Source organism: Elephas maximus, chromosome 5, assembly GCF_024166365.1.
Source record: "Elephas maximus indicus isolate mEleMax1 chromosome 5, mEleMax1 primary haplotype, whole genome shotgun sequence".
NCBI classification, from domain to species: Eukaryota; Metazoa; Chordata; class Mammalia; order Proboscidea; family Elephantidae; genus Elephas; species Elephas maximus.
Window position 1 is genome coordinate 77,789,369 of NC_064823.1, and position 72,089 is coordinate 77,861,457.

Sequence of the window (72,089 nt, forward strand, 5' to 3'; positions counted from 1 at the left end):
AATTGAGCTGACCTTCCATGTATTGAGTGTTGTCCTTCCCTTCACCTAAAGCAGTTCTTATCTACTATTTAATCAATAAAAAACCCTCTCCCTCCCTCCCCCCTTCGTAACCACAAAAGTATGTGTTCTTCTCAATTTTTACTATTTCTCAAGATCTTATAATAGTGGTCTTATACAATATTTGTCCTTTTGCCTCTGACTCATTTTGCTCAGCATAATGCCTTCCAGGTTCCTCCATGTTATGAAATGTTTCACAGATTCGTCACTGTTCTTTATCGATGCGTAGTATTCCATTGTGTGAATATACCACAATTTATTTACCCATTCATCCGTTGATGCACACCTTGGTTGCTTCCAGCTTTTTGCTATTGTAAACAGAGCTGCAATAAACATGGGTGTGCATATATCTGTTTGTGTGAAGGCTCTTGTTTCTCTAGGGTATATTCCGAGGAGTGGGATTTCTGGGTTGTATGGTAGTTCTATTTCTAACTGTTTAAGATAACGCCAGATAGATTTCCAAAGTGGTTGTACCATTTTACATTCCCACCAGCAGTGTATGAGAGTTCCAATCTCTCCGCAGCATCTCCAACATTTATTGTTTTGTGTTTTTTGGATTAATGCCAGCCTTGTTGGAGTGAGATGGAATCTCATCATAGTTTTAATTTGCATTTCTCTAATGGCTAATGATCAAGAGCATTTTCTCATGTATCTGTTGGCTGCCTGAATATCTTCTTTAGTGAAGTGTGTGTTCATATCCTTTGCCCACTTCTTGATTGGGTTGTTTGTCTTTTTGTGGTTGAGTTTTGACAGAATCATGTAGATTTTAGAGATCAGGCGCTGGTCTGAGATGTCATAGCTGAAAATTCTTTCCCAGTCTGTAGGTGGTCTTTTTACTCTTTTGGTGAAGTCTTTAGATGAGCATAGGTGTTTGATTTTTAGGAGCTCCCAGTTATCGGGTTTCTCTTCATCATTTTTGGTAATGTTTCGTATTCTGTTTATGCCTTGTATTAGGGCTCCTAGGGTTGTCCCTATTTTTTCTTCCATGATCTTCATCGTTTTAGTCTTTATGTTTAGGTCTTTGATCCACTTGGAGTTAGTTTTTGTGCATGGTGTGAGGTATGGGTCCTGTTTCATTTTTTTGCAAATGGATATCCAGTTATGCCAGCACCATTTGTTAAAAAGACTATCTTTTCCCCAATTAACTGACACTGGGCCTTTGTCAAATATCAGCTGCTCATACATGGATGGATTTATACCCGGGTTCTCAATTCTGTTCCATTGGTCTATGTGCCTGTTGTTGTACCAATACCAGGCTGTTTTGACTACTGTGGCTGTATAATAGCTTCTGAAATCAGGTAGAGTGAGGCCTCCCACTTTCTTCTTCTTTTTCAGTAATGCTTTGCTTATCCGGGGCTTCTTTCCCTTCCATATGAAATTGGTGATTTGTTTCTCTATCACCTTAAAAAATGACACTGGAATTTGGATCGGAAGTGCGTTATATGTATAGATGGCTTTTGCTAGAATAGACATTTTTACTATGTTAAGTCTTCCTATCCATGAGCAAGGTATGTTTTTCCACTTAAGTATGTCCTTTTTAATTTCTTGTAGTAGAGCTTTGTAGTTTTCTTTGTATAGGTCTTTTACATCCTTGGTAAGATTTATTCCTAAGTGTTTTATCTTCTTGGTGGCTACTGTGAATGGTATTGATTTGGTTATTTCCTCTTTGGTGTTCTTTTTGTTGATGTAGAGGAATCCAAGTGATTTTTGTATGTTTATTTTATAACCTGAGACTCTGCCAAACTCTTCTATTAGTTTCAGTAGTTTTCTGGAGGATTCCTTAGGGTTTTCTGTGTATAAGATCATGTCATCTGCAAATAGAGATAATTTTACTTCCTTCTTGCCAATCGGGATGCCTTTTATTTCTTTGTCTAGCCTAATTGCCCTGGCTAGGTCTTCTAGCACAATGTTGAATAAGAGCGGTGATAAAGGGCATCCTTGTCTGCTTCCCGTTCTCAAGGGAAATGCTTTCAGGTTTCCTCCATTTAGAGTGATATTGGCTGTTGGCTTTGCATAGATGCCCTTTATTATGTTGAGGAATTTTCCTTCAATTCCTATTTTGGTAAGAGTTTTTATCATAAATGGGTGTTGGACTTTGTCAAATGCCTTTTCTGCATCAATTGATAAGATCATATGGTTTTTGTCTTTTGTTTCATTAATGGTTTTTCTGATATTCAACCAGCCTTGCATACCTGGTATAAATCCCACTTGATCGTGGTGAATTATTTTTTTGATATGTTGTTGAATTCTATTGGCTAGAATTTTGTTGAGGATTTTTGCATCTATGTTCATGAGGGATATAGGTCTATAATTTTCTTTTTTTGTAATGTCTTTACCTGGTTTTGGTGGCTTCATAGAATGAGTTGGGTAGTATTCCGTCATTTTCTATGCTTTGAAATACCTTCAGTAGTAGTGGTGTTAACTCTTCTCTGAAAGTTTGGTAGAACTCTGCAGTGAAGCCATCCGGGCCAGGGCTTTTTTTTGTTGGGAGTTTTTTGATTACCGTTTCAATCTCCTTTTTTGTTATGGGTCTATTTAGTTGTTCTACTTCTGAATGTGTTAGTTTAGGTAGGTAGTGTTTTTCCAGGAATTCATCCATTTCTTCTACGTTTGCAAATTTGTAAGAGTACAATTTTTCGTAATAATCTGATATGATTCTTTTAATTTCATTTGGCTCTGTTGTGATGTGGTCCTTCTCGTTTCTTATTCGGGTTATTTGTTTCCTTTCCTGTATTTCTTTAGTCAGTCTAGCCAATGGTTTATCAATTTTGTTAATTTTTTCAAAGAACCAGCTTTTGGCTTTGTTAATTCTTTCAATTGTTTTTCTGTTCTCTAATTCATTTAGTTCAGCTCTAATTTTTATTATTTGTTTTCTTCTGGTGCCTGATGGGTTCTTTTGTTGCTCACTTTCTATTTGTTCAAGTTGTAGGGACAGTTCTCTGATTTTGGCTCTTTCTTCTTTTTGTATATGTGCATTTATTGATATAAATTGGCCTCTGAGCACTGCTTTTGCTGTGTCCCAGAGGTTTTGGTAGGAAGTGTTTTCATTCTCGTTGCATTCTAAGAATTTCCTTATTCCCTCCTTGACGTCTTCTATAACCCAGTCTTTTTTCAGGAGGGTGTTGTTCATTTTCCAAGTATTTGATTTCTTTTCCCTAATTTTTCTGTTATTGATTTCTAGTTTTATTGCCTTGTGGTCTGAGAAGATGCTTTGTAATATTTCGATGTTTTGGACTCTGCAAAGGTTTGTTTTATGACCTAATATGTGGTCTATTCTAGAGAATGTTCCATGTGCGCTAGAAAAAAAAGTATATTTTGCAGCAGTTGGGTGGAGAGTTCTGTATAAGTCAATGAGGTCAAGTTGGTTGATTGTTGTAATTAGGTCTTCCGTGTCTCTATTGAGCTTCTTACTGGATGTCCTGTCCTTCTCCGAAAGGGGTGTGTTGAAGTCTCCTACTATAATTGCGGAGGTGTCTATCTCACTTTTCAGTTCTGTTAAAATTTGATTTATGTATCTTGCAGCCCTGTCATTGGGTGCATAAATATTTAATATGGTTACGTCTTCCTGATCAATTGTCCCTTTTATCATTATGTAGTGTCCTTCTTTATCCTTTGTGGTGGATTTAAGTCTAAAGTCTATTTTGTCAGAAATTAATATTGCTACTCCTCTTCTTTTTTGCTTATTGTTTGCTTGATATATTTTTTCCCATCATTTGAGTTTTAGTTTGTTTGTGTCTCTAAGTCTAAGGTGTGTCTCTTGTAGGCAGCATATAGACGGATCATGTTTCTTTCTCCAGTCCGAGACTCTCTGTCTCTTTATTGGTGCATTTAGTCCATTTACATTCAGCATAATTATAGATAAATGTTTAGTGTTGTCATTTTGATGCCTTTTTATGTGTGTTGTTGACAATTTCATTTTTCCACATACTTTTTTGTGCTGAGACATTTTTCTTAGTAAATTGTGAGATCCTCATTTTCGTAGTGTTTGACTTTATGTTTGTTGAGTCGTTACACATTTTTCTTGGCTTTTATCTTGAGTTATGGAGTTGTTATACCTCTTTGTGGTTACCTTATTATTTACCCCTATTTTTCTAAGTAAAAACCTAACTTGTATTGTTCTATATTGCCTTGTATCACTCTCCATATGGCAGTTCTATGCCTCCTGTATTTAGTCCCTCTTTTTGATTATTGTGATCTTTTACATATTGACTTCCGTGATTCCCTGTTGTGAGTATTTTTTTTTTAATTAATCTTAATTTGTTTTTCTGATTTCCCTATTTGAGTTGATCTCAGGATGTTCTGTTTTGTGACCTTGTGTTGTGCTGGTATCTGATATTACTGGTTTTCTGACCAAACAATATCCTTTAGTATTTCTTGTAGCTTTGGTTTGGTTTTTGCAAATTCTCTAAACTTGTGTTTATCTGTAAATATCTTAATTTTGCCTTCATATTTCAGAGAGAGTTTTGCTGGATATATGATCCTTGGCTGGCAGTTTTTCTCCTTCAGTGCTCTGTATATGTCGTCCCATTCCCTTCTTGCCTGCATGGTTTCTGCTGAGTAGTCTGAGCTTATTCTTATTGATTCTCCCTTGAAGGAAACCTTTCTTTTCTCCCTGGCTGCTTTTAAAATTTTCTCTTTATCTTTGGTTTTGGTGAGTTTGATGATAATATGTCTTGGTGTTTTTCTTTTTGGATCAATCTTAAATGGGGTTCAATGAGCATCTTGGATAGATATCCTTTCGTCTTTGATGATATCAGGGAAGTTTTCTGTCAGGAGTTCTTCAACTATTTTCTCTGTGTTTTCTGTCCTCCCTCCCTGTTCTGGGACTCCAATCACACGCAAGTTATCCTTCTTGATAGAGTCCCCCATGATTCTTAGGGTTTCTTCATTTTTTTTAATTCTTTTATCTGATTTTTTTTCCGCTATGTTGGTATTAATTCCCTGGTCCTCCAGATGTCCCAGTCTGCATTCTAATTGCTCGAGTCTGCTCCTCTGACTTCCTATTGCGTTGTCTAATTCTGTAATTTTATTGTTAACCTTTTGGATTTCTACATGCTGTCTCTCTATGGATTCTTGCAACTTATTAATTTTTCCACTATGTTCTTGAATAATCTTTTTGAGTTCTTCAACAGTTTTATGAGTGTGTTCCTTGGCTTTTTCTGCAGTTTGCCTTATTTCATTTCTGATGTCTTGAAGCATTCTGTAAATTAGTTTTTTATATTCTGTATCTGATAATTCCAGGATTGTATCTTCATTTGGGAAAGATTTTGATTCTTTTGTTTGGGGGGTTGTAGAAGCTGTCATGGTCTGCTTCTTTATGTGGTTTGATATGGACTGCTGTCTCCGAGCCATCACTGGGAAACTAGTTTTTCCAGAAAATCCGCTAAAAAAAAAATGTAGTCAGATCCCTATCAGAATTGCCTTTGGATTATAACCGCCACTTTGTTCCCTGTAAGGATGAAAGTCTGAGATTTGGATCATACATGTTTGGCTGTAGCTGGTTCTGTGTTTTTAGTCCAAATAGTGGTGGATTTTTGGTCCCTGGGTTTTTTGTTGTTGTTGTTCGTTCCTTCTCTCAGGCCGAAAGAGTGGGTTAGGAAAAGACCAAAAGAAAAAAAGGGGGGGGGGGGAAGCAAAGCCGCCGTGGAGCCAGAGCCGTTCTCCCTCTGGCTCAGGCAATTCCAATGTTAATGAAGCCGCCTGGGAAGGGTAGGGGAGGGATCAGAGAGATAGGAGAGTAGCACCTCAGAATATAGCCAGAGTTGCTTGTCTTGCTTGGAATGACTGTTATATCTGAGATTCCCGTGGGGCGTGTCGCCTATGTGTGCTGGCTGTGTGGAGATTGCCCCCGGGGGTCTGGCCCTCTGAAGCCACCCGCTGCCAGTCCAAATCCTAGCGTCAAGGTTCCCCTGCTGGGACGCTTTACTCCCGGCTCCAAAATCAGTCGCTGCCTCCCGGGGACTTCTCATCCCGCCAGCCGCGTCGCCGTGCCGCCTTAGTGGACCGGCTGGGCCCCCTCCCGGGGTTAGTTCAGGGGAGTGGAGCAGCTCTCCGTGCTTGTGCCATACCAGCGCCCAGTCAAAATCCCAGCAGCACGATTCCCCGGCTGGGATGCTGCTCTCCCAGCTCCAAGACCAGTCACTGTCTCCTGGGGACTTCTCCCACCGGCTGCGTCATCACGCCGCCTGCGCGAACCGGCTGGGCCCCCTCCCGGGGTGAGTTCAGGGGGGTAAGTCTGGGCCCCTTGTTTGTGTCGTCAGCTCCCCTTGGCTCTGCCCTAAATCGGGCGCCAAAGCTTACCTGACTGGGACGCTGGCTCCAGGCTCTGAAAACAATCGCTTCTTCCCTGTATTTGTTCATTTTCCATCTCTAAATCTGTGTTTGTTGTTCAGGGTTTGTAGATTGTTATGTACTTGATTGATTCACTTGTTTTTCCGAGTCTTTGTTGCAAGAGGGATCCGAGGTAGCGTCTACCTAGTCCGCCATCTTGGCCCCACCTCACCAATAATTTTTAAGAAAGGGCATAATGTAAGTTTTGTGTTTTATGAAGATAATGCAGAAAAAATGAAAGAGATCCTTTTTAGATGCTTATTTCTATTTAACATTCTACTTAGTAGTTTTATGAATCCAACACTGTGTCCCCCAAAAGATACGTTGAAGTCCTAACCCCTGGTACCTGTGGACGTAACCTTGTTTGGAAATAGGGCCTTTGAAGATGTTATCAGTTAACTTGAGGGGATGCTACAGCAGGGTGAGTCCTAATCCATTCTGAGTGATGTTCTGTAAAAGAGGAAAAGAGACCCAGAGAGACAGACAGAAGGCAGACAGTCATGTGACCATGGAGTTACACTCTAGCTGCAAGCCAAGGAATGCCTGGGGCTATAGGAAACCAAGAGAGACTGGAAAGGATCTTCCACCAGAAACTTGGCAAAGAATGTGGCCCTGCAGTTACCCTGAATTTGGACAACTAGCCTCCAGAACTCTGAGACAATACATTTCTATGTTTAAAGCCATCTAATTTGTGTACTTTTTTATGGTAGCCCCAGGAAACTAATTCAGTAGTGTTTCATTACAATATCTTAGCATATACCATAGATTAGATTTTCTTAAAGCTCTAAAAAGACAAAGAAAAAAGAATAAATAAAAAATTTTTGTGTGTCTAAGCTCAATAGTGTTTCTTATATGTAAAAATAGCCATTTATTTAGAACGAAAACATCTTTTGAAGTCACATTTTAAAAATAGAGTTAAATAAACTGAGTTCACCCACATAAATGGAGTTTAGAAAATTAAATAAGCTTTCAATCCCAAATTATATTGAGCCTCAACTTTTCATGACCACTTGCTGTATTTATCCACCTCTTATTGACAAGTCCTTCTTGAGATTCCAATCCTATATGTTCTAGTTATTCTCTGCTACTCAGTAGAGTCCAAAGCTCCCTGGTATCTAATTGCCAGTTAATATTATCTCATCTTTTATTAAAAGCACAGATATCTGAAATGATGTAAATGTGTTATTCCAACATAATGTCCCTCTTTTTCTACCAAAGGAATATTTTAATAAGGTAGGGCTCTTTTCCTTTCATTTCCATAACCTTAGTCTCTGCTTCCTTGCAGTTTTTGAACAGGCCAATCTCGTACCTGCATCAGCCCGTTGCCCCTACTGTTTGCTGGGGAGCAACTTCTGCCTGACAGCAGAGTAGAATCCATACTGTAGTCATTCAGAATGCTCTTAAGCCAAACCACCTAGATTCAAACCTGACTCCTCCACTTCTGCAACATTGAGCAAATTACTTAACTGCTTGTGATGGATTAAACTGTGTCCCTCCAAAATATGAGTAGGAATCCTAACCTCTATACCTGTGGAAGGTCCCTGGGTGGTGTGAATGGTTTGTGTTTAGCTACTAACCAAAAGATTGGCAGTTAGAACCCACCTAGCAATGCTGTGGAAAAAGGGCTGGCAATCTGCTTCCGTAAAGATTACTACGAAGAAAACCCTGTGGAGCTCAGTTCTACTCTATAACATACTGGGTCACCGTGAGTTGGAATCAGCTGAACAGCAATGGGTTTTTATACCTGTTGATGTATTCCCATTTGGGGATAAGTTTTTCTTTAAGTAAATGAGACCATATCAATATAGGGTATGTCCTTAAATATAATCACTTGTGAATTATACAAAGAGCAGATTAGACATAAAAAGAAGCACAAAGGGGTGAGGGAAATAGGTGCCACATGAAGATTGCCAAGGAGTTGAGGAACGCCGGGGCTACAGAAGCTGAAAGAGAGAAGAATCTTCCCCAGGACCCGACAGACAGAGAGCCTTCACCTAGAGCCACTGCCCTGAATTCAGACTTCTAGCCTCCTGAACTGTGAGAAAATAAATTTTTGTTCTTTACAGCCACCCACTTGTGGTATTTCTGCTATGGCAGCACTAGGAAACTAAGACATTGCTCTATGCCTTAGTTTCCTCATCTGTAAAATGGACATAAAATAATGCATACTTCAAAGAGTTGTTAGAAGCATCAGATGAGTTAATATCTGTAAAGCAACTTAGAACACAGAATTGTTTATTAAATAAACACCCCAGATTGCCCTGTATGTGAGAAAGATAAACCCCTTACTTGCTTTTCTGTTACTTACAGAAGAATATAATCCCTACTGATACATGTGCCACACTCAACTTCTGATCTCATTCCTTTCCAACCTCTTTCCTTATTCCTCTCTTGCCTCCCTCTGCCCACCTTTGCACCTCCCGCACACGTACCCAAAGCATCCACTGTCCCATCATTACAGTCCCCTATTTATCCTTAAAGACCCACCCTTAACGCCCAATGTTACATCGTTCCTAAAGCCTTTCTTTCCTGTTATTCAAAATACCATGTTGTCATTATTTCTTTACAAGTGTGTTTCTCTTATTAAAATGCCAACTCCTTCAGGGGAATAATTACTTTCTTTTCTTTTATCTTCAGTGTCTGGCATAGCATCTGGCAGAAAGCGGCATAAGTTAGTTGTCAGTAAAGCTGAATGAATGAACGAATCACTTTCTTACCAATTCTTGCCGTCAGGCCATTGGGGTAAGTTATTAACAGTTTAATCTGTCCTTTTGAAGTAACAAAATGAGGAGAAAGCAGAATTGGCAGATGCTCCCAATTGCCATAGCCCATTTGTTTTCTGATATTTTGTTATTGTGATATTTGAGAATTAATGACATAAAAGCAGTTTCACAGATATTAGGCCAAATAGAAATAACAAGTCTATGTTAAAATACTTGTGAAAATTCTCATGTTGGTAAAAACAATCCAAGTAGAATAAAAAGTGTTTTTCTTATAAGCACATTCAACTTTGTTCTTTACTTTTCGCTGTTCACAGAATAACTTTCAAGTTTCTATTATGCTTGACACAGTTTTTCCCAAAATTATGGAATACCTGTATCAGCAGGACAAGATGATAAATACTTTCTGTAACCCATTGTGTGTGATGTGCTTTATGCATGATAATTTAACTAAGTGTGTCTTTTTGCTACCCAATCTCAATTACAGCATTGGACTCACCTGAGATCCCTTATATTTCTCTGTAAGTCTTTCACAATTTTTCATTCCCAATGATAGCTTCACCACTCTCATCAACATTCTGTGTCACTCCACTCCTCTCTCAACTCATGAAGGCTTTGCTCCATCGATTATCCCCTCTCTTTTTCTATCTGCAAACGTGTCCTTTTCATTAACATCTCTCAACAGATAATGCCTTCTGTCTAGTTTGGGAGCCCTGGTGGCACACTGGCTAAGAGCTTGGCTGCTAACCAAAAGATCGGCAGTTTGAATCTACCAGCTACTCCTTGGAAACCCTATGGGGCAGTTCTACTCTGTACTCTAGGGTTGCTATGAGTCAGAATCAACTCAACGGCCATGAATATGGATTGGTTTTGGTCTTAGTTCGGGATCCTCAGAAGCAGATTCTTAGACAAGGTTTTGAGCACAAGTATTTTATTTGGGAGGTAATCACAGGAAACAGGTAGTGGGATGGGAATGACACAGAGAATGGAGGAAGTCAATAAAAGCGGTGTTAATAAGCACGTTATCATAGTGTGCTACTGAAGCTATATCCCTCTGGGAAACTTTCGGGGACAGGGAAAACAAACGCATCAGAATTACCCCACCAGAGGGAGGAGGAAGCTGGGAACTCATCCCAAGTAAGCTCTGGTGGCTGAAAAATGCCTTAGATACAGAGTCACAGGGGCTGCCTCTTGGCAGTTGGGCAAACTGCAGAGAGGACTGAGGGGATGTAAGAGGAACCCCAGTCACATCTGCTACTGTCCTCACAATCCCGCTTCTCCCTACAGTTAGGTCTCTCTCCCTACATTTAGTTCTCTCTCCCTTTCCAGCCAATCTTTTAGAATGAATAGTTTTTACCCACTATCTCTTCTCCTCACTTCTTATTGATTCCTCAAAATGCTGCCATCTGGCTATCCCTTTTACAAATCTGCCAACATAGTTCTTTACAAGATTTTTCCACAAATCTAATCTGTTAGACCCTTTTGGTACCTTACTGTTTTTTTTATTTCTACTACATACATCTGACATCCTTTATGCTTAAAACTCTCGAGTTCACTGGAGTTCATGTCCTCTCTTCTAGTTCTTCTCCTGCCTCCCTGGAATGTCTCTGCCTCTTCAAAGGCTTCTTATGTTTTTCCTCCCTTGAAGATGTTCCCCAAGACTGGGTCTGACATGCCATTTTCCTCTTTGCACTTCACTCACCTTTTCTTGGGAAAGCTTATCCAACCATAAACTTCAACTACTACCCAGATGCTATGGCCCCTCTTGGAATTCTGATCCGTGTATACAACCTTCTCTAAAATATCACCACCCAAACATCACCAGCACCTCAAATGCAACCTGTTCCAAACTTTCCCACTATCCTTCTGCTCCTGTCTTCCCCCTTTCTGAAACTGGTTCATCATCCACTCAGTTTCACAAGCCAGAAACCTGTGATTAAGCCTCTACTCCTCACTCTTCTTATCTTGTACCCTTAGTATCCAACTGGTTGGCATATCACATCATTTCTACTAGTTAAAGGTCTTCTAAAACCATTTCCTCCTTTGTAGTTGCATTCATTACCCTTTTTATAGTGCAAGCAGCAATTAGTCTTGCTGCTTCTGATCTTGTCCTCCTCTCACCCATTGTTCTCCCTCTAATTAGAACAACCATCTCCTGCTTAAAATCCTCCATAGTTCTTATCACCAACCAGTATAATCCAAGCTGATAGGAAAGACCCTTCTCAACTTGCCACTTGATGGTCTTTCCAGGTGTATTTCTACTACTCCCTTATCAAGCCATATGGAAGTTTCCTAAATAAGCCACACCTTTTCATACCTCCATTTGTTTGCATATGCTCTTATTTTCCCTTTACCTCTACAACCGGATTCCACCACGTAAATTTTTCAAGTTTCACCTCGGCATTTTATTTCTGCTGCAGTTTCCCCAATTTCTTCAGCAAGATTTATGGGCAGTTCCCACCATACTGTCAAATCCAAGCCCAAGCCCACTGCACTGTCATTGTTTGTTTGTAGCTCTACTTCTCCTGTTTGGCCTAATAAATTAAGGAGCATCCACAGAAGTGTTATGCAGCCCCAAACTTCACTATTGTGAAAGACTACGGGAAAGCAAGCTTTTATTTATTTAGCAATTACTGGGTTACCACCAAGTGAAAAACTACAGGCATGAAGAAGACACAGTCTTGTCCCCAGGGAGTTTTTATTTTAGAAGAAAAAGTAAGAATGCATGCAAATGTCTTTAAAGCCAAGTACACTTTATAAAAGAGGTATAAACAGGTGTAGGAGTTCAGGGCAGGAAGAGAGAACATCTGGTCAGAAGTTTTTAGTTCACCAAAATGTATCATATGTCTGACTAGTCCAATATTGACATGATCTTCAATAATCAGAAAATCTTTTCTTTGGAAGAAAATTATCTTTATTTAGAAAAAAGAAAGCAAAACATTTGGTTGTCTTGACTGTGATGTTTATGGTTAATATCCAAGGCTTTCTTTACAAATTCAGACTTTTCCCTTTATTTAGCTCCACTAGTGTGGTTTCACAACAGTGGTGAATTTTATTCTTTCACTCAATAAACAGCTCTTGAAAATCTGCTTTGCAAAATAAGATGTGCCAAAAGACTAATCATAGGAACAATGCTAAGTTTTTAGCACATTTACATCTTCAAAGGTGAAAAAAACACCATTAACAGTTAAAACTGTATATTTTAGATAGAAATTTGTGTCTTTCAATTGGTATTTTAGTACTCTATTCACCTCCCTTTCAAAATAATTTTCTTTGTTTTACTTGCGGCTTGCTGTTTCGATGGCAACTTTGTAGTATTCAAAATGAGACTGAATACCAGTCTAATTTTAAATTTTTTAAAAAAGAAAAAAAAACAGATTCAAAGAAAAGGAGAAAATATCACTACAAGTGAAGACAAACAATCCATATTTAACACTGAATTTTTTTGTTAATTCATTTGCTCACAGATATTTCTAAGTATCAACTATTAAAAACAAGTTCAATTTGCCAAAATGTATGAATGATCTGGACTTTAAATACTGGAGGTTAGAAAAATAAGCACATTTTAAAAAATCCTTCCCAATCAACACTAAGAAAAACCACGTACGTCTAAATGTGGTCTGACACAGCTAGAGATACAGTCTCTGTACATAACAGAAATTGTTAAGGTTTTACACTTCAAGAGCAACTGTCCTGCTCAGCATTTAAACAGCCTTAGCCAATGAGAAGAACTAAAATGTTATTTTTCTTCACGCAGCATTTTTGATTTCTTATTTATCTTGAAAAATGTGAAACGCTGCAGTTACCCTGTAATGCCTGTGAACTGAGTTATTAAATAAATGACTCTAGCCCTGGGCAGCAGTGGGCCATAACACGCAGCTCTTTGCACTCACAATGCAAATGCAGCTGGACGGATGAGCCTGGCACCGTACATCCTCATTGGGACGTTCGTTAGCCTCACTTTACAGCTGTCAGAAATGATATCTGTTATTCAGCCCGACCCAGGCTCTGCGAAAGAATTCTCAGGCAACTGATGGTAAAACATGGAAAATTATTTGAGAAAAAGCAAACCTATTTAAAAGGCTGACAAACCAAAAGATTAAAAAAAAAAATCATCACTTAATCTTGGGAGATTAAAATGTAATCATAAAGATAATAATTACAGATTAGAGGCAGACAAAGGATACCCACTCAACCTTACCTAAAAGCACTCTGTGACAGTGTGTTATACTAGTCCCCCAAATCATACATTTAATTTGTTTCTAAGCCTGTACTCTATCGTTGTAACTCAATTATATAAATATCACCACTCTCATTATGCTTCTCAGGCTTTATTATATGTATTCCAACGCTCAGGGGAAGATAGGTATATTCCAGATAATTTAGGGGGCTTTGAGAAAAGAAGAGGAGAAGCCCCTACAGGAGAGAAGCCGATTTATCACTGGCTCTCAGCAGCCCACAAAGACCTCTCCATCCTCAGAAAGCCAATAAAACTTTTGTCTGTACTTGGCACAAAAATCTCTCTCTTAGTTGTCTCCTTTTTGTTATCGCTTGTGTCTTCTTCTCCCAATTAAAATTACATTTTTGTAAAGCTGAGACCATGCCTCTTTATTTCTCACACTCAGTGCCTGAAATAGTATTGTGGATTAATTGTTATAGCATAAAAAGCAATGGTGATGCCCAGACTGATAATCCTTCTGTCCACAGTTCTTTATCTACGAGGAGGGCTTTCTGCTCCCCAAGACTTGATTTATGCTGCTTTACCTTTACCGGTTGCCATTGAGTCAATTCCAACTCATGGCGACCCCACGTGTTTCAGAGTAGAACTGCGCTCCATAGGGTTTTCAATGGCTGTGATCCTTCGGTCACATTATTAAATGTAAAAGAAGGTTGCTGTAACATCTGGTGAATTAAATGGCAACTGAGATATTCCTGTTGACAGAAAGGATCTTGCTGACAGCTTAGAAATCCTGAGTCATTCCAAACTATTTCTGCACTCAGAGATATCTAGGTTTATCTTTGGATTCACCTTCAACACACAATATCATTACCATTGTAGCCAGACTCAAGAGGTATTTTGATAATATCTCTATGATCTCTTAAAGGAAAACTCCAGTATGTTGGGGGGTAGGGGAGAGAGGGAAGCTTCTTCTCAAAATGAGTGGCCTCGTAGTGTTTTCAGTGCAATGTTTCCTGAACTGCAACAGACCTGAAACATCTCCACATGGATCATATGAAACCTTTAACAAGACATTTTTCAAGAAAATGGCACCCCAGAAACACATACTTGTGTGAGGACACACACACCACTAACACACAAAACACTGTTTTTAATAGCCAAGGGCACTTTGGCACAATGTGGGGCGGTGGTTGTCAACATAAACAGATGGTCAAAGAAGTGGGCAAACACTTCGTGTGAACTAGTTCCATAAATGAAGTTTTTTTATAATTTCATTCTAAATGCCATACTTACTTAACCAGCTTTCAGACAAGATGATACATGTAGCCAGTTGGAAAGAGTTCCCTGCCAGGCTTCTGTGTTTTTATGACAAAATTAAAAGTCCACAGATGGAATAACTCAAAGCTCATTCTTACAGAGTTTGTTTAGTTAGAATGAAGGGGGGAAAAAAAAGAATACCATATTGCTTCAAATTAAAGCCACATTTACAAAATGAGAGACTTTTAATTGGGGGAAGAAAGACTTAGTAATCATATATCCGCTCTTTAAAAGAGTGAAATTATTTATCCGTTAAGGTAGCTACTTCTTCCAAATAGTTTGAGGATAATCTTGTAAATTTCTGATTCCAAATTCAGCTCCCAAAGATCTCAGCATACCTTCATTCAGTGCTTTGAAAAGTATCACAATTTGCCACTTCAGTTGCTTTCTAAGAGGTACGATCTTTCCATCATGCCTTCACTAGCCAATAAGTCTCAAAGGCAAAAAGAAAGGTGCTGTCTTAGGGGAAATGTAGAGGCAACCAGCTGTTTGGGCATTGTGTTTTCTGTGAAAGATTTGTGGCTTTGTTAGAATATTTGGAAACCCTGGTGGCATAGTGGTTAATAGCTATGACTGCTGTCCAAAAGACTGGCAGTTCGAATCCACCAGGTGCTCCTTGGAAACTCTATGGGGCAGTTCTACTCTATTCTATAGGGTTGCGGTGATTCAGAATCAAGGGCACCGGGCTTGGGTTAGAATATTTAGCTGATTTCTTTCGTGAGGAAGTGAAATAGAACCGATGTTTTGTCAAACATGGTGGCCCAAATGTAAAGTACAAAATGTATAATGCTGCCTACTAGAGAAGAAATAAAAAGTTAAAAATTAAAAACAAAAACAGAACTAAGAAGCACACTCTTCATGTGTATTTTGTCCAGAGCCAGGATGAGAAAGCAGGAAGGGACAGGAACTGGTCAAATGGACACAAGGAACTCAAGTGCAAAGGGGGGAGCATGCTGTCACCTTGTGGGAGTTGCAACTAATGTCACAGAGCAATGTGTGTATAAATTTTTGTATGGGAAATTAACACGCTGTAAACTTTCAACTAAAGCACAATTAAAAAAAAAAAAAGGGACGAAGGAAAAATCTCTTATATTAGCCATATCAAATGGAATGTGTTGCCCAACCCTCCAATTAAATAGAACAAACTTGGGCATGTAAAATTCAGTTACAAAAACTAAACTCTGCAAAGAAATATTATCTACACCTTTTTCACTGTAGAAGTTTAAAAGTAAAAGAGAGAGAAAAAAAGATGTATTCAGTAAAATAATTGCCTTGGTCTACAAAATAGAAAAGGAATTGTTTTCATTTTTTTGCCAATTATCTGATTTGACTTGTCATAATTAACCCATTGGTTTCAGGGTTGTTTCAGTGTTTGTGTTATATAGAAGAATCAAACTTATATACCAGCTTTTATTTCCCTTCTAGAAATACATGTACTTATTTCTACAAAAGATATTTTTCACTGCCAAAGGCAGAGGGAGTTCTTAGCATAAAGCGATGTACAGCATTTGCCAGGAAGTAGCTGGGTTCTTTTCCAGAATACCATTTAGTTCCCCCAGACTCACACAGCAAGAGTAAGGTCTAACCAAGGCATAAATTAAGACCCAAAGATAATGGATTTCTTTCTCCTCAGTATCCAGCAATTAAAGCCAGAGGTTCAATTGTGTTTCAGACCCACAGAGATCTGAGTGAGAAGAACCAACCTTATCAGTTCTTTCTGTATTACTCACAGAAATGTTCACCTAGGATCTCAATTTCATTAAGAAAAAAAAATTGGTTCTGTTTTCTGTTTTAGATCTGATTGTCTTTTGGAAATTCCTTTTCGTGACTTCAATTGTTTCTTCGAGGCTACTTTCTGTAAGGATCCCAGTTTGCATCATTGTATCTGTTTAACTTGCTTTAAAATTTTTCTTACCATAGAAAAGGGTTGTTTCCTGAATCTTTGCAAACTATCTGAGGAAATCAAAATACAGTTGACTTAAAATTAGCATTTATCTTAATACAATATGGACTTTATCAAAATAAGTTGCAATATTTCCCTTTCTTTTTGAAAAGTGTTCTGTAGACATTAGTCTGCCAGGAGAGGCAGACTTTGGATATGTTTTGATTGCTGAAGAAGCACCACTTCTTTAAATAAAAGGCAGAAGCCATTCCTGTCTCGTGGAGCTCTTAATCAAAATGTAGGTGACACTGAGAATGTGGAAACCAGTATTTCAGATGTTTACAAGTAAATGTTGATGTTCGAGGTAGGGCAGATTTCAAACTGTGAAAGACAAAAATTAGCATGTGACACACCTAATCCTCATTTGAAAATTCTTGATGATAACTAGAAATCATAAATATTACACTATGAAGATGAGATATTTAAAACAACCTTGGTATGCTGGAGAATATGTATACTGCAGTTGAGATGGAATTCAGTAGGATAAAATGCATTTTATTTAGAAAGAAGAAAGCAAACTTCTCAGTAACAATGAGAGGCTGAACAGATTTATATTTGCAAGGGTAGAAAAAGACGGCAGTCAGGGAGAATAAAAGTCAATTATAAACAATGGAGGTGGGCAATATTATAACTGTGCACTTCCTCGGATACTAGACTGTATGAAAAGATTGCATCTGTGTGAAATCTTGAGGGAGTCCTCTTCTGCAATGATCGAGAGTTCATCTTTTATTGGAGAAGAGTGTCCTCAAAACGGTAATTGTTGATATATGGGATGGGAAGGGGTATAGATTTCCCCGGTCAAATATCTTTGGAAAACGCTGAATTAAAGAGATTTCCACATTTCAGGACTTCTTAAAGTGTTAGTATATGTGTATTTTTTAATTCTTTTCCAGTGGTAAAAATACATATAACAAAATGTTTGCCAATCAACATTTTTTCATATACAATTCAGTGACATTGGTTATATCCATCACGTGGTACAACTCCAACCACCATCCATTTACAAATTTTTCCACTACTACTAACAGAAGGAGCCCTGATGGCATAGCGGCTAAGAGCTCTGCTGCTAACCAAGAGGTCAGCAGTTCAAATCCACCAGCCACTCCTTAGAAACCCTACGGGGCAGTTCTACTCTGTTTTATAGGGTTGCTGTGAGTTGAAATTCACTCGATGGCAACAGGTTTGTTTTGGTTTTGGATTAACAGAAACTCAGTGGTGATTCAGCTAAGATTTCCCCTTCCTTCTCCCTCCCACACTTGGTAACCACTAAAAAGCTTTGGTCTCTGTACATCTCCCTATTTCATATAAGTGGGATCATAATAATAGTCATCCTTTCTTGACTGACTTATTTCACTCAGCATAGTGTTTATAAGATTCATCCATGCTGTAGCATGTATCAGGACTTCATTTTTCTTTATGGCTGTGTAATATTCCATTGTATGTATATACCACATTATGTTTATCCATCCATCTGATGATGGACATTTCGATTATTTTCATCTTTTGGCTATTGCGAACAGTGATGCTGTGAACCTTGGTTTACCAAAAAGCATAATCAGCAAAATGAATCTCCCAGCAGAAAGCTGATATTTTGGGTTTCTCTACTTAACTGACCATGAAACCTTTTGTTTATTTCAAAGTTGCTAAAATATGCCATTCATTACTACTGTTGTGTCTTTTTAGGTTCCACTAATTCTAACTAAACTTTATTTAATACCTTGAATAGCAAGCATTTAAAAACATTAAGGTTATAGATAAGTTTCCTTCAGCAAAAAATTTGTTTCTTCCATTTTAGATCCTTGCAATTACATCTCATTCCCAAACAGGAAGTTTTTTTCCCAAGATAATACAATGTGTAAGGAAAAAGTAAGACGGAGAGTAGAAGTTATATTATACACTTGCAACCACCTTGGGATTTGAAGCTTTACAGCTATTAAGTTTTTTGGTTTTTGTTTGTTTTTTCATATAGAGAGGAGGACTCACATACAGCTTGAGATGTTGCTAGGATGTACACAGCTGCTTAAATGGACTCCAAATTCTGTACTCAGAGGGAAGACAAATCATAGCAAAAAGGACAAGAATTGGATGTCAGAAAAGTATATTTCTTAACTATATGTACATAATTGCTATAAAGACACTCCATGAGGGTAGGGACTTTGAACACCATTGTTTCCCCAGTAGAAACCCTGGTGACATAGTGGTTAAGAACTATGGCTGCTAACCAAAAGGTCGGGAGTTCAAATCCACCAGGCGCTCCTTGGAAACTCTATAGCACAGTTCTACTCTGTGCTAAAGGGTTGCTATGAGTCAGAATTGACTCGATGGCAATAGGTTTGGTTTTTTTGGTTCAGTTTCCCCAGCATCTAGATCAGGGCTTGGCACACAGTAGAAGCTCAATAAATATTTGTTGAAAGATTGATTGAATAAATGAATCCAAAGTACTTAACAAAAATATTACAGAATCCTAGTTTATATTTGATTCTAAGATGTTTTAAGCAGTTAAGTAGATTGTAGAGAAATTTTTTAGCTTCTTTCTGCATAGAGTTGCTATTGGCCCCAGTTATTGAGATACACTTTATTATTCTTTCTTGGCATGAATGCATCCATTAGAATGATGAGTGAAGTGCTCATTAGTCAACCTGAATACTAAAAGTGGTGGAGGTTAGCTCACTAAAAGCCTGACCTTTCCAAACATTTTGCTTCTTCAAAAAAAAAAGAGAGAGAAAAGACAACATTCCCTTCCCTAATCTTCACTGTTTGATCCCCAGGCTAATTGGGGAACAATCCCTTTTTTTGACTTTGTCAAATATTGCAGAGTATTTTCAGTAAATGTCACCGTAAATTGAAAGCTACATAACACAGTAACTATGTCTTATTTTATTTTATTTTTGATAGTCATTGCTATTGTGCTTCCCTTATTAATATTGATTTTCCAAGTTAGTAATAAATGGCAGAAAAAGACTTCTTTAAACAGTCTCACCCTTGGCCTTACCAGAAGTTTAATTGTTGCCATGAATGCACAATGAAGTTTTTTTTTTAAATCTCAAAAAATAAACATTTATGCTATTATTCTTATTGTGCCGTCATTATCCCTACATTTAACATTGCAGAAATGATGAGTTTAGCATGCTGGTGAAGCAAGAGAAAAACAAATAGATCTGTGACAGCTAGTTTCCTCCAATTGTAGGACAACCCCTACCCCCAGAAGTTATTACTCTTGACTGGACAAGTCATTTAATTTCTCTGATCCTTGGTTGTGTCTACAAACTGAGATATTACCTAGCTCGTGGAGTTTCCTTAAGGATCAAATCAGAAAACATAAAATTATTTCATTGAAGATACGTCTGAGTATTGCCACTCAGATGCTTTGTCTGGAGTATGTGGTAAAATTATATGAGTATTAAGAGATGAGCCCCAACAGAAGAATGATATTTTTAAAAAGAATTCTATACAAGCTATAGATTGAAGTGGCCAAAAACTCACACACCAACTTCAACCTCACATTTTATTGTAAAACGAGTATCGTCATAAATGTTTTATCCTTTTTCCTCTTTCAAAAGCAGGCAAAACAAGAGAGCACAGAATTTTGAGCCAGTTACATAGCTTCAGATTAGCAGTACAAGGTCAGAGACTAATAAACTACGAGACTGTTAACCAAGAAACTTAAGTATAATGTGCCCCTGGAGTAAAATTCCACCTTAATGGAAACCACCTTATGGTCTCTCTGTCTCCTTCCTGTTCACTGTAGTCAATCATAACCACAGCGTGTGTAATTTCTTCCTCGGACTTTCTGAGGAATGAAGGAAAATCTCTTAGAACTGGTCTTAACTTTCTACTCAAAACCTTCAAGGGGAGGATGCAGGATCCACACGGCTGTTCAACAGCAACAACAGGGCGGAGCACCGGCTTAGCAGACTCAGGCAAATTCTCAGACAGCAGGAAAATCATGAGATGTTAGCAAGAGCAAGGGCCTCCCTGGCTACCTCATCTCTGCTTTACGTATCAGAAAACTTTGGAGCAGAGAAGTAGGCACAGATTGTGTGGCTTGTCCAAGGTCACAAACGGAACTGGGACTCAAAGGTACATTCTCTATAACAAGTAGGAATTTGTTCCAGACAAGCAGAGAAGAATTTCATCCACCTAGAATATGGGGAAAGCAGGTTATAAAAATAGTAATTTGTGAACTCATAAATATTTTGCATTTTTAGAGAAAACATAAGTGGTCCATATATATTTCCTTATATGTCATAATTCCTTTTACTAGTATAATGTTCCTCCCTTTGGTAAAAGGTTGCTGTTATTAGATGTCATTGATTCCAACTCATGGTGACCCCACGTGTGCAGAGTAGAGCTGCTCCATAGAATTTTCAAAGCTGTGACCTTTTGGGTGCAGATCGCCAGGCCTGTCTTTCAAGGCACCTTTAAGACCAAAGAAAACAAACTCAAGCCACCTTTAAGAACCAAAAAAAAAAAAAATCAAACTCATTGTCATCAAATTGATTCTGACTCATAGCGATCCTATGGGCAGAGTAGAATTGTCCCACAGAACTTTCAAGGAGCGGCCGTTGGATTCGAACTGCAGACCTTTTGGTTAGCAGCTGAGCTCTTAAGCACTGCACCACCAGGGCTCCAAATCACCAACCTTTTAGATGGTAGTCAAGGGCTTCACTTTTTGTAGCATTTTATATTTTTATCGTTTCACTGGAAGCAATGAACTTCTTTCATTTTCAATGAATTAACTTAAAGAACACATACACACCCAATATTACCATTGAATATGCTCATGTCTTCTATTGGGAGACAGTATACTGTTGTTACCACATTGGAGCCCTGGTGGCACAGTGGTTAAGAGCTCAGGCTGCTAACCAAATGGCTGGCAGTTGAAATCCACCAACTGCTCCTTGGAAACACTATGGGACAGTTCTACACTGTATTATAGGGTCACTATGAGACAAAATTGACTGGATGGCAATGGGTTTGGTTTGGTTTTTTGGGCTACCACATTTGTGTGGGTTTCTGCTTAGTTCGGGACAAAATAACACCTCCTTAGGAAGCATTATTTTATCATGACATCTCCAGTCTTCTCTCTCATGCTCTTGCCTTACCCAAGAGACTCTGAAGGATCTAGACAGTTGTGAGGTCAAACAGGGAATATTAAATAACTTTGCTAAAGTGGTTTTGTTATGACATTTTTGAAAACCACTGTGTATATTTCTAGACTATCTTTTAAGAATAACACCCCTTATTAAGAGCATTAGAAAAAGATATAATCAGTAATACTACAAAATGTATACACATTTTCAAAGCAAATATTTTTGGATACCTTAAAAAAATTGCATTTACCATATTTCATTTTTAACATTCAAAGCCCTGGCATGGAAAAGACTGGCTCAGCAGCTTTCCCAATGTCAAACTGCAAGATTTTCCTTCTCTCTAAGTAATTATTGTGGATGACTGCTACTTCTGTACTGAAAATGACTCCAAAGAAAAAAAGAGTATAGATCATTAGGTATAAAAGATTATCATAATTCTATACTTTTAAAACTATGACATAAATATCAGGAGTTTTAAATTTTATTTCAATGATCATACCATACACACACCCTTGTGTAAAACTTTTCAGTGCCTTCCACTTGCATTTAGAATAAGACCCTAACGTCTGCAATGGTCATGATGATCTGGGCACTGCCTACCTACCCAAACTCTTCTCCTCTCTCCCTCCCAGCCCCCCACTATCCCTCATGTTCTCTCCACTCAGTTCTCACTGGCTTGTTTCAATTTTAGGAACTCCCCAAAGTTGTTCCTGCCATAGGACTTTTACACATATTCTTTTTTCTTCCCAAAATGCTCTTGCTTCCATTCTTTGCATGGTTGTCTTCTTATACTTCACATCCTAGCATAAATGTCAAATTGGAGAGATCTTTCTTCACCTTCCAATTTAAAGTCCACTACTGTTTTTTTTTGGTTTACTGTCTTAGTTACCTGGTGCTGCTGTAACACAAATACCATAAGTGGGTGGCTTTAAAGAACAAATTTATTTTCTCACAGTTCTGGGGCTAAAAGTCCAAATTAGGATCTCAGTTGTGTCAATTCCCTCCTTATTGGTCCTTGGTTCCTTGGCTTGTAGACAATCCTCACATAACATCTGTCTTTCCTACTATATGTGCCTGTGTGTCTATTCTGCTTTTTATAACTCTGAAGTGATTAGGTTTAGGACCCTCCCTATTCTGGTATGACCTCATTAACATTAACAAAAGAAAAACCCTATTTCCAAACACAGTCATATTTACAAATACAGAGATTAGGATTTCAATACATTTTTGGGGGGGAGGTACAAAATTTAATCCATGACAACACCCAATCCCACAACCACAACCAAAGTTATTCTGTCTTACAGCACCAAATTCTTTTGCTTTATAGCACTCATCACAAAGTGTACGTGTGTGTGGGTTGTTTACTGCGTTTCTTCCCCACCAGACTTGAAGTTCCAAGAGAGCAGGGACCATGCTTTTGTCATTTAATACTATGTGCCAGTAACTAGCAGAGAACGTTAAGCACATAGTAAGGACTCAGCAAATATTTGCTGACTGAATAAAAGATCTCCATGACCTATGATCATCCTTCCTAGGATACTACTTTAGAATATTTGAGACAAGTCATCATCACTTGAACTATTCTTTAGGCCTTGTAGCAAATTAGAAAAAATGAACACGCTAAGATATCCAATAACTGACTTAATGATACTCACATTCTGTGAAGTAATTAAATATCCTAAAATAACACCTGTATCGTGATGGATGTTTTATAAACCACACAGTTAATAAATATTATTTGGCAGTTCCATAATACTGTCAGATTCATCTCACTCATTTTACAAATAATAAAAAAAAAACTGACATGATTAAAAGACGTGTCTTATCATTAAGTAGGAACAAAACTAAGAATAAAATAGGCTTTGACTATAGTTAAATTTCTAGGTCATGGTAGCTAGCAAAAGATGTTTAAAATTCATTTTAAATTTTAAGTGGAAACATTTATAGATACTATTGTTCAAAAGATATATTGATTCATTTGTTTCTAGTTTTTCTCCATTTTACTTTTCAGGTTAAACTTAGATGCTGATAAATAACATTTATCATCTGTAAGAAAAATTAGATCAGACTAGATGAGAAATGTCTCCAAAAAGTTATTAATGCCACCCCCACACACATGATATTAACATCTATTCCTCTGTAATGTTTTTATCTGGTTATTACCACAGCCATTATGGAACCTGGCCAGAGTCCACTTGACAGCAATGGGTTTGATTTGGTTTTTGGTTGGTCCCAAGTTGCTGTTGTTTGTTGCTGTGTGCTGTTGATTCCAACTCATATTGACCCTATAAGGCAGAATAAACTGCCCCATAGTGTTTCCTAGGCTGTAAATCTTCATGGAACAGATCACCAGGTCTTTTCTTCCATGGAGCTGCTGGTGGGTTTGAACTACTGACCTTTTGATTAGCAGCTAAGCGCTTAACCATTGTGCCGCCACCAGGTCCCAAGTAGAGTAAGGCAATTAATAAGCTTTTCCTCTTATCTCATTTGAGGAAAATTTTCTTTATCAGGGAGCCAAACTGCTGATTAGAAATAATTTACTTCAAAGGGACAATTTACTGCCAAGAAGATACAGCCTAAACTGTCAGCTTGCTACCATATAATCTGAACTTTTTTTATTATTACTAAAAATATAAGTCTCACAGGACACAAAACAGAGTTAGGCTTAGTATGAATCCACCTCAGAGGAGCGATTATGCTAACGTCATTTTTATACTGTTATTAGGTGTCATCAAGTTGATTTCAACTCATAGCAACCCCATTTGGCAGAGTAGAACTGTCCCATGTTTTCTAGGCCGTAATCTTTACAGCAGCAGATCACCAGGTCTTTATCCTGAGGAGCTGCTAGACAGGTCTGAACCACCAACCTTTTGGTTAGCAGCTGAGCTCTTAATGTTGCACCACCAGGGCTCCTTATTATTAATATTAATTGTACTCCTCAGAGCTGATGTCTGTAATTTTCTAAGAACAGCAGAGCACTGTCTCCATTTTATGTGTGCATAAAAGAACATTATCTTTCCCAAAAATGGACATTTCTTCTTCAGCTTAATATTTCTTTCCATGTTTGCATCATTCGTCTTTTGGAGTAAAGCAGAAAAGAAAGAGGGCCCTGCAGCACAGTTAAGAATGAAAAAACCAAAGGAGGAAGCCCAAGATATAACAGATGAAGCACATTTTTCTGAATCCAGGGCCATTACTGGCTCAGATACTTCCAAAAGAAAGATAAATTCATCATAAAAGGTAAAATGCGGTGCTTCTTCAAAACATTATGAAATAAAGGCACTCAATTACAGAAACCCAATGCCTTGGTTAAAAAAAAAGTATATATATATATCACACACACATATACATGCAGACATATATATTATATATACATATGTATACATAAACAGTGTTTATATTTTGTAATTGTAGGAAAATTATAAAATAAATTCTATTTCTTAAATAAAAATTTGAACTGTGTGCACATGGGTGTAGATGTGGGCATACACGCACAGGCTGTACTCTCAATCCCAAGCAATCATGAGACTGTTAGGATAACGACTGTACTATACAATATGATTGGGTTGCATGAACAAAGACACTTTACAAAGTTTTGGCAATTGAAAGTTTTTATTATTTATAGGAGATAAACAATAAACAACAGAAACAGATTATTTGTAGAAAGCAAACAGAAGACAACAAGAACAGACTTGAGGTAACCTGGTTCCCTCCATTCCCATGAGTACCCTACTTAAAATGGTAGAATTGGAACCCACTTACGTCTAAAAGGGGACCGGTTCCTCCTTCCCAAATTACTCATGTCTATTTGCATGACTGGGCAGGCACGCCATGGATTACGTGTCAGCAGGTGTCTCTCAGCAGGTGTCATCAGCTCAGGTCAGGTGTGTCATGGATGTGTTTGTTCTCTGTCTCTCTCTCTCCACAACTTTTCTTTACTGTGATTGACCCCTGTGCTTATTGGTCCTGCTCTCAACCAGTGCCAAGGTGAGGCTGGCATTATGACAACTCTCGAGGCAAAACTGTTTTACAGGCATCTCCTGTATGATATATGCTCAAGCCTCTGCAGGTAACCTCTTGGCTTCTTCAGGACTGGCTCCCTTTCGGCCTTAATGTTACAGCTGTCAGCACAGCTAGGGCATCTGCCACTGCCAAAGGTAACCCAGCTCAGCCCCCATGCTGCTACTTGCTCTGCTCAGATGTTCTCCTGCGTGGGCCCAGACTGTGGCTGCTTCCCTTTTATGGGATGCCCAGCTCCATTAGTGACCTCCTGCCTGGAGACACCCACTTCTGTTGATGACTTCCTGCCTGGAGGTGTCCAGCTCCACTCTGAGAGCTAACTCTGTCCACCACTGCCATCTACTCCATGGGCTGACTCATCCACCGCCACCATCTGTCAGTCTTATGGTTCCCACCACTTGCACTGCTACCACTGTTTCTCTGCCACTACCCTCTGCTGTACTTGCTGCCGTTTCTCTTGGTCTCCAGTGTTACCAGCTCAGTAAAGCCCTTTCACTTGGATTTAGGAGGTTCTTAGGGCAGGGACCCCAGGTCCAAAAGGCACACTCCTCTCTAGGCTCTTGTTGATCAAAAGGTCCCCAAAATACTGAGATTGGCTGCTTATATAGGAAAACTCCTTGTTAATTTCAAGGCGTGGCTTTCATAAACTGACCAATTCCTTAGGTGGATCATAAACCAGCCAGTGTACTGGGTGGATTGAAAGCCACTTGTGTGGATAGCAAACTGACCAGTCCTTTGGAAGAATTGCAAACCAAGGGCCAGAAACCAAAACCAAACCCAAAGCCAATGAGTCGATTCCAACTCATAGCAACCCAGTAACACAGAGTAAAACTACCACGTAGGGTTTCCGAGGAATGGCTGATGGATTCGAACTGCTGAATTTTGGTGAGCAGTCATGGCTCACTGTAGCTGTTAACCACTGTGCCAACAGGACTTCAGAAAGATCACATAAGATAAACTCAGAGCGCCACAGAATTTGAATCGGCAACTAATTTCTCACTTGAAGATGAAGTGTAGAAGAACTATTTAAATAACTCTGTTTAATGAGACTTTAATACAGGAAACACTTCTCAAAAGAGCAAACCTCATCAGGTAACATGATCTAAGACAGACACGATGGGGAACTTCCTGACTGTAAGTGCAGTAAGAGTCTGTAATTAACATAAAAAATGTAATCTCCTATCCTTGGGATGTTGATGGAAAGTAAAAACATTGCCCTGCCCAGATGCCTTTCTGAGCTTTCTTAAAATTCCCAAGTAATATCTAATTATGAGTGATGCTCACAGAGCCTTAAGGGATATATTGTGCAAAAAAAAAAAAAAAAAAAATTGACCCATAAACATCTATTTTAGATCTACTTTTGTAACTGATTTTACATATTATCACCATATTAAAAAAAAAAAAGTTGCCATGACATCGATTCTGACTCTTGATGACCCCATGTGTATCAGAGTAGAACTGTGCTCTACAGTGTTTTCAGTGGCTGATTTTTTGGAAGTAGATCATCAGGCCTCTGGATGAACTCAGACCTCCAACCATTTGGTTAGCAGCTGAGAACAGTGACCATTTGACCCACCCAGGTACTCCACCACACCCACCAGGTAATATCGATTCAACATCATAAAGACTTCAGATCAAAGCCAGCAGGCTCTGGAGAGCAATGTGTTCTTATTTATGAAACCAGTTGGTGGAGAAAACTATATTTCTCATCTGATTCCTTTTCACTTGTGGCAAGATCCGTTCATGGGGATTTAGTCTATCCAAAAGACAGACAGCTTCTAAATCCTACCACCTAGGGCTTGACTCTGTAAAAGAGGGAAAATGTAGCTCTACAGTGAGAACATTTTCCTTCCAGCCCCTCCATTAAATATAGCAGCTGTAACCAGGAGAGAGGATGCTCTGGCACCCAGTAAGGGCCTTAGATGTAGTTTTGACTGTCAGGCAAAATGCATTTGGCTGAATTCATGTGAATGCACATTCCATTAGATGTATAAAAAGGAGCGAAAGAAAAATCGTAACAGAGAGGAACAACAGTGGAGCTGATTTTTTTTTATTTTTTAAACTGCGGTTACCTCTGAAAAAGCAGTATGCACAGTCTATTGAGCATTGTGGCCAGAACTCCCGGCTTCAAGGTCTATGTCACAGATGGTTTATCAGGAGAAAAATGATAATGGCTGAAAACTGCATGGGTTTTTATTGTTAATGGGGGCAAGGAAAGGAACAGACTGATATACCAAGAATAATGAAAACATCATTCTCATTGTTACACAGTGCAAATTACAGATGAAACGAACTGCTAATTTCAGGTACAATGGTTGCTGGAATAAGTTTTGTGATTTTAAGGACAAAGGAAGAAAGAGATTTGCCTCTTATTGCCACAACCGTCTGCAGGTCCTAAGACAACTTGATTAATTTCAGGTGTCATTATTCAGGGAAAAGGGCATGGTAACTCGGGAATTTCTCTTCATATCTCAGGATATACACATTCAACCATCCTTCATTCTTATTTACAGCTAGTAGAAGTGTATCAGCTCAGAATGTTATGTAACTAGGCACATAAGCTATTTGATGCCACAAGGTACTTTCAATGACCATGTCTGAGATAAAAATGTCTTTTTTTCTTTTTAATATATATAAGGTACTCAGGGCTCACCTTTCTTCAAAAATGACCACAGCCAAGAATTCTAGAGGCAGAATTTGTGTCCAGGAAAAGCAGCAAATGGCTCCAGCAAACCCTGCCAGGAGCAGCATGTGACTTCTTAGATACCCAGAGGACCGTTTACCAGCAATTAAGTGCTTCAAGAAGAAATTATTTTCCCTTTCTTTCAAGAAGAATCTGTTTTAATTCCTGTCTTGTTAACCATTTTATCATTTTGTTTAAGCATTCCTTAAATGCTCAGAAAAGGAGACAATAGATAATCCCTTTTGTACATTATTTGCCTTGGGATAAAAGGTCTATTTCAGCTCTTTTTATGTATTTGAGCTCCTAGATACCTTCTGCTTTTATGCGAATAATCATATGCATTGTTTGCATGGCGACTAATGTGATCTTTCCCTTATTCAGAATCCACAGGTGTTTTATACAACCAGTTGTTAATGTACAGATTGATTTGTGTCAGATGTGAGGTTTCAAAGCTAAGAAGGCAACTACTGAACAAGCTCATGCATCTACTTGTAACTCAGCCCAGGTAATTTTGCCCCTAATGCAACCTGGGGTTTTTAAATACAAGTACAGTAAAACCTGTGAAAACTGGAACCAGGGTAAGGCGGAAACCTGTCAGAGAAGGAAAATGTAAATATTTTCCCCTAATAGAGAGCAATAGAAAAGTGCTAAGTTTGTACCCTGTCAAAGGCAGGAAACCTGCAAGACCCCAAAAAACAAGACAGTCCCATTGAGCTCCAGCTTGTGCATGTTTCACTGTATTCCCATTGATTCCTCTGGTTTGAATGTACCAATGGCTAGTAAATCTTAAGGAAAAGGAACCACGGAAAGGAACAATCTTCATAATCTCTACTGGACACGTTATGTCATGTTGTTCCCGGTAATCTGCAACATAGAATTCTATACGTAGAGTTTCAAAGATGTGGCTATCCAGGGGTATATGAATAGTATTAAGAAGCTATTTTCCACCCCCTTTCACTTCACCCCTGTAATAAATAGCTTAATGTGTTGCATTTAAGAAGCATGTAGTCCTATCACTATATTGTCCCCAAAATGTCTAACTCTCAGAGAAATTTTCTCAATTTCTCATTTTTTTGAAAAAGATTTCAACTAACTTTTCTTCAAAACCTGATGATTTTATCCAAAAATCATATTCTAGCTAATATACAGTGATTTTTAGAGGTTCCCTCAATTTCTAAAGAATTTGTTCCTTGGTTAGGCTTATAAACCTAAATGCTGAAAGGAGTTCAGAGGTGGCAAGTAACGGGCAGCTCGAGAGGTCAGTGGTTGGGGAATCTGCCTCCCCATACATAATTCAGGTCCCCTCCAGCCTCCTGTATTAGTGTCCTAGGGCTGCTGAAAAAAATTACCACAAACTGGGTGACTTAAAACAGCAGAAATTTATTCTCTCACAGTTCTGGAAGCTAGAAGTCCAAAATCAACACATTAGCAGAGACTCGCTCTCTCTGAAGACTCTAGGGGAGACTCCCTCCTTGCCTCTTTGAGCTTCTGGTGAACGCCAACAATCTTTGGCATTCTTTGGCTGTGGCAGCATAACTCTAATCTCTGTCTCTTTCTTCACATGGCTGCCTTCCCTCCATGTCCTTATGTCCAAATTTCCCTCTTCTCACAAGGATATCAGTAATTGTTTGCCAAAACTGAAGATGACTTAAAGCACTCACTGATGAAGGTCAAAGACTACAGCCTTCACCACGGGTTACACCTGAATGTGAAGAAAAAAAAATCCTCACAATAAACAACATCATGACAAATGCAGAAAAAATTGAAGTTGTCAAGGATTTCAGTATACTTGGATCAAAAATCAATGCCCATGGAAGCAGAAGTCAAGAAATCAAATGACAGCAGAGCCTAGATGGCAGAATAGACAGACGCTTCCAGCGAGCCCTCTTTACAACAAAGACCCAAATAAACAAGTGAAACAAGTATACTTATGACAAGCTAGGAGCCCTGAACATCAAAGGCAAGCTTAGAAAATGAACTGAGGGGCAGGGGGGAGAAGAGATGGTTCAGAAACGGAGAGGAGTTACCAGACCTGAATCACGGGGAGCCCTCAGGCACCATTCCTGGGAGCAGCAGCAGCAGGCTGGTATTAGCCTTCAGCCACAGTTTCCTTGGGGAGAAGCAGCCAGCCACACAGCCTACTCACACCTCCGGAACCAGACAAGAATGGCGCTCTCGGCAAAAGCTAAATACTTGTGTCTATTTCACCGCATCCCCTGCCCCCAAACCAGCCTCAGTGGCTGACTTCCCTGGGCCTGAGATAGGCCCTGTTGAATGCCTACAGCCATCCTCCTGGCCTTGGAGAAGGAATAAATTTGCAATTAAGGGAAAAGATAATTTGCCAGATCCACTAACCGGGGGAGCTCAGGACAGAAGTGGCTCCTGTCCAGGCTTAAACGGTCCGTGGACTTTGAGTACGTTTCCCCTCTGCGTGGACTTGTGTGAGCCTACTTCAGGAGAATAGGCCCCTGTTGACAGACTCCAACTGTTTCAGCTGTGCGACAGAGAGGTGGGTGTTTGATGTTTGACATTGCTTTGCCTATTAAACACAGTCCTCACCTATCCACATCAGGGGCCTAAGGACTGGAAGGCCCACTCAGGTCACCCAGCTACCTGTGACAGGGGTCCAAGGATAACTGGTACCTCTGAGTCCTTACAAACAAAAACATGGGGTGCCCATGTTCTGTCTGCAGAACCCAACCACCTGTACACACTAGGGAACAGGGACATGCTTTCCTCAGAGACACATGGGGGGTGATTCTTAGCACACTGCAACCAGATACCAGTACCTACACAAATCACCCCTGTCCCTCTAAGACTGTAGGACAGAGTCTGTACCACACACTTGATGAACAGCTACCTGGATACCTGAACTGAATTCATACAAGAAAATGAATGGACTCTTAGGCTGATATACCTGATAACAGATCTAGACATCTGGGGACAGCCCATCAGAGCTCCAAAGGCAAAAATAATCAAGCTAGCTCACTCAAGCAACCCATCTGGGCATATCAAAACAAAACAAAGCAAGAAGCTATGACACAGTGAGCAAACATAAAATAAACTAATAAAATAACTTATAGATGGCTCGGAGACAGTAGTCAATATCAAGCCACATAAAGTAACAGACCATGATCACCACGACAAGCTCTCAAAACAAAGAATCCAGGGATCTTCTAGATGAAAGTGCATTCCTGGAATTACCAGAGGCAGAATACAAAAGATTAATATACAGAATCCTTCAAGACACCAGGAAGGAAATGAGGCAATACACAGAACAAGCCAAGGAACACACAGATAAAGCAATTGAAGAAATTAAAAAGATTATTCAGGAACACAAGGAAAAATGTAATAACCTGGGAAAATCCATAGACAGGCAGCAATCAGAAATTCAGAAGATTAACAATAGAATTACAAAAATAGACAACTCAATAGAAAGTCAGAGAACCAAATGTGAGCAAGTGGAAGGCAGAATTTCTGAACTTGAAGATAAAGCACTTGGCACTAACATATTTGAAGAAAAATCAGGTAAAAGAATTAAAAAAAAATGAAGAAATCTTAAGAATCATGTGGGACTCTATCAAGAGAAATAACCTAAAAGTGATTGGAGTACCAGAACAGGGGAGGGATAACAGAAAATACAGAGAGAATTATTGAAGACTTGTTGGCAGAAAACTTCCCTGATATCGTGAAAGATGAGAAGATATCTATCCAAGATGCTCATCGAACTCCACATAAGGAAGACATTAAAAGAAAGTCACCAAGACATATTATAATCAAACTTGCCAAAACCAAATATAAAGAGAGACTTTTAAGAGCATCTGGGGATAAACGAAAAGCCACCAAAGGAGAGCCAATAAGAATAAGCTCGGACTACTCGGCAGAAACCATGCAGGCAAGAAAACAATGGGATGACTTATATAAAAAAATGAAGGAAAAAAATTGCCAGCCAAGAATCATATATCCAGCAAAACTGCCTCTCAAACATGAAGGTAAAATTAGAACACTTCCAGATAAACAGAAGCTTAGGGAATTTGTGAAAACCAAACCAAAACTACGAAAATACTAAAGAGAGTTCTTTGGTTAGAAAATCAATAATATCAGGTAACAATCTAAGACTAGAACACTGGGGAGAGCAATCAGAAGTCAACCCAGTCAGGAAATCAAAAAATAAATCAAGATAAAAAAATGCTCAAAACAGGGTAACAGTGATGTTATTATGTAAAAGAAGACAACATTAAAACAATAAGGAGGGACTAAAACATGCAGTTACAGATCTTCCATATAGAGAGGAAGATAAGGCAGTACAAAGTAATAAAAGTTAGGTTTAAATTTAGAAAAATAGGGGTAAATAACAAGGTAACCACAAAGGAGACAAACTATCCTACACATCAAAATAAAATACAAGAAAAAAATAGAGACTCAGCAGAAACAAAATCAATAACAGTGAATATAAGGAAAGGACAATATATAATCTACTCAGCACATAAAATTAAGGGGAAAAAGAAACTGTCAACAACACACAAAAAAAAGACATCAAAATGATAGCACTAAATTCATATCTATCCATAATTATACTGAATGTAAATGGACTAAATGCACCAGTAAAGGGAGAGAGTGGCAGAATGGATTAAAAAACAAGACCCATTCTATATGCTGCCTACAAGTGACACACCTTAGACATAGAGACACAAACTAAACCTCAAAGGATGGGAAAAAAATATATCAAGCAAACAACAATCAAAAAAGAGCAGGAGTGGCAATATTAATTTCTGACAAAATAGACTTTAAAGTTAAATCCATCAGAAAGGATAAGGAAGGAGACTACATAATGATTAAAGGGACAATACACCAAGAAGATATAACCATATTAAATATTTATGCAACCAATGACAGGGCTGCAAGATACATAAAATCTATCACCATTGAAAAGTGAGACAGGCAGCTCCACAATACTAGTAGGAGACTTCAACACATCACTTCCGGTGGATGACAGGACACCCAGAAAGAAGCTCAATAAAGACATGGAAGATCTAAATGCCATAATAAATCAACTTGACCTCATAGATATATACAGAACACTCCACCCAACAGCAACCAAGTATACTTTCTTTTCTAGTGCACATGGAACATTCTCTAGGATAGATTACATATTAGGTCATAAAGCGAGCCTTAGCAGAATCTAAAACATTGAAGTAGTACAAAGCTTCTTCTCTGACCATAAGGCCATAAAAGTGGAAATCAATAACAGAAAAAGCAGGGAAAAGAAATCAAACACTTGGAAACTGGACAAAACCCTGCTCAAAATGACTGGATTACAGAAGACATTAAGGATGGAGTAAAGAAATTCAGAGAATCCAATGAGAATAAAAACACTTCCTATCAGAACCTTTGAGACACAGTGAAAGCAGTGCTCAGAGGTCAATTTATATCAATAAATGCACACATATAAAAAAGAAGAAAGGGCCAAAATCAAAGAATTATCCCTACAACTTGAACAAATAGAAAGAGAGCAACAAAAGAAACCCTCAGGCACCAGAAGAAAACAAATAATAAAAATTAGAGCAGAACTAAATGAAAAAAAAAAGAAATAGAAAACACAATTGAAAGAATTAACAAGACCGAAAGCTGGTTCTTTGAGAAAATCAACAAAAGTGATAAACCATCAACCAAACTGACAAAAGAAAAACAGGAGAGGAAGCAAATAACACAAATAGGAAATGAGATGGGTGATATTACAACAGACTGAACTGAAATTAAAAGAATCATATCAGATTACTATGAAAATTGTACTCTAACAAATTTGAAAACCTAGAAGAAGTGGATAATTTCCTAGAAACACACTACCTACCTAAACTGACACAAACAGAGGTAGAACAGCTAAATAGATCCATAATAAAAGAAGAGATTGAAAAGGTAATCAAAAAACTCCCAACAAAAAAAAAGCCCTGCCCCGGACAGCTTCACTGCAGAGTTCTACAAAACTTTCAGAGAGGAGTTAACACCACTACTACTGAAGGTATTTCAGAGCATAGAAAAGGACGGGATACTCCCAAACTCATTCTATGAAGCCAGCATATCCCTGATATCGAAACCAGATAAAGACACCACGAGAAAAGAAAATTACAGACCTGTATCTCTTATGATATCCCTTATGATATAGGTCTGTAATTTTCTTTTCTTGTGGTGTTATGAGTCGGAATCAACTTGACAGCACTTGGTTGGGTTTATCCCTCATGAATACAGATGCAAAAATCCTCAACAAAATTCTAGCCAATAGAATTCAACAACATATCAAAAAAATAATTCACCATGACCAGGTGGGATTCATACCAGGTATGCAGGAATGGTTCAACATTAGCAAAACAATTAATGTAATCCATGTAAATAAAACAAAAGACAAGAATCACATGATTTTATCAATTGATGCAGAAAAGGCATTTGACAAAGTTCAAAGCCCATTCGTGATAAAAACTTTCAGCAAAAAAGGAATAGAACAAAAATTCCTCAACATAATAAAGGTCATTTATACAAAGCCAATAGCCAAAGTCATCCTAAATGGAGAGCTTGAAAGCATTCCCCTTGAGATCGGGAACCAGACAAGGATGCCTTTTATGACCACTCTTATTCAACATTGTGTTGGAGGTCCTACCCAGAGCATTTAGGCTAGATAAAGAACTAAAGGGCATCCAGATTGGCAAGGAAGCAGTAGAAGTATCTCTATTTGCAGATGACGTGATCTTATATACAGAAAACCCTAAGGAATCCTGAAGAAACCTACTGAAACTAATAGGAGAGTTCAGCAGAGTATTGGGATACAAGATAAACATACAAAAATCAGTTGGATTCCTCTACATCAACAAAAAGAACATCGAAGAGGAAATCACCAAATCAATACCATTTACAGTAGCCCCCAAGAAGATAAAATACTTAGGAATAAATCTTACCAGAGATGTAAAAGACTTTTACAAAGAAAAATACAAAACACTTCTGCAAGAAACCTTAAAGAGACCTACGTAAGTAGAAAAACATACCTTGCTCATGGATAGGAAGACTTAACATTATAAAAATGTCTATTCTACCAAAAGCAATCTATAGATTTAATGCAATTCTGACTCAAATTCCTATGACATTCTTTAATGAGATGGAGAAACAAATCACCAACTTCATATGGAAGGGAAAGAGGCCCCAGATAAGTAAAGCATTACTGAAAAAGAACAAAGTGGGAGGTCTCACTCTACCTGATTTTAGAAACTATCGTACCACCACAGTAGTCAAAACAGCCTGGTACTGGTACAACAGATACATAGACCAATGGAACAGAATTGAGAATCCAGACATAAATCCATCCACATATGAGCAGTTGATATTTGACAAGGGCCCCAAAACAGTTAAATGGGGGAAAAGACAGTCTTTTTAACAAATGGTCCTGGCATAACTGGATATCCACCTGCAAAAAAATGAAACAAGACTAATACCTCACTCCATGCACAAAAATGAGCTCAAAATGGATCAAAGACCTAAATATAAAATCTAAAATAATAAAGATCATGGAAGAAAAAATAGGGACAACATTAATACATGGCATTAAAAAAAAAATTTTTTTTTTTGAACAGTACACAAAACATTACTAACAATGCAGAAGAAAAACTAGATAACTGGGAGCTCCTAAAAATCAAAAACCTATGCTCATCCAAAGATTTGACTAAAAGAGTAAAAAGATTACCTAAGACTGGGAAAAAGTTCTTAGCTATGACATTTCTGATCCAGCAATCCCACTCCTTGGAATATATCCTAGAGAAATAAAAGCCTTACATGAACAGGTATATGCACAGCCACGTTCGTTGCAGCACTGTTTGCAATAGCAAAAAGATGGAAGCAACCAAGGTGCCCATCAAGGAATGAATGGATAAACAAATTATGTTATATTCACAGAATGGAATACTATGCATCGATAAAGAACAGTGAGGAATCTGTGAAACATTTCATAACATGGAGGAATCTGGAAGGCATTATGCTGAGTGAAATTAGTCAGTTGCAAAAGGACAAATATTGTATAAGACCACTATTATAAGAACTTGAGAAATAGTTCAAACAGAGAAGAAAATATTATTTGATGGTTACGAGAGAGGGGAGGGAGGAGTGGTGGGAGAGGGATATTCACTAATTAGATAGTAGATAAGACCTACTTTGGGTGACATGAAAGACAACACACAATATACACGAGGTCAGCACAGCTGGGCTAAACTAAAAGCAAAGAAGTTTCCCAGTGTAGCAGGGGCAGGGGTTTGGGGACCATGGTTTCAGGGGACATCTAAGTCAATTGGCATAATAAAATCTATTAAGAAAACATTCTTCATCCCACTTTGGAGAGTGGCATCTGGGGTCTTAAACGCTAGCAAGCGGCCATCTAAGATGCATCAATTGGTCTCAACCTCCCTGGATCAAAGGAGAATGAAGAACACCAAGGACATACGGTAATTATGAACCCAAGAGACAGAAAGGGCCCCATAAACCAGAGACTACATCACCCTGAGACCAGAAGAACTAGATGGTGCCCAGCTACAACCAATAACTGCCCTGACAGGGAACACAACAGAGATCTCCTGAGGGAGCAGGAGAGCAGTGGGATTCAGACCCCAAATTCTCATAAAAAGACCAGACTAATGGTCTGACTGAGACTAGAAGGACCCCGGTGGTCATGGGGTTCGAATCCTCCAGTTGCTCCTTGGAAACTCTATGGGGCAGGTCTACTCTGTCCTACACGGTCGCTATGAGTCGGAATCGACTCAATGGCACTAAGTTTGTTTTTTTGGTAAGGAGTAAAAATATTGGCCTTTCAAACCTCTCCCCTACTTTGTTTTAAAGGTTCCTTAAAAGCATGCTCCAGGAAGCTTTCTATCACCATCTCACCAGTATACCTGAAGATGTTTCCTAAATTGTACTTCTTGTTGTTATTGTTAGTTGGCATTGAGTTGATTTCAACTCATGGCAACCCCATGTGTGCAGAGTAAAACTGCTCTACACGATTTTCAAGGCTATGATCTTTTAGAAACAGATTGCCAGTCCTGTCTTTCAAGGTGCTTCTGGGTGGACTTGAACCACCAACCTTTCAGGTAGTAGTCAAGCACTTAACCATTTGTACCACCCAGGGACCCTATACCTTCTAAATTAATATGAAAGGAAAGGGATGTGGATAGCCACAAAAATCTGTCCCAGGTAATTCTGACAACCTTTGTCCTTGCCACAGTTGAGAATCTCTTACTCAGATGGAGAGAACGTCAAGAAAACATTCTCAAATAAACCTTGAGTGTTGTTGATAGTTCTCATGTATTTAAGTAAAACTCATCTGTGTGGACAACCAGAAACGTGAGGGGAAAAAAAAAAAAGAATACAGAAAATAAATAGCTGCTTGGCATCTGTAGGGAAGTGCTAAAAACATGTAAGTAAACTGCCAAGTGTGTTCTGAGATAAAATCATTTTTTTCTTAAAAAGGTTAATATATAGTTTTATAACACAATTAACAGACTTATTAATTTTAAATAAAAACAAATTCAAGAGTGATTCAAGGAAATTATCCCAATGTCAGAAAATGAATCTTGAGAAGGAAACTTTTATTGTTAAGAGAGAGTATTTTCCCACTAACTTATTTAATGTATTCTACACAGCATTAGTGAAATAATTGAAAATGCCACTTTTCCAATGTTTAAATGATAAAACCACAGGTTATGGCTTAGAATTAAGGAATTTAAACTCAAGGCAAAACAGCCAAGTTCCTGATTTCATAATTTTTTCAACCAACTTTTTACTTTCTACTCTTCTTATTGTTCATGTTCTTCTCAGTGTCCTAAGATGATCCCAAAACTGATCAACTTTCTACACCAATAAAGACAACAGAATTAAATACAGAAACTGACAATGCAAATTTGCTAGACTTTGTGCTGTGCATTTTCCTATACAGAGTCTCCACATAGTAGGTAAAGCAACTGTTATTTCTATTGCTTTTTGTTATTCATTTTGGCTAACAGTGTTTTTTTAACAGTGTTTTAGAGTAGATTTGTCCTTTTAATTATCATTTACTAAATGTTCCTGAATACATATCCTAGAACCAGGAGAGAGGCAATCTAAGATTAAACATTGATCATAGACAATCCACAAAGTAAATAATACATGAATGGATACTAACATTTTTCATTGAAATTACAACATCTATGTTACTTTATCTAATGATGAGACTAAATTACATTAAAATAATCCTTGATTTTATCCCAAATCCATATTAGATGCTTTAGCACCTGTACCTCCCCCTTCATAGCATTATCTATGTTTTTACTGCTTCCTTACTTGTCCACACTTTATTTACAATCCAGATCCTAGATTGTAAACATCTCAAGAGGGCAGAGAGTGTTTCCAGCACCAAGCACTAAGCCAGCCACATAACAGGAACCTAACAGATATTTGTTCATTGAATGAAGGCACAGACACCAAAAGAATATTTCATAACTTGGGTTTCAGTGGATGCTACACTATTTAAATATTGCTTTAGAGAATCATCTCAATGTCAGTGATACATTTTTCTTATCTTTGCCCAAAACAGCATTTTTTTTTCCTTTTTTATCCAGAATTATTTCTTTAAATGCCCTCGCCCCCCCAAAAAATACTTTCTATTAGCATTCTCACAAATTGCAGACGTAAAAACATTGAGAGATGGCAACAGAAGAAAAGAAAAGAAAGCTTGGTCATCACAAAACAAAAGGTTTTTACTTGAAAATTTACTTAATTACTTAAAAAGGTAAATAAATTTCCCTAAGTTTTTGTGATGGTTTTCTAAGCCTTCAAATTCAAGATTCCCTTCAATTAAAAACAGACTCCGTTAGTAAAGTCCCTGGAAAGCCAATATACAAAGTTGTTTTTTACCTCAGGGTCTTTGAGCACGTTGGTCTCTCTACGAGGAACATCCTTCCCCAGCATTCAAATGACTGGCTCATTTTTGTCCTTCAGGTTTGAGTTTATTTTGCCTCCAAAAAGGTCCTTCCTGAATGTTCTCTCTCAGTTGGTTCTCCTGTAATTTTTTTCTTCTTCTAAAGAATGCATAACATTATTTATAACTATACATTCAATGGAACTGTAGTGGTGCAGTGGTTAAGCTCTCAGGCTGCTAACCAAAAGGTCAGCAGTTCGAACCTAACAGCTACTCCTTGGAAATGCTATGGGGCAGTTCTACTCTGTCCCATAGGGTCGCTATGAGTTGGAATACACTCAATGGCAATGGGTTTGGTTTTTTGTTTTTATACATTCAATAATGTGTATATCTGTTTAATATTTGTCCCCTCACCTTTCAGTAATTTCCATGACAACAGGTGCCACATCTGCCTTATTTACCTTTGGATCTCCAGCACCCAGCTATATATAGTAGGCTCTCAAAAACATTTCTATTAAATAAAAAAAGATAGCTACACTTAATAATATTTGTATGATAGGTATGTGCTTATTTTTTATATTTATCTTCTGTGCTCCTATTTAACATTTTAGTTTTTAATATTCTATTTTGCCAGACTGCATCTTCATATTCATAATATAATATCAATTAACTCCAAAAATTACCAGAATACTATGGTACAAAAGATACTGAAAACCTTTTAAGATGAAAAATTAAAATGATGTTCCATGTATTATTAACACTGAATTGTGAACCATTGCCACTGAGTCCATTCTGACTCATAGAGACCCTACAGGACAGAGTAGAATCGCCCCTTAGGGTTTCCAAGGAGCTGCTGGTGGATTCAAACTGCCCACGTTTTTGTTGTCAGTCAAGTTTTTAACCACTTTGCCACCAGGGCTCCAATATTAACAATAGTAAATGCTAAAAACCAGTTGCTGTTGAGTCAACGCCAACTCATGATGACCCCACGTGTGTCAGAGTGGAATTGTGCTCCATGAGTTCTTCAGTGACTGGTTATTCAGAAGTAGATTGCCAGGCCTTTCTTTCAAGGAGACTCTGGATGGACTCAAACTGATAACCTTCTGATTAGCAGCAAACACATTAACCGTTTACACCACCCTAATGTGCTCTAATTTATAAGACCTAGTAATCGACATCCATACCTATGGGAATTCTGTCTTAACTAAGTCACCCCATTCTCAACCACATCAGATATTGGTGCATAAGAAATCACCCCCAAACTTAAGACAGTGACGTTTACTTTGCTCCCATATCTGCAATCTGAGCAGAGGTGAGTTTGGACAGCTCATCTTTGCTCCACTCAGTGTTAGCAGGGTGGTTTTAAGGCTGGAGTCTAGGGTCATCTGAGGACTTGCTCATTCGTGTATCAGCCAGCTGAGTTGGGAAGTCTCAAATCCTTTCTACCTGGAGGACCTGGGGGGTTCCTGAGACATCTCTCTCTATCTCCATCTAATCTCTTCAGTGGCCTTTCCAGTATGATGATCACTTGTTTTCTTACACATCAGAGGTATGCATCCCAAGAGATAGAGAACCAGGTGGAAATACTACCAGCCACATTATTTGTAAAGCTTAGTGCAAAATGAAAATGTGAGGCTCATTTTTTTTTTTTTTTTTAATTATTAAGAATTTCGAGATGGCAACAGCAGAGGATCAAGCCAAGCATGGGGCCCTTCTGAACTCGGGAGTAGTATATTTTATGATCCAGCAACACAAGTCACCCAGCATCATATTCTGTTCTTCAAGATAGTCACAAAGGCCCACCCAATTTCAAGAGGAGAGGAAGTAATTCCATCTCTTGTTGGTCGTAACCAGAATCTGGAGGTGCCTGTAGCGCCAGAAATACTGCTACGGCCGTATTGGAAAAATGGAGTCTGCACAGGTTTGTTATAAATGACTAGTAGATCTTTAGAGTACAGAAACATGGCAAATTGGAGAAACTCATTGACAATTATAATAGCTACCATATATGTAGGGTGTTTTCTATATGTGAGGTGCTGACTGAACATTTCAGAGACGTCATTTCATTTAGTCCTTGTAACTGTGCATTTAAAGTGCCATCCCTGTCAGAGAGATGATTTCACAGAGAAGTAGAAAATGCTTTACCCAAGCTCACACAGCTAGTAACAGCACAGGGATTTGATGCAGGCCTGACTCTAAGAACTCTTATCACTGTGAAGTGATTTCTCAAAAGATAGATCCTGACAAAACAGTGCCTTTCCTCTGTTTCCTACCAACAGGCGACTCCACTGGGGTCAGATACAGTGAGTGCCTAACGGGTTATCTTTCTAGCTCACAATTTTCCTTTTTCTGGTAACTCCTCATAACTTCATTCTCCCCGGCTGTGTGCAGCCCACACGTGCATATGACTGATTCCACAGCCCTGGTTATAGGGGAAAATCTGGGTCAGAGTTTCACGCCTGGGATGGGAGGGGTGGGAGAGAGAAATAAAGACCAAAGGAGGTCAGTAGATTTGGTCTCTCTCCCAGATCTGGACCTGAAATATACAAATGTGGATGCTGAAGCAGCCCTGTTTTCCATCCCGTGTTCTGAAGAGAAAGTAGTTTTATAGAAAGAGAAAAGAATTAAGTGGACAAAGAGCAGCAAAACATGCAAGAGAAAGAGAAGTAGTGATAACAGCATCCATGCCAGTTTTCTCAGTCTATCCTTCAGGCTCAACTACATACCTCATCTCGAGATTCCCACATGATGTGAGGATATGCTTTCAGATATTGCCACTGTTGGCAAAATAATCACTAGCAAAATAATCCTAGTACATACAGGAAATATAACAACTTTCCTATTTACTAGTGAGCAAATTCTAGAAACAACCAATGGGCTTCCCAAACAAAAAGGTAAAAAATAAGATCATAGTTTTCAAGGGCTCTATGACAATGGAGGCAAATCCCAAAAGTTACTTATAGATAATGTCTTAGTTTCCTGGTGTTTCTGTAACAAAAATACCACGAATGGGTGGCTTTAAAGAACAGAAATTTATTTTCTTGAAATTCAGGAAGCTAGAAGTCAGAACTCAGGGTGTGACTCTAGAGGGAGGTCCTTCTTTGTCTATTTTAGCTTCTAGTAGCCAGCTCCATCCTTGGGGTTTCTAGGCTTGTAGATTCATCTGCCTCCCTAATCATCAGGTACTATCTGTCTTTTCCCATTTTTGCTTGCCTCTGTGTCTAATCTGCTCTTATAACTCAGACCTGATTAGGTTTAGGACACACCCTACACTGCTATGGTCTCGTTAACATAACAAAGAAACTCCAATTCCCAAAAAGGTTTACATTCACAGGTTAGGATTCCAACATACATGGGAGGAAGGGGGGACACAATTCAATCCATAACAGGCAATAACTAATAGTTGAAAGATTCTATATACAATAATTAGTTAGGATAGACACACTGTGATCAATTTTAGGGGGGACAAGCATAACTAAGCCAACCTAATGTTTTTGTCTGCCTACAGGATTTTAAACCAAAAACCTTTAGCCCTGGAAAAGGGATTTTCCTCCAGTATCTTTAGTCTACCTGAAGGCGAGGAGATGACAGAAAACATATTTTGAACTCCTCCTGGTTTTTGAAAAGAAGACTATTTGGTGTAATCTACCTGTCCACCACTCCCTAGTGCGCTCACTTCGATTACTGATGCATCATCCAGTTCTACATATATTTCATGGTAGCTTTGTCCTCCCTGGAGAAACATTCCATCATATGTCAACGTCGCTTCCTGTAGGTTCTGTGCAAAGGGAGAGTAGAGGGAAAAGCTGTACTCCTGTCTGAAGAGCCTTGCTCTCATTCTCTTATGACTCTCCACCCACCCTGGGCCTCCATCTTTTTCATTTGGGGAACCTTTTCCCAAGCCTGCAGTTTGGGGTAGAAGGAACGGGAGGAGGGGCTCCGAATCTGGTGAACAGCTGGGGCCCATCACTTCTCATTGCAGGTCTTGGGGAGATGTGGTTGACAGAGTGATACACAGAGCCTGTCCCAGTTAATGACTTCACCATTCTCCATCATTATCCCCATCATTAGGAAATTAGGAGGACAGAAGGTATTTACTGTAAACCTGCCACCTCCCAAGGAGAGATAAATAGAAACTGATAAATGGGCTCTTCTGGTGCTGTTCATCTATTAACCTTCTGCTTCCCAGCTCCGGCATATGCATGTCATCCTGCCATTAATATCCAGTAATTGGCATGGCAGCGGGCAATACAATCATACCTTTACTGTGAGTATTCCCTCCGTGTGGTGTGCCTGTGCAAGCACACAATTACGTTCATAATGAAGCTTTGCTAAACAGGCTGGTTGAAAGACATTAGGCAGTTGTTCCCCAGCCATAACACCAGCCTCCCACAGTCATTCAGTGCTTAACTCTTCACTACCCATGGGCACCTGCTGCCATTGTTAATATTTCTGCCATCTTCACACACAGTCCAATCTGTTCCTTAAAGGTATACTCACTTTTGTTTTGTTTTTTAAGAGCTTCTCTTTCTTAACTCTTTCTCCTCAGGAACAAAGGCAGAGCCAGCCTTTGAATGGTTTGGAACCATCTCACCTGGTTGATGGACTGCTCAGCATCAGGGTAGAATGGTCCATGTTGTGGCCAGTGATGACTACCTAGAGGCTATACCTCTGATTTGACTCCACTTGAAAGCCAAGTTGTTTAGCACAAAACCAAGGAGGTTTTGTGTCCCTTAGTCCATTCCAACATGGAAAACAGAGAAAAAGATTGTATTTTATTTGATTTACTCTCTGTGTGATAACACAGCAGACAGTAAGGTGATAACTGTGGTGTCTTTTATTAGGAAGACATCATCCTCAATGTTCATCTGTTCAAAACACTTAAGGATCTTGAAGGAGCATGGATTCCAGGAGATCCTGAGAGAGTTTATAAGAAATCAAGGCCCAGAATGACAGCCACCTCATTCTGGTATCCATCTGCTCACACTGTGGCTGAGAAATGAACATTTGGTCCCTGCTTCCCTGACCTATTTCTTCCCACATTAAATTCCAATATTTTCTATGAATACTTTACAATAGTGATTGTAGTAGGCAGAATGCTTCACAGGATGAAACATGAAAAGCGATGAATCTCTTAAAAGCATAGAATGGGTTCTATGACATGAATCAAGCTGGTCTGAAACACAGCCCTAAGGAGACAGAGGGAAAAAAAAAAATACACTTTCAAGGGGGGAGGTGAGGGTGAGGAGAGGTAATATCAGAAAAGAGATAAAAAGCAATAAAAAGACCAACGAGAAGAAAATGACATGACAACCTTATTACTGGTGTTCAGAAACCATAGCCTCTCTCTCAGAAAAATACCAGATCACCCATTTGAGAACTTCATAAAACTAAATGATCAATAGATTATAGCTCTGGCCCTCCTTCCACACAGCATAAAACAAATAATAATATCTCCAATAAATATAACATATAGGGCAATCTTACCTGTTTTCTGTAGACCCCTGACAGAACATGCTATAGAAAGTTTTCATTTCCTCTTCAGAAGGATACTAAGCAGCTTGCCAGGCTCCCAGTCAAGCACAGCCTCTCCAGCTGTCTTCCAAGCATCCACCTTTAAATATAGAACCTGGATGTAGCTGGGAGACTCTGTACTCATGGGGGCCTTCATTTCACAAAAACACCTGGAGGCAAACCCTCTGTCAGTCAGCATTCTATTAACTAAAACTCTCCAGGCACTGACACCAGTATGCATCTAGCATAATGATAAATAACATTTTGTAGCGATTACCTGATGACAGGTTAAGAGTTTGACATGAATTCTGCCTCTTCATAGCCATTCCTTACGTCTATCAGCATTTACATTTTTACAAAGTCCTTTCAGATTATTTCCTCTGGTTCATTAAAAAGCCCTGTGCAAAAATGAACTCAAAATGGATCAAAGACCTAAATATAAAATATAAAACGATAAAGATCATGGAAGAAAAAATAGGGAAACATTAGGAGCCCTAATACATGGCATAAACAGTATACAAAACATTAATAAGAATGCAGAAGAAAAATTAGATAACTGGGAGCTCCTAAAAATCAAACACCTATGCTCATCCAAAGACTTCACCAAAAGAGTAAAAAGACTACCTACAGATTGGGAAAAAGATTTTAGCTATGACATTTCCGATCAGCGCCTGATCTCTAAAATCTACATGATACTGCAAAAACTCAACTACAAAAAGACAAATAACCCTATTAAAAAATGGGCAAAAGATGTGAATAGACACTTCACTAAAGAAGACATTCAGGTAGCTAACAAATACATGAGGAAATGTTCACGCTCATTAGCCATTAGAGAAATGCAGATCAAAATTTCAATGAGATTTCATCTCACTCTAATAAGGCTAGCATTAATCCAAAAAACACAAAATAATAAATGTTGGAGAGGCCATGGAGAGATTGGAACACTTATACACTGCTGGTGGGAATGTCAAATGGTACAACCACTTTGGAAATCGATTTGGTGCTTCCTTGAAACCTAGAAATAGAACTACCATATGATCCAGCAATCCCACTCCTCGGAATATATCCTAGAGAAATAAGAGCCTTTACATGAACAGATATATGCACACCCATGTTTATTGCAGCACTGTTTACAGTAGCAAAAAGAGGGAAACAACCAAGGTGCCCATCAATGGATGAATGGATAAATAAATTATGGTATATTCACACAATGGAATACTACACATTGATAAAGAATAGTGAGGAATCTGTGCAACATTTCTTAACATGTAGGAACCTGGAAGGCATTATGCTGAGTGAAATTAGTCAGTTGCAGAAGGACAAATATTGTATAAGACCACTATTATAAGAGCTTGAGAAATAGTTCAAACTGAGAAGAAAACATTCTTTTGTGGTTACGAGAGAGGGGAGGGAGGAGGGGTGGGAGAGGGGTATTCACTAATTAGATAGTAGATAACAACTACTTTAGGTGAAGGGAAAGGACAACACACAATACAGGAGAGGTCAGCACAATTGGACTAAACCAAAAGCAAAGAAGTTTACTGAATAAACTGAATACTTTGGAGGCCATTGTAGCAGGGGCAGGGGTTTGGGGACCATGGTTTCAGGGGACATCTAAGTCAATTGGCATAATAAAATCTATTAAGAAAACATTCTGCATCGCACTTTGAAGAGTGGCGTCTGGGGTCTTAAACGCTAGCAAACAGCCATCTAAGATGTATCAATGGGTCTCAACCCCCCTGGATCAAAGGAGAATAAAGAACACCAAGGACATAAGGCAATTACGAGCCCAAGAGACAGAAAGGGCCCCATAAACCAGAGACTACATCACCTGAGACCAGAAGAACTAGATGGTGCCCAGGTACAACCAATGACTGCTCTGACAGGGAACACAACAGAGAACTCCTGAGGGAGCAGGAGAGCAGTGGGATGCAGACCCCAAATTCTCATAAAAAGACCAGACTTAATGGTCTGACTGAGACTAGAAGGACCCCACTGGTCATGGCCCTCAGACCCTCTGTTGGCCCAGGACGGGAACCATTCCCAAAGCCAACTCTTCAGACATGGATTGGGCTGGACAGTGGGTTGGAGAGGGATGCTGGTGAGGAGTGAGCTTCTTGGATCAGGTGGACACTTGAGACTATGTTGACATCTCCTGCCTAAAGGGGAGATAAGAGGGTAGAGGGGGTTAGAAGCTGGTGAAATGGACACGACAAGAGAATGTGGGGGGAGAGAGCAGACTGTCTCATTGCGGGGAGAGTAATTGGGAGTATGTAACAAGGTGCATATAAGTTTTTGTGTGAGAGACTGACTTGATTTGTAAACTTTCACTTAAAGCACAATAAAAATTATATATATAAAAAAAGTCCTGTGCAGTAGTCAAAATGCAATATTAGGATTTCTACTGTACATCTGTGGAAACTAAAAGTCATGTCAGGCCACTTCAGGGCTGCCGTGTTGCCCAACTCTGGTAGGCACCACTTACATTTCATTCTATGTGAATGGCACCCCTGGAGTTGGGCAACATAGCTATTGCTGTTGAGTTGATTCCAACTCATAGTGATCCTATAGTACAGGATAGAACTGTCCCACAGGATTTCCAGGGAGTGGCTGGTGGATTCAAACTGCCAAACTTTTGGTTAGCAGCCACAGCTCTTAACCTCTTTGTGACCGGGGCTCTGAAAAAAGTGCAGTATAGGGCACTCAGACAATGTACCGCTGCTATTCACTCTTTGTACATTCCATATTTGATTGTTAATGGATGTTTGCAGCTGTTTCTTCTCATTTTGAGTCATGCCATATCAGCAAATAAGGGTCCCGAAAGCTTGACTCCATCCAAGTCATGAAGGTAGACTCTACTTTAAGGAGGCAGCTCTTCTCCAGTTGTATTTTGAGTGCCTTCCAACCTGAGGGGCTCATCTTCTGGCACTATATCAGACAATGTTCCACTGCTATTCATAAGGTTTTCACTGGCTATTTCTTTTCAGAAGTAGACCACCAGGTCCTTCTTCCTAGTCTGTTTTAGTCTGGAAGCTCAACTGAAACCCTGTTGGCCTTAGGTGACTCTACTGGTATTTGAATACCGGTGGCATAGCTTCCAGCATCACAGCAACATGCAAGCCCGCATAGTACAACAAACTGAGATGCATGTGGGCCTTACTTCCTAGATATGTTATATTAATACATTACAACCTATCCAAAAAAATTCCTAAAGCATTTCCTTCTCTATCTTTCCCTCACTCTTCTGTTATGGGCACTTTAATATGTTGCCTTTCTAACCCAGCAAAGTTTAATATAATGACATTTTATAATATTCTAGCTCTTTGAAATCAGTAAACTATATAACATAGTGGTGACTCTCCTTTTAAACAGAATGAGATTAACCATAGTATTTTATTTGCATGCCGTGTCAAATTAATAGTCTTATAATTCTAAATTGTTCCAATCAAGGAACAACGTATTCGTCTTCATTTATAAAATGTAGATCATACACAAAGGATGTATGTTATAACCAAAGGAGATTTGTACATAGCATGAAATAAAAATATAACTGAAGACATCTTACAATTTCCTTTCCATCCTCACCACAAGGAATTTCTCTCTAACTCTGCTTCTGAGTACTCACTTATCTCCATGAGTGCTGTAGATCTACTCCCCCAAGGGTACCCTGGGCATCTGCCTCTCCTCTTTCGTGTCAAGAGACTTCTCAGTTCCGATTTTCAGCACTGACAGTTGACAATTATAAGACCTCCATTTTTTATTATGCAGAACAATTTAGTTCTGTAGGATTTGATCCTTACCTTTCAGATCATGCTCAGGGCCTCTTCATCTGGGATTCTCATCTGAGCAGGGTATCACCTCTCCTGACCAGAAAAAAAAAACTTGCAGTCGAGTTGATTCTGACTCATGGCGATCCCGTGTGTGTCAGGGTAGTACTGTGCTCCATGGGGTTTTCGATGGCTGATTTTTCAGAAGTATGTCACCAAGCTTTTCTTCCAAAGTGGACTCAAACTTCCAACCTTTTGGTTAGCAGCTGGGTGCATTAACAATTTGTACCACCCAGGGACTCCTTCCAGATTTTTCCAGATTTTCTGGTTATGAAAATGACAGGAGTCGAGTTCAACAAATTACAAGATTAATATAAAAATATCAATTTTATAGTATATACTAGCAATGAACATTTGGAAAATTAAATAAACAATTTCATTTACAATTGCATCAAAAAGAATTATTATACACAGAAATAGATTTAACAAAAGTGCCTACTGAAAACTAAAAAAGTGTATGCTAAAAACTACAAAACATTGCCGAAAGAAATTAAAGAAAACTTAAACAAATGGAAAGATATTCCATGTTTATAGATTGAAATACTCAACAGTGTTTAGATGTAAATACTCCCCCAAACTGATCTACAGATTCAACGCAATCCCTATAAATATCCCAGTTGCCTGTTTTGCAGACATTGACATGCTAATCCTAAAATTCATACAGAGATATAAGGAACCCAGAATAGCCAAAACAATCTTGTAAAGGAACAAAGTTGGAGGACTCACATTGCCGATCTCAAAATGTACTATAAAGCTCCAGTAATCAAGACAGTGCGGGGGGAATTCTGGCCAACATGGCACCATAGACAGAAGCACCATACTGTCCCCCACAGCAAAGACTCAAAACACTAAGTAAAACAGAGACAAACATCATCCCTGGAACCTGAAGTGTCAAATGAAGAGATAAAGAACTCAGCCAAGCACCGAATGGAATAGGAAACTGAGAGAGGACAGAAAGCCCCATCAGCTAATGCAGCATGGATAAGCCATATTGGACTCCTGTTGGGGATCAGCAGACAGGAAACATGGGAAAGCAGCTTCCAGGAACTCCCAGGAGGAGACAGAGCACCTAGTAACCACCGATACACACTTTCCCACCCCCCATTCTCTCCCCACAGCTCTACCTCTGAGCTTCCTGGCTGGCTGTGGTGGCTTGGCCAGCCAAGAAGTGCAGCATCCATGCCGCTTGGATTCACCGCACCCATGTCCAAGATCGGTGGACAGGGAGTACGGGAAAGCAGCTTCACGAAGTTCCCAGCAGGAGACAGAGCACCCGGTAACCAGTGATACACGCTTTTCTAAACCCCTGCCCCCCCCCTCCTCAACCCCTTCAGCCTCTTCTGCTTCCTGCCAGCCACAGCCTCTTGGCCAGGAGGCAACTGCTTTGGCTTCAGGCTGCTTGGATTCACCCTGCCCACACTGGCTGAGCCCCTGAGCTGGTATTGGTTCTTTCTGTGCCTCCTATCACCTCCCCCTCCTTTTTCTGGAACACCTGGCTCCTTGTGCCATCTTTGGTACTTCTTGAAAGGCTGAGAAGCCTCCACTGAGGAACCATTCCCCTGGCACGTGACACCATGCAGGTAGGATCTCTGGGGCTTTTTTTTCCCTTGTTTTGCTTTGTTCTATTTGTTTGTTCTCTTTTTCTTTTCACAGCTTGGGAGCTGTTTCTAGCCCAGCTGTACTACACGGCTTAGAAGCCACTTCCCCAATCTGCACAGCCATGTAGGAGGGATCACAGGTGGCATTTCTTTCTTCCTTTTTTTTCTTCTTTCTTTTTTTCTTTTCTCTCTCTTTTTCTCTTTCTGTTTTTCCTCATTTCTCAGTTCTCATCTCTCTGAAGTTATATTCTTTTCCTGTCTCCTGAGTACCTGGTGATGTGTGACATGTACACCCCAACTAGCCAGGCTATGCTGTGTAGCCTGGGAGCCACTTCCCCAGTCTTGGCAGCCCTACCAGTGGGACTACAGGACTCCTGGGGGCTTTTCTTTTTTTCTTTTCCAAATTTTTATCTACTTTTTTTCTTTCTTTTTCCCTTTTTCTTTTCTTTTTCCATTTTGCTTTTCTCCATTTCTCAGTTTTTCACCTACCCACTCCAATGGCAAGCTCCCTTAGCACTCTTTTCTTTCTTTCTTTGATTGCTTTTGGCTCCTGTTTCTCTCTCCTCTCTCTCCTCTTTCCCATACCCCTATTAGCTCCACACATCACAACCTCCCCCTTCTTTCCTGCCTACCTGCACCATGCACTGAGCATCACACCCTTGAGCAGCACAGGCATGGCCTACTGGAACCTGCCCAGCATGGATTCCTGACCTGCCCTGTTGGCCCTACTCTGTGCCACAAACAACCCATTCTAGCCCCTCCACTTCGGCTGGACCTGTCTTGCTGCCCATAGCTGAATGACTGGCCCTGCCCATTGGACAAGGAGGTGAAAAGTATCGTGACTGCAGGCGAGCAGACAACAAAGAACACACGGCCTGCCTGCTCAGACATAAGCAAAAAAAAAAAAAAAAAAAGGCAGGACAAAATAAATCTACAATCAAGAAATGAAGAAAATAACTACTGAATATCCTGAAGACAGCAGACAACATCAAACATATAAAAAAGGGTACAAGATGGTTCCAGTAGGCAGCCAAAAAAAGCAGGAAAGAACACAAATAACCCAAATAAGGAGTGAAACGGGGGACATTACAACAGACCCAACTGAAATAAAAAGGATCATAACAGAGTATTATGAAAAGCTATACTTCAGCAAATTTGAAAACCTAGAGGAAACGGGCAAATTTCTAGAGGCACACTACCTACCCAAAACCAAAAAAAAAAAAAAAAAACCAAACCCACTGCCGTCAAGTCAATTCCAACTCATAGCGACCCTGTAGGACAGAGTAGAACTGCCCCATAGAGTTTCCAAGTCTACCCAAACTAACACAAAATATGTTGAAAATCTGAACAGACCCATAATAAGAGAGCAGATTGAAAATGTAATTAAAAAAAAAAAAAAAAAAACTCCCAACAAAAAAAAAAGCCCTGGCCCAGATGGCTTTACTGTAGAATTCTACCAAACATTCAGGGAAGGGCTTACACCCACTGGTACTACTCAAACTATTTCAGAATATAGAAAAGGAAGTGATACTTCTGAATTCATTCTGTGAACCCTGATACCAAAACCAGGCAAAGACAGCATAAAAAAAGAAAATTACGGACCAATATCTCTCATGAATATAGATGCAAAAATTCTCAACAAAATTCTAGCCGACAGAATTCAGCATCATATCAAAAAAATAATACACCACAACCAAGTAAGATTCACACCAGGTATGCAAAGATGGTTCAACATTAGAAAACCAATCAACATAATCCACCACAAAAATGAAAGGAAAGAATCACATGATCATCTCAATCGACGCAGAAAAGGCACTCGACAAAGCCCAACACCCATTCCTGATAAAAACTCTACCCAAAGCGATTTACATATACAATGCAATACCAATCCAAATAACAACATTCTTTAAAGAGATGGAAAAACCAGTTATTAACTTTATGTGGAAAGGGGAGAATTTCCGGATAAGTAAAGCACTATTGAAGAAGAAGAATAAAGTAGGAGGATTTGCACTACCTGACCTCAGAACCTACTATACAGCTGCAGTAGTCAAAACAGTCTGGTACTGGTACAACGACAGATACATTGACCAATGGGACTGAATTGAGAAACCAGAAGTAAATCTATCCACCTACGGTCACCTGATTTTCAACAATGACCACCAAATGGGGAAAAGACAGTCTTTTTAACAAATGGTGCTGGCAAAACTGGATGTCCATCTGCAAAAAAATGAAACAGGACCCATACCTCACACTAACTCAAAGTGGCTCACAGACCTAAATATAAAGCCTAAAACTATGAAGTTCATAGAAGAAAAAATAGGACCAATACTAGAGGCCCTAATACACGGCATTAACAGGATGTGAACCACAATCAACAACACACAAGCTCCCGAGGATAAGCTAGATGACTGGGATTTTCTAAAAATTAAACACTTATGCTCATCAAAAGACTTCACCAACAGAGTAAAAAGAGAACCTACAGACTGGGAAAAAATGTTTTTTGGCTATTACAAATCAGACAAAGTTCTAATCTCTAAAATCTACAAGAAAATCCAACACCTCTACAACAAAAAAAACAAATAATCCAGTTAAAAAACGGGCAAAGGAAATGAACGGACACTTCATCAAAGAAGACATTCAAGCAACCAACAGACACATGAGGAAATGCTCAGGATCTCTAGCCACCAGAGAAATGCAAATCAAAGCCACAATGAGATACCATCTCACCCCCACATTACTGGCACGAATCAATAAAACAGAAAATAACAAAAGTTGGAGAGGCTGCAGGGAGATCCAAACTCTTATGCACTGCTGGTGGGAATTCAAAATGACATGACCTTTTTGGAAAATGATATGGTGTTTTTTTCTTAGAAAGCTAGAAATAGAAATACCATATGATCCAGCAATTCCACTCCTAGGAATATATCCTAAAGAAATGAGTCGTCACACAAATAGATACATGTACACCCATGTTCAATGCAGCATTATTCACAATAGCAAAAAGATGGAAACAACCTAGATGCCAATCAACAGATGAACAGATAAACAAACCGTGGCACATACACATAATGGAGAATTACGCAGTGCTAAAGAACAACAATGAATCTGTGAAGCATCTCATAACATGGATGCATCTGGGGGATATTATGCTAAGTGAAATGTCAATCACAAAAGGACAAATATTGTATGAGACCTCTACTGTAAAAACTCATGAAAAGGTTTACATACAAAAAGAAACAATATTTGATGGTTACAAGAGAAGGGAGGGGTGGGGATGGGAAAGTACTTAATAGACCTTAGATAAGCGGTAACTTTAGAGAAGGGTAGGACAGTACACAATACTGTGGAAGCCAGCACAACGTGTACAAGGCAAGGCCATGGTAGCTCCATAGACACATCCAAACTCCCTGAGGGACCGAATTTCTAGGCTGAGGGTTGTGGGGACCATGGTCTCGGGGAACATCTAGCTCAACTGGCATAACATAGTTTATAAAGAATATGTTCTACGTTCTACATTGATGAGTAGCATCTGGGGTCTTAAAAGCCTGTGAGCAGCCACCTAGGATACTCTACTGGTCTTACTCCTTCGGGAGCAAGCAAGAATGAAGAGAACTAAAGACAAAAGGGAAAGATTAGTCCAAAGGACTAATGGGACCACATCTTCCATGGCCTCTACCGGACTGAGTCTAGTACAACTAGATGGTGTGCAGCTACCACCAGTGACTGCTCTGACAGGGATCACAACAGCAGGTCACAGACAGAGCTGGAGAGAAATGTAGAACAAAATTCTAGCTCAAAAAGAAAGACCAGACTTGCTGGCCTGACAGAGACTGGAGAAACCCTGAGAGTATGGCCCCTAGACACCCTTTCAGCTCAGTAATGAGGCCACTCCTGAGGTTCACCCTTCAGCCAAAGATTGGAATAGACCCATGGAAAAAAACAAGACTAAAGGGGCACACCAGCCCTGGTGCAGGGACTGGAAAGTAGGAAGGAACAGGAAAGCTGGTAATAGGGAACCCAGGGTTAAGAAGGGAGAGCATTGACACATTGTGGGATTGTTAGCCAATGTCATACAACAATGTCTATACTAACTGTTTGATGAGAAACTAGTTTGCTCTGTAAAACTTCATCTAAAGTTCAAGAGACAGACAAAAGACTAACAACGGAAAAAAAGACAGTGTGGTACTAAGGTCAATAAACAAAAATCGATTGGGTTTCTATACACCGGCAATGAGAAATCTCAAAGGGAAATTAGGGAAGTGATGTTATTTACAATAGCACCTAAGAAAATAAAATACCTAGGAATAAATTTAACCAGGGATGCAAAGGACTTACAAGTTGAAAATTATAAAACAGTGCTGAAAGAGATTAAAGAAGACTTAAATAAATGAAAAGGTGCTCATGTTCATGGATTACAAGACTTAATACTATTAAGTTGTCAATAGTACCCAAAGTAATCTATAGATTCAATGCAGTCTTGATTAAAATTCCAACAGCCTTCTTTACAGAAATGGAAAAACCAGTTTTCAACTTTATATGGAATAGCAAGAGGCCCTGACTAGCTAAAGCAATGTTGAAAGAGAAGAACAAAATAGGAAGACTCACACTTCCTTCTTTTAAAACATACTATACAGCTACAGTAATTAAAACAGTCTGGTAATGGTATAACAATAGACTATAGACCAATGGAATAGAATTGAGGGTCCAAAAATAAACCCACACATCTTCGGTCAAATGATTGTTGACAAGGGTGCCAAGTCCATTTGATGAGGAAAGAAGAGTTTCTTCAATAAATGCTGCTAGGAAAATTGGATTTCCACATGCAGAAAAATGAAACAGATTCCATGCCTCAAACCATATACAAAAACAAAGTCAAAATAGACTGAGGACCCAAACGTGCAATTTAAAACCATAAAATTCTTATAAGAAAACACAGGGTAACACTGTTGGACCTAGCTTTTAACAATGGATTATCTAATATAATAACAAAAGTACAAACAGCAAAAGACAAAACAAATAAACAGGGCTTCATAAAAATGAAAAAGTTCTGTTCATCAAAAGACTTTTCAAAAAAGTGAAAAGACAAGCTACCAACTGGGAGAATATTGTCGGAAACCATATATCCAATAAGAATCTAATAACCAAAATACATATAAAACTTCAATATCAACAACAAAAAGACATAGACCAATCATAAAATGAGCAAAGGACTTGAACAGATATTTCACCAAAGAGGACATTCGAATGGTCACCAAAAACTAAAAAGATACTCAAAGTCATTGGAGATGCAAATCAAAACCACAATAAGATACCATTTCACTCCCACTAGAATGGCTAAGTTAAAAAAAAAAAAAAAAGAAGAAGAAGAAAGCAAAATAACAAATGTTGGTGAGAATGTGGGAAAATTGGAACCCTTATCCATTGGTTGTAGGAATGCAAAATGGTATAGCCATAGTGAAAAACAATATGAGGTTCCTCAAAAAACTAACAATAGAACAATTACCATATGACCCAGCAATTTCACTCCTATGTATATACCCAGAAGACTTGAAAGCAGAGACTCAAATGGATATTTTTTCACTAATGTTGGTTGTAATACTATTCACAGCAGACAAAAGTGGAAACAACCTAAACACCATCAACAGATAAATGGATAAACAAATTGTGGTACACACACACAATGGAATACTACTCAGCCAGGAGGAGAAATGAAGTCTTGATACATTCTACAGTATGTATGGAACTTCAAGATATTATGCTGAGTGAAATAAGTCAATCACAAAAGGACAAATATTGTAAGACCTTGCTTATATAAAAACACAAGAAAAGGCAAATGTAAAGAGACTACAGTTTATTAGTGGTTACCAGGGGCAGGAGGGAGGAAAAAGGGGGTTACCACTTACGGAATACTGAGTTTTGGCTTACAGTGACAGAAATACCAAACTGATTAAGAGTAGGGTTGCACAACTGATTATTCTAAGTGTCATTAATAAGTTGTATGCCTGTAAAAAGTTGAATTGACAAAAGTTGTGTGATAGATATATTTACTATAATGACCAAAAAAAAAGGGAGTAGCTGCTCAGGCTGTTTATGTACTACCAAAAACCTTATGGGATTGGTTTCTTGGTTTGGAGGTTTAGGGTTATGGTTTCATGGGACATTCCAGTTAATTGGCCTAATAACATGTTTAGTGCTTCTGTTCTATCGACTCTTTCATTGCATAGTTTCTTTATGTCTTAAAAGCTTGCAAGCAGCCATCCAAGGCACAAGTGGTCTCTATTTGCCTGTAACAACAGAGGAAGGACAGTCAGGAAAATGAGGAGGAAATGGAAAGTGTGGCTTATTGCCTCGTGAACAACTGCCTCCTCTGTTATCAGACCAGAAGAAACAAATAGTGGCTGGCTACCATTACTGAACATTTTGATCAAAGAATATGTAGAAGAATTTTGATCAAAAACGAGAAAATGCAGAACAGAATTTCAAATTCTCATAGATTCTAGACTTTCTAGAGCCATAAGGCTGAATGAATTTCTGAAACTATTGCCCTGAGATAATCTTTAAACCTCAAACCAAATATACCCTCTGAAGCCTTCTTACAGCCAAAAAATAGTTTAGCTTAACTAGTAGAGAATGTCTACCTTAAGCAATGTTATGTTTTAAGAACTTTCTATATGGGATCAAACTGATAAGAGCAACTCAAAAGATTAGATAGGAAGCTTAGGGAGCGGTGAGTTTATGTTAATGAGGGAGGAACAACTCAGAAAAGGAGGATGAGAATTACTGTGTGACTTGAAGAATATAATTAATGTCACTGAATTGTACATATAGAAACTGTTGAATTTGTGTGTGTGTTGCTGTGTATATTTTCAACAACAACAACAAAATAAATAAAATTTTTTAAAAACCTGTCATGGGGGGCAGGGGGAGGTGGTGTGATACTGGTAAAATGATAGTCAGACTGATGAATGGAATAAAATTTAGAATCCAGAGCTAAACCTTTACGTTTACAGTGAATTGACTTTTGACAAGGGCACTAGGACAATTCAGTAATGGGAAAATAGTCTTTTCAAAAAATGGTGCTGTGACAGCTGGATAGCCACAGGTAAAATTATCAGTTTGGATCGCTACCTCGAGGATACCATATCCAAAAAAGGAAAAAACCTCGATATGGATCATAGAAAAATATATAAGAACGAACATTAGAAAACTCTTTTAAAAAAATGAGTAAATCATTGTAATCTTAGATTAGATAACACTTTATTATATATGACAACAAACTCACAAGTAACAAAAGAAAAAAATAGGCAATTTGATGTCATCAAAATCAAAAAGTTTTACTTCAAAGGATACCATTAAGAAAGTGAAAAGACAATTCATAAAATGGAAGAAAATATTTGTAAATCATATATCTGATAGACTTGTATCCTAAATACCTAAAGAACATTTACAACTCAACAATATAAAAGCAAATGACTCAATTAAAGTAGAGGGTCAACAAAAAGTGCAAAGAATTGAATGGATATGTCTTCAAAGAAGACATATGAATGGTAAACAAGAATATGAAAAGATGCTCAAAATCAAAACCACAATGAGATACCACTTCACATCGACTAAGATGGCTGTAATAAAAAAGACAGGCAGTAACAAGCGTTGGCAAGTGTGTGGAGAAATTGAAACCCCATACATACAGCATACCCCATGTATGCTGGTGGGGATACAAAATGGTACAGTCCCTGTAAAAACAGTTTGCAATTCCTCACAAGTTAAACATAGAGTTACCATGTTGTTGTATGCCATCAAGTAGATTCCAACTCATAGCAACCCTATAGGACAGAGTAGAAATGCCTAATATGGTTTCCAAGGCTGTAATCTTTACAGAAGTGGATTGCTGGTGGGTTCAGGGACTGAACTTTCAGTCACCATATGATCCAGCAATTTCACTCTTAGCATATACTCAATAGAATTGAAAACATATTTACACAAATGTTCATAGCAGCATTATCCGTAATAACCGAAAAGTAGAAACATCCCAAATATCCATTAACTGGCAAATGAATAAAGAAAATGTGATATAGCCATACAATGGAATTAAAAAAATGAAGTACTGGTACGTGCTACAACATGGGTGAACCTTGAAAACATTATGCTAAGTGAAAGAAGCCATACACACAAAGCCACATATTGTATGATTCCGTTTATATGAAATGTCCAGAATATTTAGAGACATAAAGTAAATTAGAGGTTTCTAGGGACCCTCGGTGGGGGCGGTGGGGAGGGGGAAGGGAAGCAGAGAATGACTGCTAGTGAGTCCATAATAGGCACAGGGATTCTTTAGGGAGCGATGAAATATTCCGGAACTAGCTAGTGATGATGGTGGCACAATTTTGACACTGTACTAAGAACCACTGAATTGTACACTAAAAGGGTAGATTTTTTGGTATGAGGATTATATCTCAATAGGGCTATTTCTTTTTAAATGATAGTCAAATATTTAGTCATGGCCAGGTATGTTAGACATTTTGAAATGTTGTGAGACTCTTGTTCCATAAAAAAAAAAAATTTAAGGAAACTTCTTTGGCATTTATTTTTGAGCCATTTATTTCTGAGCTAAAGTCTGTTCTATTTTCTTCTTTATCACAGTTGTGAAAAATCAGCGTTCTGTCTTAGAAAAGGCACCAATTAAGAAACCAGATTTGGATACTAGCATGAACTCAGCTACCGAAAGCTTAGGCAAGTAATTTCACTTCCCTAGGTTCCATTCATCATCTAGCAGATGAAGAGTGTGCTTCACAAAGTTCCAAGTTCTTGTCCACCTTCACCAGTTTCAGCATTCAAAATCACAAGGGTGCTGAAAGCTCCAGGTGTTTTCAGAGCATTTTGGGAATTCCAACTGACTTTATCAAATCCCCAGAGACCAGGTAACCATTTGGCAAGTGGTTATAGGAATAATACTGGCATTAGTTCACTTGCCTTGTAACTCTCCTCTTAACCTCAGAATGGAGTATAACGGCCCCCAAAAATCTATTTGATCAGAATATAAAAGCAGATGTTCATATGATTTAAGATAGCCAGAATTAAAAACAGAATCAGGTATAGGGGGAGTTTGCTTTTATTTTTTGGTACACTCGGTCCCCTGATTTTCAGCAGGCTTTGCATGTTTAATGGTGGAAATTCAGGCAAGTGAGCCAATGTGGTATGTGGCAAAATAGAACCAACCCAAGACACCTGGTACAATAGCATGTATGCAACCGTTTACTTTGCTGTGAGGAAAACATATCCTGATACCCTTATAGAAGCAGATGACATCTGTGTTCTCATCATCAATCATAAACACTAAATTCCCCTTTTTTAATATAGTCACTTCTGTGTTGTTCTGTGACTAACTATCCAGATGTGTATTATTCAGAGCTTTTCATTTTCACTTTACCTGGCAACTTGAGTTTTTTGCCATTTCACAGCTCATTTGCACCTCCACCAGTTTTGCTACACTCATTACTATCTCTGGCATAAGATTTGGTGAGAGGGGCAGTTGATGCAAATGAGATTTTTAGATTATCCATGCTCTCACTTTCTACCATGACCATGGATAATCAAGAATTGACTGTGCAAAGAGCAGAGAATGCAATTAGGCATTAAGTGAGGAAAGCTTCACGCATGAAATTATTAGGAATGCCTTAAAGGGAGCATCAAGTAGAGAGGAATCACTATGAAAATAAGATGGCATTTTCTCATTAATGCTATCTGATGCTTTCCAAAATGTCTGAAGAAAAATGATCAAAATAAATTCGTAACAATAATTTATCAACCCATTTCACAGTGGGGAAAATGCATTCGTTGAGTTGTAGTACCTAAAGAATATACGATGGTTTAGTGGAGCTGTCAGGAATCATTTTATTCAGTAAGTATGTAATTAAATGTGGAGCCCTGGTGGTGCAGTGATTAAGAGCTATGGCTGTTAACCAAAAGGTCAGAGGTTCAAATCCACCAGCTACTCCCTGGAAACATTATGGGGCAGTTCTACTCTGCCCTATAGGGTCGCCATGAGTCAGAATTGACTCAACTGTATCATTTTGTTTTCATTTTTCAATTAAGTTCCAGGTGAAAGGAGCCCTGGTGGCACAGTGGTTAAGTACTCAGCTTCTAACTGAAAGGTCGATGGTTCAAACCCACTAGGCACTTCACGCAAGAAAAATGTGTCAGTCTGCTTCCATAAAGATTACAGCTTTGGAAACCCTATAGGACAGTTATAGTCTGTCCTATAGGGTCACTGTGAGTCAGAATCAACTGGACAGCAATGGGTTTTTTTGGAAGATCCAGGTATAGTGTCAGGTAGACACTGAGGATATGAAGATGGTAAGGTACAGCTCCTGCTCACATTTGAGTGGAAAGGCAAATGTTGCTAATCCATAATAAGGAAATTCTGGGTGGCATAGTGGTTAAGAGCTACAGCTGCTAACCAAAAGGCTGGCAGTTCAAACCTACCAGGCACTCCTTGGAAACCTTATGGGGCAGTTCTACTCTGTGCTTCAGGGTTGCAATGAGATAACCACGTTTAATTACATACTTACTGCATAAAATGATTCCTGACAGCTCCACTAAACATCATATATTCTTTAGGTACTGCAACTCAACAAATGCATTTTTACCACTGTGAAATAGGTTGATGAATTATTGTTATAAATTTATTTTGATCATTTTTCTCACAACCTTTTGGTTAGCAGCCTCGCTCTTTAACCACTGTGCCGCCAGGGCTCCTCATAAAGAAAACTAAAAAGAACTGGTCAGAAATTTATGAAAAGAATTAGAAGAAAGAAAATCTTTCACTACTTTCATACTCCCCATCGTACACAGTAGACCAGGATGAATACGACATAGTCATTGATTTAAAAGTAAACACCTTGATAGACTACCATGCCAGAAATTCTAGGATACTACTGTAGAATCTCACCTCAAGAATTCGAGTTCTATATTGCTAATAGAGCATCAAGAAGCTGGTCATACACCATTACAAGTAATATGGTCCCACAAGTTTTATTTACTTTAAAACATGGTGACACACATAATATTTCAACTAATCAGATATATTCAATAGTTAGAAGAACTCCCAGGTAGAATCAAAGTCTTCAGTGGAACAAATAGTTTTTCTTTTGAGGGTTTATGTTTACTAAATTTTATTTTTCTTGTGTTTTTCCTAAGGTCGCTAGTTGGGGGCCAGAGTAGAACTTGAATACATTACAGATAGAAATTAAAAAGTTTGTGTAGATATTTATATTGGTATTTAGATATTCAATATCTAAGGCATAAATGGCAGGTTTGTTTCCCAAAATTTTATTATAGTATTATTGATAGAGGCAATGTAAGTACACTGCTTTTGGGATGCAAATGAAAATGTGATTATGATCTCTAACAATGGTAATTTAAGTATTAATTTCCATCCATCTCAGCAACTGGCGGTGTCCATCAATTATAGCATTAACTGCCCAGTGACTGCAGCTGCAAAAAAGCAAAATTAGCATTTAAGTGACTGTCATTCACCTGAAATTTTACAGTTCTAATTAGCTAGTTGGGAAGGCTGTCAACAACTAATACTGAAAGATTGGCCTGCAAAGACAGTATTTCCTAAGCCTTCCCCAGACTCACTCATCAAGCATTGTTATGTCATTTCTTCCTAGCTCACCATTCAAACTTTCTGAAAGAAAACTCTTTATTTTGGCCTCTGGAAATATCCCTTGACAAGTAAGAAGAGCACTGGACAGCCAGATCTTTGAGCCCACCTGCAGCCTGCAGAATAAGTATTTCATATGCCTTCTAACCTTTATCTCTACATCATTAAAAAAAAAAAAACATCATTAGCTTCTGCAGATTCTGATACTTTGTTATTACTTCAGTCATTTCCTATAACGTTTTCTGAGAACTTTATATGTGGCAGACACTTCTCATAGGTATTGGGGATATAAAGACGAATAATAGAAAATGTCCCTGATCTCAGGTAGGCTACGTTCAAGAATAGGGAGGCAAATAGATTGACGACAGACAATAAATGAAAGAAAGAAAAATATCACAGTGATAAATTCTGTAGAAGGAATCAAACAGTACACGTAAGACACCTCTGTGATAGACAGAAGTAGGAAACTACTCTAGATTTGGCAGCTAGGGAAGGCCACTCGGAGCTGTGATATCTGAGTTGAGTTTGGCATGATGAGATGGAGTCAACAATCAAATACTAAAAGGAAGAGCATTCTAGGAAAGGGTACAAAGGCCCAAGCTCAAGAATTAATGAAAAATACTTTGCACGTTTGAAGAAAAGACAAAAGTTCATGTGGAACATAGTGGGCAATGGTAAGACTTGTCCAAGATGAGGTCATAGACATGTGTAGAGACCAGTTCCTGGAGGTCTTTGACGACCATAGGAAGGAGCTTAAATTTTCTACAAAGCGTAATGGGATGTCACTGGAGGGTTTTAAGCAGAAGGATAATGTAAATTGATTTAAGTTTTAAAAAGACTACTTACACTGTATAAAAAATGGATTATAACCCTTGAGAAATCTTACACATGTGCAACAAGAACATGAACAAGAATGCTCAAGGCAATAGTGTTCATAATAGGAAAAACTGTGGACATATGTTCATCAAATGTAGAATGAATCAATTAATTTCATTACTTTCTTACCATAAACTACTAGATAGCAGTGAAATTGCATGAACAGCAGGATATATCAACATGGATGGATCACATCGTAAATGGAAAAGCAAATTGCAGAATAATATAGAGAGGATTATTCCATCTATATAAAGTTCAAAAGCACACACAAACTAAACATCTATTTTAGGATATATACATATTAGTTAGGTACCCTTCCTATATGTGACACAAAAACCCTGGTAAGTGAATTCTGTTATAACTTTTATCCTGGTCTATTGTAATAATCTGTTTATTTACCAAGTGGTATGTTTCTTGTCTGCTAAATTGTTGTCTAAAAATTTGCATGCATCTATTTGCATGAATTATTTGTATTGGGAGAAAGAGACCAGTGAGAATATGACTTTTTTTTTTTTTTTTTTAAGTAGAGATAGGAAAAAGCAGGGAAATGCAGAACAGAATGTAAATCTCCTCCCTAGCCTGTTCCCAGAGATTGAATCTGACAGAACTTTGTGAGCCCTGGGGCGTATGCAGCACTGCTTTGGAGTTCAGCTGACAAAGTGTAACACAGAAGTAGAGCTCAGGACATTTTTCACATTCTGTTGAAGAAGAGCATGTCACACCAGCCAATGGCAGTACGGTGGCGCCTGGAGGATTTTGCAGGTCTGAGAATATGGGAGATTGAACACTTGGCAGGGCAGCATGTCTGTGGAGGCATCATCAGCAGTGATAGTGCCAGGCACCCCAAGAAGTTTCTTTGCAGGAAAAAACTCTGGAAAATTCATGAGTACATGAGGAACCCTCAAGATTCCCAGTTAACTCAGGGAGACATGGAAGGAAAACTGAGGTCCCACAGTTACGTAAGTGTGAGTCAACAAGCCTCAGGCCAAACTCAGTCAATGCAACTTCATATGCACCTATCTAAAAGTTGGTAAGACTTGGAGATGTTTGAAGAATTCTTTCTATATCCCCCAGTAGACTGACTAGATTGCAATGTTTTGAAAATAGGAACTATGCCTTGTTTATTGGAGGTTCCTACAATTAGGGACAATGTCTGACACGTACTGTATGTTCATTACAAAATTATTGACTAAATGAATTATAGGTGATACTAGAACTGAAAAATGATTTCTTCTACTCTAGACTCTACCACTATATTAAACTGACTCCTGATTTCCTTTATGAAAAATTTTTTGAATGGGCCTTTGATAAAGGATAGAATTTGGACTTCTTAAATAAATGTGTTCTTTCATCTCTGGGCCTTTACAAATTTTTTTTTAGCTGCATAGACACTCTTCTTTTTCTCCTTAGTCTAGGGAATTATACTTGATGTATTAAAAAAAAAAAAAAAAGTTGGTGTTGAGTTGATTGCAACTCACAGCAACCCTATAGAACAGAGTAGAACTGCCCCAAAGTGTTTCCAAGGAGTGGCTGGTAGGTTCAGACTGCTGTCCTTTTGGTTAGCAGCTGAGCTCTTAACCACTAGGCCACCAGGGCTCCTAGATTATAGCACACCTGAAAATTTCCACACATCATATGACACATTAGATGTTTCATGAATGAAAAATTACACTAAGAGTGTACCATCTTAAAATCTCAACATATTTATATTAAATGAAAGAGATTGAATCTGTAATCAAAAACCTCTCAATTAATAAGTCCAGGACCAGATGCTTCACTGGTGAATTCTACCAAACATTTAAAGAAGAATTAAGACTAATCCTTCACAAACGCTTCCAAAAAATAGATGAGGGAATACCTTCTAACTCATTCTAGAGTTAGATGAGGCCAGCATTACCCTGACACCAAAGCAAGATAAAGGCACAGGGAAAGAAAACTATAGACCTATACCCCTTATGAATACAGGTGCAAAAATTCTCACAAAATGCTAGCAAACTGAACCAACAGCATATGAAAACGTTTATACACTGTGACAAAGTGGGATTTATCCCAGGAATGAAGAGTGGTTCAACATAAGAAAATCAATCAATGAAATACACCACATTAATAGAATGAAGGAAAAGAACCATATGATCATCTCGACTGATGCAGAAAAGATATTTGATAAAATCCAGCACCCTTTCATGATAAAAAAAACACTCAGTAACTAGGAATACAAGAGAAATTCCTCAACATGAAAAAAGGGCATTTATGAAAAGCTGACATGTAGCATCACATGCAATGGTGAAAGACTGAGTAAAAGCTTTCAGCCCTAAGATCAGGAACAGGACAAGGATGCTCACTTGCACACTGTTATTAAGCACTGTACTGGAAGGTCTAGCCAGGGCAATTAGGGATGTAAAAGAACTAAAAGGTAGCCAAATCAGAAAGGAAAAATTCAAACTACCTCTGTTCACAGATGACATGATATTATATATAGAAAATCTCAAAGAGTCCCCAAAAAAGCCACTAGAGCTAATAAATAAATTCGGCAAAGTTCCAGGGTACAAGATGAACACAAAAATCATTTGTGTTTTTATACACCAGCAATAATCTGGAAAGGAAATTCATGAAACAATTCCATTTATAATAGCATCTAAAAGAAAAAAATATCTAGGAATAAATTTATCAGAGAGGTGAAAGACTGGTACACTGAAAGCTATAAAACATTGCTGAAAGAAATTAAAGAACACTTAAATAAATGGAAAGACATCCTGTGTTCATGGATTGAAATACTTAACATTGTTAATACGTCAGTACTACCCAAAGCCATCTACAGATTCAACACAATCCCTAACAAAATTGTAACCAGGCTTTTTTTTTTTTTTTTGCAGAAATGGAAAAGCCTGTCCCCAAATTCGTGTGTAATGAGAAAAAAAAAAAATGGTAAAGGGGCCCCAAATAGCCAAAACAGCCTTGAAAAAGAAGAATAAAGTAGGAGGCCTCATACATTCCAATTTTACAATGTATTATACAGTTACAGTAATCAAAACAGTGTGGTACTAGTATAATGATGAAATAGAATTAAGAGTCCAGAAACAAATCTATACTATAAACCTATGCTCAATTGATTTTCAACAAGGGTGTTGTTGTTATGGATTGAATTGTGTCCCCCCAAAATATATGTTGCAAATCCTAACCTCTATGTCTATGGTTGGTTGATGTCTATGGTTATAATCCCATTTAGGAATGGTTTGTCTTTGTTACGTTAATGGGACAGGATTAGTGTAGGGTGTATTTTGAGTCAATCTCTTTTGAGATAAAATAGAGATTAAAGGTAAATGAGAAAGCAGAGTTGGGGGAAAAGAGATGCCAAGCTACATGAAGACTGCCCAGAAGCAGAAGCTTAGAAGAGACAAGGACCTTCTCCTAGAGCCAACAGAGAAAGAAAGACTTCCCCTAGAGCCGGCGCCCTGCATTTGGACTTCTAGCCTCCTAAACTGTGAGAAAATAAATTTCTGTTTGTTAAAGCCACCCAGTTATGATATTTCTGTTACAACAGCACCACATAACTAAGATAAGTGCCAAGTCCATTCAATGGGGAAAGATCTTCAGGACTTTGTTTTTTGCAATGGATTCTTAGATATGACACGGAAAGGATGAGCAACAAAAGGAAAAAAATGGATAAATTGGACTTCATCATGATTTAAAACTTTTGTACATCAAAGTATATCATCAAGAAGTGAAAAGGCAACCTACAGGAAATATTTGCAAGTCATATACCTAATAAGTGACTTGTATGAAGAATATATAAAGAATTTTTACAACTGAACAACAAAAATACAAACAACCCAATTAAAAAATGACAAAAGACTCGAATAGACATTTCTCTAAAGAACAGATAACTTTGCCATTAGAGAAATGTATATCTAAATTCACCGAGATACCATTCACTCCCACTACACGTTGCCACCTCCATCAATTAGATTCTGACTCATAGTGACCATATAGGACAGAGTAGAGCTGCCCCACAGGGTTTTCAAGGGGTACCTGGTGGATTCAAGCTGCCGACCTTTTGGTTAGCAGCCGTAGCTCTCAACCACTATGCCACCAGGGTTACCATTACTGGTAGGAATGCAAAATGATGCAGTCACTGTGGAAAATGACTTGTTGTTTCCTCAAAAAGCTAAGAATTACCATGTGACTCAGTAATTCCATTCTTAGGTGCATACCCAAAAAAGTTGAAAACAGGGATTCAAATAAATACACATACACCAATGTACAATAGTCCAAAGCTAGAAACATCCCAAGTGTCCATCAAAAGATGAAGAGGTAAACAAAATAAGGTATATACATGTAATGGAATATTATAAAGTTATAAAGAGAAATGAAGTTCTGATTTATATGCTTCTACATTTTTACATGGAAGAGTCTGGAAAACATTATGCCAAGGGAAGTAAATCACAGACAAAAACACAAGGTTTGTACAATCTCACTTATATGAATTACCTAGAATAGGCAAATACATAGATACCAAAGTGGATTCCCCCATGTGTCTCTCAGTTTGTCATACTGTGGAGGCTAGTGTGTTGCTGTGATGCTGGAAACTATGCCACCGATATTCAGATACCAGAAGGGTCACCCACGGAGGACAGGTTTCAGCTGAGCTTCTAGACTGAGACAGGCTAAGAAGAAGGACCCGGCAGCCTACTTCTGAAAAGCATTAGCCAGTGAAAACCTAATAAATAGCAGTGGAACATTGTCTAATATAGTGCTGGAAGATGAGCCCCTAAGGTTGAAAGGCACTCAAAAGGTGACTGGGGAAGAGCTGCCTCCTGAAAGTAGAGTTGACCTTAATGATGTGGGTGTAGTAAAGCTTTCAGGACTTTCATTTGCTGATGTAGCACGACTCAAAATGAGAAGAAACAGCTGCCAACAGCAGTTAATAATCGGAACCTGGAATGTACGAAGTATGAATCTAGGAAAATTGGAAATCATCAAAAATGAAATGGAATGCATAAACATCGATATCCTAGGCATTAGTGAACTGAAATGGACTGGTATTGGCCATTGTGAATAGGACAATCATATAGTGTACTATGCTGGGAATGACAACTTGAAGGGGAATGGTGTTGCATTCATTGTCAAAAAGAACATTTCAAGATCTATCCTGAAGTACAACGCTGTCAGTGATAGAATAATATCCATATGCATACAAGGAAGACCAGTTAATACGACTATTATTCAAATTTGTGCACCAACCACTAAGGCCGAAGATGAAGAAATAGAAGATTTTTATCAGCTGCTACAGTCTGAAATTAATTGAACATGCAATCATGATACATTGATAATTACTGGTGATTGGAATGTGAAAGTTGGAAACAAAGAAAAAGGGTCAATAGTTGGAAAATATGGCCTTGGTGATAGAAACAATGCCAGAGATGAAATGATAGAATTTTGCAAGACCAACGACTTCTTCATTGCAAATACATTCTTTCGCCAACATAAACAGCGACTATACACACGGACCTCGCCAGATGGAATGCACAGGAATCAAACTGACTACATCTTGGAAAGAGATGATGGAAAAGCTCAATATCAGTCAGAACAAGGCCAGGGGCTGATTGTGGAACAGACCGTCAATTGCTCATATGCAAGCTCAAGCTGAAACTAAAGAAAATCAGAGCAAGTCCACGAGAGCCAAAATATGCCCTTGAGTACACCCCACCTGAGCTTAGAGATCATCTCAAGAATAGATTTGATGCATTGAACACCAGTGACTGAAGACCAGACAAGTTGTGGAATGACATTAAGGACATCATCCATGAAGAAAGCAAGAGGTCATTGAAAAGACAGGAAAGAAAGAAAAGACAAGAGGGATGTCAGAGGAGACTCTGAAACTTGCTCATGAACTTCGAGCAGCTAAAGCAAAAGGAAGAACTGATGAAGTAAAAGAACCGAACAGAAGTTTTCAAAGGGCAGCTCGAGAAGACAGAGTATTATAATGACATGTGCAAAGAGCTGGAGCTAAAAAACCAAAACAGAAGAACACGCTCAGCGTTTCTCAAGCCGAAAGAACTGAAGAAAAAATTCAAGCCTCCAGTTGCAATAGTAAAGGATTCTATGAGGAAAATATTAAATATTTGATGCAGGAAGCATCAAAAGAAGATAGAAGGAATACATAAGGTTATAATACCAAAAAGAATTAGTCAATGTTCAACCATTTCAAGAGGTAGCATATGATCAGGAACCGATGGTACTGAAGGAAGAAGTCCAAGCTTCTCTGAAAGCACTGGTAAAAAAAAGACTCCAGGAACTAATGGAAAATCAACTGAAATGTTTCAACAAATGTAAGAAGCGCTGGAGGTGCTCATTTATCTATGCCAAGAAATATGGAAGACAGTTTTCTGGCCAACTGATTGGAAGAGATCCATATTTATGCCTATTCCCAAGAAAAGTGGTCAAACCGAATGCAGAAATTATAAAACAATATCATTAATATCACACGCAAGCAAAATTTTGCTGAAGATCATTGAAAAACAGCTTCAGCAGTATATCGACAGGCAACTGCCAGAAATTCAGGCTGGTTTCAGAAGAGGACGTGGAACCAGGGATATCATTGCTAATGTCAGAAGGATCCTGGCTAAAGGCAGAGAATGCCAGAAGGATGTTTACCTGTGTTTTATTGACTACGCAGAGGCATTCAACTCTGTGGATCTTAACAAACTATGGATAACGTTACGAAGAACTGGAATTCCAGAACACTTAATTGTACTCATGAGAAAACTGAACATAGATCAAGAGACAGTTGTTCGGACAGAACAAGGGGATACTGATTGGTTTAAAGTCAGGAAAGGTATGCGTCAAGCTAGTATCCTTTCACCATACCTACTCAATCTGTATGCTGAACAAATAATCTGAAAAGCTGGACTATATGAAGAAGAACGGGGCATCAGGATTGGAGGAAGACTCATTAACCACCTGCGTTATGCAGATGACACAACCTTGCTTGCTGAAAGTGAAAAGGACTTGAAGAACTTACTGATGAAGATAGAAGACCACAGCCTTCAGTATAGATTGCTCCTCAACAATAAAGAAAACAAAAATCCTCACAACTTGACCAATGAGCAACATTATGATAAACAGAGAAAAGATTGAGGTTGTCAAAGACTTCATTTTACTTGCATCCACCATCAGTAGCCTTGTAAGCACCAGTCAAGAAATCAAAAGACGCATTGCATTGGGTAAATCTGCTGCAAAGGAACTCTTTAAAGTGTTGAAAAGCAAAGATGTCACCTTGAAGACTAAGGTGCGCCTGACCCAAGCTGTGGTATTTTCAATCGCAACATAAGCATGTGAAAGCTGGACAATGAATAAGGAAAACTGAAGAATTGAAGTCTTTGAATTGTGGTGTTGGTGAAGAAAATTGAACATACCCTGGACCACCAAAGAATGAACAAATCCTTCCTGGAAGAAGTACAACCAGAATGCTCCTTAGAAGCAAGGATGGCGAGACTGCGTCTTACATACTTTGGACATGTTGTCAGGAGGGATCAGTCCCTGGAGAAGGACATCATGCTTGAAGTACAGGGTCTGTGAAAAGAGGAAGGCCCTTAAGGAGGTGGATTGACACAGTGGCTACAACAATGATCTGAAGCATAACAACGATTGTAAGGATGGCGTAGGACCAGGCAGTGTTTCGTTCTATTAAGTGTAGTGTCGCTATGAGTAGAAACCGACTTGACGGCACCTAACAACGACAACAAAGTAGATTAGTGGCTACCAGGAACTAGGGGAGGAACGAATGGGGAGTTATTGCTTAATGGGTTTCTGTAGAGTGATGAAATAGTTGTGATTGTGATATAATGTTGTGCATGGAATTAATGTCAATAAATTGTACACTTAAAAATTATTAAAATGTCAAATTTTATTATATATATATTTCCACAATAAAATATTTTTTAAATTATTAGAATTTGATTGCCAATCAAAAAGTGGTATTTTAATTAAAGCAGTTAATGATTGGGTAACCAGGAGACCTGATGTCTGCCACCATCTCAGTGAATATCTTAGGCATAGGCATAATCAATCTTTGTGTCCATCTTAGCCTGGGATTCTGAAAATTAAATTTCAAAACAATGGCTAGTTCTTAGACATAGTTCATTAACACTTGCTGAACATTTAATAATTCACAAAAGAAAGAAATTACATAGCAGAAAGCACTTTCCCTGTGATTACCCAAAAGCTGTGCTCCTGCCTCTCAGGAGTGTTTCTCCCAAACTGAGGACTACTTCTCTTAAAGCCATAGTTGTAGTCTTATATCACTAAAATAAATAAATAAATAAGTCACCACATTAGTCGACTTTGCCGTATTTGTAACTTAAATCCGTTGCACATTATTTAGAAGTTTCTCGCTAATTTTTCTTAATAATGGTAGATTCGATAAAATAATATTATTTTTATTTTTTCAGTATTTAATACAATTAATGACAATAACAAATTTTATCTTCCTTACAATCCAATTTTTCTCCAGCTGTGTCTGGGACCCTCTATTGTGATCCCTTAACAAATTTTGATAACCAAATATTTGGTTTGAACAGTTTATGATTTCAGTGTAACATATAAATGTTGTTGTACACTCTAGAATTGATTTTCAACTCAGATCAAACACATGACAGACTAGAACTGCCTCACAGGGTTTTCTCAGCTATAACCTTCATAGAGGAAACCCTGGTGGCATAGTGGTTAAGTGCTATGGCTGCTAACCAAAAGGTCAACAGTTTGAATCTACCAGGCGCTCCTTGGAAACCCTGTGGGGCAGTTCTACTCTGTCCTATAAGGCTGCTATGAGTTGGAATCAACTTGATGACAACGGGTTTGGTTTTTTTTTCTTTTTAGTCTTTACGAAAGCAGATCCTCAGGTCTTTCTTCCACAGGGCCACTAAACCAAAAAAAACAGTACTGTCTAGTCAATCTGACTCATAGTGACGCTGTAGGACAGAGTGGAACTGCCCCATAGAGTTTCCAAGGAATGGCTGGTAGATTCGAACAGCCTACCTTCCGGTTTGCAGTGGGGGGTTCAAACCCCAACCTTTTGGCTAAAGCCAAGCACTTAACTGTCGTGCACCAGGGCCCCTTTAACATATAAATAGTTGCGCTTATTTTTCGATGTTTCTTTTATAATTTTTCTACCTCATACATCATTTCTCAAAGATGCACAGAGCTCAGATAGGATTTGAAGTGGGAGGTGTGATGTTAGATGACTTCCCTAAAGGAATTTTTTATGATATTTGGACTCCACATAACGTTTCCCTGGTTCCTTGAACTCATGACTGCAAAGGAAATATTTTGAGGACAAAATTTTCAA